General features: G+C 44.3%; 1 protein-coding gene and 1 long non-coding RNA gene across 5 annotated transcripts; one reads left to right on the plus strand and one right to left on the minus strand.

Annotated features, from left to right (window-relative positions):
* Window positions 1-8,095: 8,095 nt before the first annotated feature.
* HOPX (HOP homeobox) lies at window positions 8,096-24,365 on the minus strand. Of its 3 annotated transcripts, none has more exons than XM_066604489.1 (3): window positions 24,213-24,365; window positions 17,897-18,093; window positions 8,096-8,523 (listed from the first exon to the last, which is right to left on the minus strand). In XM_066604489.1, exons 2-3 carry the CDS (start codon window positions 18,059-18,061, stop codon window positions 8,446-8,448), a joined length of 243 nt encoding a protein of 80 aa, XP_066460586.1. In that variant the 5' UTR covers window positions 18,062-18,093; window positions 24,213-24,365; the 3' UTR covers window positions 8,096-8,445. The 3 variants fall into 3 exon arrangements, with proteins under 3 accessions (XP_066460586.1, XP_066460585.1, XP_066460587.1); XM_066604488.1 differs by lacking the exon at window positions 24,213-24,365 and adding an exon at window positions 24,048-24,206; XM_066604490.1 differs by lacking the exon at window positions 24,213-24,365 and adding an exon at window positions 20,742-20,760.
* Window positions 24,366-24,438: 73 nt separating this feature from the next.
* On the plus strand, window positions 24,439-59,340 carry LOC136628519 (uncharacterized). 2 transcript variants are annotated; one of them, XR_010792882.1, is made up of 4 exons: window positions 24,439-24,580; window positions 26,850-26,947; window positions 56,012-56,267; window positions 58,430-59,340. It is a non-coding gene; the product is annotated as an uncharacterized lncRNA (long non-coding RNA). The 2 variants fall into 2 exon arrangements; XR_010792883.1 differs by having other exon boundaries at window positions 26,850-26,937.
* Window positions 59,341-72,089: the final 12,749 nt, after the last annotated feature.

Below are 72,089 nucleotides of genomic sequence, written 5' to 3' on the forward strand. Positions count from 1 at the left end.
TTGCTAAGGTTAGCAACAGCCTTCCTGGCAGATGCTTCCTCCGAGTCGATGCGAGTAGCAGCCAGAAACGCAGCATTGTCCAATATGGCTAGGCGGGCGATCTGGCTGAAGACCTGGAAGGGGGATGCAGCGTCTAAAAACAAATTATGCAACATTCCCTTCCACGGCCAGTATATCTTCGGGGCGGATCTGGACGAAATCCTGAAGAAAGCGGCAGACAGGACCCACGGCTTTCCAGACCAGGGGAGAACCGCGTTACCCCTCAAGCGACAACCAACCTTCAGACCCTATCGGGGGAAAGGGAAGACGGGCCGCTGGTCCTACCCCAAAGGTGGCAGGGGTAAGACGAGAAAAATCGCTACCCTAGTAGAAGACTTCCAGGGGGGGTAGATTACTAAGGTTTGGTCTAGAGTGGCAGCGCATTACTGACAACCCGTGGGTTCTCCAGTTGATACCCCAGGGGTACAGGATAGAGTTCTTCGTCCAGCCCCCAAATAATTTCACGGTTACTCCCACGCAATCCCCCGTCCTTCAGAAAGTCTTCAAAGAGGAGATCTCTAACCTGCTACATATGGGGGCTATAGTACAGGTCCCCACGGTAGAGCAGGGACTGGGGTACTACTCTCCCCTCTTTCTTGTTAAAAAACCGAATGGTTCGCACCGGATGATCCTTAACCTGAAGGGCCTGAACAGATATATCATCTATAAAAAAAATTTAAATGGAAACTATCAGGTCAGCAGTAACCCTAGTAAAAAGGGGAACTTACTACGTGGACCCTCAAACTAATAAATTTAAAATATAACTTTTATTTGTGATACTTAAAATAGAGAAGAACAAACACACATACACATATCGTATAAAATAAGAAGGTATCAGAAGAGATATGTATTCTGATTGCTGCCACTTTTATAAGTGAATCCGGATGTGTTATTTAGATTGAACATCCCCCTTTAGGAAAACTGACCATCTCTTTATTCAATTTCAGGGGCCGGGCAGAGGAAGGGCGGCTTCTAAGAGGTCCATTAGCCGCTGGATAAAAACCGCAATCCAGCAGGCCTACTCTTCCAGCAAGAGGGCGGTTTCGGAAGGACTAAAGGCCCATTCGACGAGAGCAGTATCGTGCTCTTGGGCAGAATGACCCATGGCTATGCCAGACCAGATATGCAGGGCGGCCACGTGGTCTAGCCTGCACACATTCACAAAACATCATAGACTAAACACCGACCTCTCCTCGGACCTATCATTCGGTAGGAAGGTCTTACAGGCAATAGTCCCCCCCCCCCCCAAAGTAATTTGGTATGGCTCCAGGTACTGCCGTCATGATGACATTGGGGAAAAGGATAGAATTTCTTACCGAAAATTCCTTTTTTCCGAGTCATCATGACGGCACGTTATTCCCTCCCATTTAAAAAAAAAAACACGCATATAGGCGTGAATACATATGTGTGTATGTATATATATATATCTAGAGACCTCTATAGATAATTTTCATGCGATATTATGGCATAATATTTCTGTTAACGTTCGGGTGATTCACCCCTCTATTTTTGTGTTTAACGGGACTAACTATGTCTTTTTTCTCTGAGCAAATAAAAAGTTTTCCTGATAAATGGAGATATGTCCATGTAAGTAATTTGGAAGACACTGGAGAATGGGAGACAGGAGGAGCCTTTTCAAATCTCTTGCTTCCTGTTTCTACAAGGTCAGAGGGCAACCTCCAGGTACTGCCGTCATGATGACTCGGAAAAAAGGAATTTTCGGTAAGAAATTCTATCCTTTCTTCGCTTGCCCGTTTAACCTATATTATTCACTAGTTTATACATTGGTCATCTTGCAATGTTGTTTCTCATAGTGACAGTTTGAGATCATGTATGCTCACCATAGGGATCTTTTTTCCCCCCTTTTTGCCCTATTTTCCTAGTGATTCAGAGCTCCTTTGGGCTACCTCCTGTTAGTGCAATTAAAGTGCTTCAGGTATATCTTAGTGGTCCAATTTAATGAGATAAGTGGAGTACTCCGAGAAACTAAAGACGTGTCACACTTAGTATAATAAGGTAGTTCCTCTTTATTCTATATCACAGCAGACTTTTATAGTAGCAAATAAGGGTGTGTCTGTCATGCGCAGTAAGTAATTGCAACATATATACATTTTTGGTTTGGATTTTCTCTTGAAGAGCTGATCATGTGGTGTGACATCAGTCTACAGGCAGATTCTTCATCACATGTTACATATTGGTCAACGGTCATCTTCATTTGTCTTATTCAAGCTTGAATACATATCAGACAACACCCTTTAAATATTAATGTAAGCATACAAAATGGATACATTTTGGTTTCTGTGACATTTTCCCACCTTTTAGGAGCACTTCATACTCGTCCGGTCGTCCATAGTGGGCCTGTCCCTTCAGTCTGGGTTTTTGTCTCTCTTCGCCATGAAGTTACTTATGATGGTGGAGATATTCATGCCTCAATTACTTGCGCCTATTCCTTATTCTATCTCTACCTCCATGACTCACTTTCACTACCCCCCTCAGTCTGCACCGTTGGCCATGAGCATCCCTCCTCTACTTCACCTGTGCCAAATCTCCCGCACCCTACAAAGCAGTCCCCGAGGATCAGAATGAGTTGCTGTTTGACCACTCAGTGTCATGGATGTCAACCGGGCAGGCTAAACAGTGGAATAAGGCCAAGACATTGAATGCTCCGATGCCCAACCATTTTTGTCCTCCAAAGATGAGGGCGGGTCAGTGCGTGTGGCTACCACCCAACCGCATCATCTGTGACTTGCCTATACGGTGGAATTCCACTTTGCGGATGTTGCAGAGGCTAAGCCAGCAGCAGAGGGCAATCACAAAGTACTAGATGGTGTATGATGTTAGCAGGTGCTGTATGGAGGTAAGTCACTTTACCTCTGTGGAGTGGCTGCAGATCAAAGATGTTTGTGCTTTTTGAGCCTGCTTTGAGGAAGCAAGCAAAAAGGTCAATCCATCACTAGCCACAGCTATTCTATGTGGATGGCGGAACCAGATGGAGGACTTCGGTCTGAGGAATGTGGGCCATCCGCCTTAGTGATGCTGCTTGTATATCTTGGCAGTCCCATTGAAATGAATGGAGCACTGACCGCACATGCTCAGCCAGCGTTTCATTTAGAGTGACATCACTGCTGGGGAAGAAGCAAACCTGCAGGGACAGGTAAATGAGACCTATGGCGGTCGAGCAGAAAGCCGCCTCAGCGGCATGGGAAGTCCATGACAGGTGTGAAAGTTTTTTTCAGCCCATCGCAGCCCGCAGCAACAATATGAGATAGGACTCTCAGTCACAGGCAGCAATAACCATGATGGTCCAATAGTTTGTCAGGTGCTGTTAGCAGTCGGCTCTCTCCAAAAAAAAAAATACAATTGAAATGCTCAGTGAAAATGTAATTTAAAACTTCTTAAAAATTTGTGTTTTTTAGGTTAGTTTTTTGTGTTCATTAGGTTCATTTTTAGTGATTTTTTTTAATGTTGTGTTTTTTTATATGTCATGTAATTTGCAACAATTCCCTGGCTTTTGTTGTTGTTTTAGTTTGTGTGATTTTGGCAAACACTTGTTTTTTTTTCTTGAAAAAAGCCCCCAAAAGATATAGAAGATTAATAAAATTGTCTCTGTTTCTCATAGCAACCAATCACAGCATACTATGTTACATCTGCCCATACTATGTTACTATATTCATTATTCTATTGCAGTTCACTGGTTTAACCAGCAAGTGGCATTATGAGCCCACTTCATAGTCTTTGTCACAAATCTACGAAGAGTACTATTTCATTAAATATTTAACCAAGTACAGTATTTGGGGACGGTGTATCTATAAATTCGTGTAAGTTTTATTAAAAACCATTCTGGTTTTTTTTTTATAATGTTATGAGACGATCCTTGTTCGGATGATTTCTATTGAATGCATTGCTAAGCTCTGACTCCAGCATATATTGCTATATGACTTTTAGGTCACAAAATGAGCAAAGTACACGGGTAAGTACACGTATCTTAGGCCCATCCTAGAGCTATATGGAACAATGGTGAGAACGTTCTGGCCGGTATGAAAAGACCCATAGAATCATAGAATGGTAGTGTTGGAAGGGACCTCCAGGGTCATCGGGTCCAATCCCTTGCTCAATGCAGGATTCACTAAATCATCCCAGACAGATTGTCTGTCAAGCCTCCTGAAGACTTCCATTGAAGGAGAACTCACCCTGTTTCACTCATTGATCCCCCTCTCTGTCTAATATCTAATTTGTGTCTCCTCCCTTTCAGTTTCATCCCATTGCTTCTAGTCTTTCCTTGTGCAGATGAGAATAGGGCTGATCCCTCTGCACTGTGACAGCCCTTCAGATATTTGTAGACCGCTATTGTCTCCTGTTAGCCTTCTTTTTTGCATGCTAAACATTCCCAGATTTTTACCTATAGACTCCACATGTTCATCTCTCTCCCATATATCTTCCTGTAGTATGGGCTTTAAACAGGATTTTGCGTAAAAACAAACTCCTCCCCCTTTCCAGCTTTTACGATCCCTTCTGAACAGACTGTAACCCTGTATGCTCACCATTCAGTCACCGCTTTCATCCAACCAGGTCTCAGTAATTCCCGCTATGTTCCTCAGACATTATTAGTTTCAGTTCGCCAACCTTATTGTTCAGACTTCTAGGATTATGCTGTGTTTAGATGGAACGATTATCGTTCAAAAATCATTCAAATGAGCAAAAGTGAATGATAATCTTTCAGTCTAAATGCTAGCCTGAACCAGACCCATTTGCTTTGTTTCTGCAGGCATAAGAATCATCGTTGGCTCGTTCGCTTATCGTTTGGCTTAAACAGCACTCATTCAGTTCCTGTATTCACTTGCACAGGGACTGAACAATTCTCGTTTGAACAAGCCAACAATGTATTTACCTGTCTAAACAGGCTGCATGAGAGCGAAAGAGTTAGCAGTGCCATCACTCATTCAAATGAGATTTGGCTCGTTTAAAAAGATCCTCGGTCACCATAGAATTTAGAAAATTTTGGTTATTTTTATATTATGTGTATCCCTACTAATTGTTTTGCCAATTCTAACTGCACTAACCCTTCCCACCGCTCCACCCCCATTTCCATTACTTAGTCCCAGGTCCCTGTCTACACTGTCCTCCCCCTATTTCTCCCCAGTCCTTAGTTTAAACACTCCTCCAACCTTGTACCCATCTTCTCCCCCAGCACAGCTGCACCCTCCCCATTAAGATGCAGCCCGTCCCTATGGTAGAGCCTGTAGCCAACATCAAAGTCAGCCCAGTTCTCCAGTAACCCAAACCCCTCCTTCCTGCACCAACTCTGAAGCCACTTGTTTACCTCCCTAATCTCATGTTGCCTTTCTTGTGTCTCTCGTGGCACAGGTAGTATTTCAGAAAATACTACTTCGCAGGTCTTTGCCCTAAATTTATATCCTTCTTCCATGAAATCGTTTTCAAGGACCCTCCACCTACCTCTAAATTTGTCATTGTTATAAAGTGTGTACCATGACTGCTGGATCCTCACCAGCCCCTCCCAGTAATCTGTCAACCTGATCCACGATGTGTCAGACTCAAGTGCCAGGCAGACAACACTCCGTTCTATGTGATTTATGTCCGATGTATACCCCCTTCAGTGTGACCCGTTATCTGTACATTTCCATTGAAAAGCAAACTGAAATCTTTTTAGGGTGGAAAAATTAAAATAAAAAATGATGTGGTTGTATAAATATATACACCCTAAAACTAATATTTTGTTGATGTACCCTTTGATTTTATGTCAGCATTCAGTCTCTTTCGGTAGGTGTTTATCAGCATGGCACATCTGGACTTGGCAATCTATGCCCATTCTTGCAAAAGCGCCCTAAATCCATCAGATTACAAGGGCATCTCATGTGTAGCGCCCTCTTAAGGCCATCCCACCGATTTTCAATGGGATTCAAGTGTGGGCTCTGGCTGGGCCATTGCAAAACTACAACCTTCTTCTGGCGAAGCCATTCTCTTGGTGATTTGGAGGTCTGCTTTGGGTTGTCTGTTGTTGTGCAGGTGAAATTTCTCTTCATCTTTCACTTATTTAGCAGAGGCCTTAAGGTTTTCTGCCAAAATGGACTGATATATCGAACTATAAAAACCGTTATTCCTCCAACAGCGACGTTCCAACCTCAAATGGGATCTTTGTTAAGCTGAATACACAAGAAACACACAACATATAGGACACATATCCAATCCTGTCAGATGGAAGGCTTACATTAATTGTTCTAAAACGATTGGATATGTGTCCTATATATTGTGTGTTTCTTGTTTATAGGAGGATCAGTTGGCATACAGCCTAGTAGAACCAGGCGTTACCAAGGGGTGGAAGCTTGTTCTTGGTATACTAGTGGCTTACGATGGGAGGGTTGGTGGACTTCCATGAAGCAAGACTTAATGCTCTTGCAGGATATAAAATATGTCCAACTGAGGGCCACTTACATTTCTTGATGGAAGTTCTGCTGTAATGGAGTAGGAAAGGGGAAGATCACGGCAACCTGCCATCACCACTTCACATACCTACCTTTAGTAAGGTTTGGACAAGACCAATATATGTGAACCTCACCTCACACTTCCATGAAAGGGTCGAAGTGCCAGGATTTAATTGACCAAGAACTATCAGGATCCTGAATCAACGGTAGACAATAGCTTTTCACCTTTTTAACCACATAGTGACAAGCTTATTTTTTGCCTTAAAGGGGTTGTCCCGCGGCAGCAAGTGGGGGTAAGCACTTCTGTATGGCCATATTAATGCACTTTGTAATATACATCGTGCATTAAATATGAGCCATACAGAAGTTATTCACTCACTTGTCTCCGTCCTCGCGCTGTCTCTGCGTCCCCGTCGCCATGGTGCCGTCTAATTTCTTCCTCAGCAGTCTGTTTTAGACGCGCTTGCGCAGACTGTCCTCTCCCCGCTGTGAACGAGCCGCTCCAGCGTGCCCGCGCGATACAACTCGTCTGCGCATGCGCAAACGAGCTATCACTGCACGGGAGCGGCGTTTCATTCAGTACAAGTGCACGCCTCCACCAATGACATCAGTCACCTGCTCACGTGACCGGCGTCTCGGGAGCGCGCATGAAAGCCTCCTGGAAGCGCGGTGCACCGTGGAACGCACCCTGGGACATCACAGGCGCCATCTTGGAAGAAGAACTTTATAAGTTATTCTTTCTTCAAAACGGTAAGTAGGAAAGCGGTTTATAACCGCTTTAAAGGGCTGCTTTATGCCGGGGGGTGACAGGGGGAATGGGCTAATAGTAAATTTTGAGGTTTTGGCTCGGGACAACCCCTTTAAGGACCAAGTTTTTAATTGTTAGATTACAAGAGCCATAACTCATTGCCAGAGCCGTATGATGACTTAATGTTTGGGGACAAATTTTTAAATGGCAGCACTCTGGGGTCCATATAATGGGTTGTAGAACTTTTATTTCATTTTGGGGTGGAGATGGAAAAAATGTACAGAATTTCCACCATCGTTTTTTGTTTGTACAGAGTTCACCATTTGGTAAAAAAATAACATGGTAACTTTTTTACTGCGATATCAAGGTTAGGGTGGATTCAGACGAACGTATATCGGCTCGGTTTTCACGCTGAGCCGATATACGGTGTCTTCATCTGCGGGGGGGGGATGGAAGAGCCAGGAGCAGGAACTGAGCTCCCGCGCCCTCTCTGTCTCCTCTCTGCCCCTCTGCACTATTTGCAATGAAAGGAGGCGGGACGGGGGCGGGGATAAGTTCCGAGAATTAGCGCTGCCCACATCCCGCCTCTCCCCATTGCAAATAGTGCAGAGGGGCGGAGAGGAGGCAGAGAGGGGGCGGGAGCTCAGAGCACTGCTCCTGGCTCTTCCAGGCTCCCCCTCTGCAGAGAGAGACGCCGTATATCGGCTGGGCGTGAAAACCGAGCCGATATACGGTCGTCTGAATCCAGCCTTATAGAGATTTTTGTTTTATTAATCCTTTTGTACAATAAAAAAAATCTCTTTTAAAGAAAAACAATTGAATCTGTATCGCCGCATTCTAAAATCCATAACCTTTTTGGACGGTGGCATGAAGTAGATCATTATTTTATTACACCCATCAACCATAACATTTTATCAAAACATACCAGCAATATTGCACCTAAAATGCTGATATATATGTATATATAAGCAATACAAATAAGTTATGTGTCCAGTAATCCTGGTTCCCATATCTGTTATATAGAAGTTTCTTTATTTGTTACAAATAAACCAAGCCCTATGTAAGAGTCTGCATTTATAATATATTACATTAGTTTATATACACAATATTTAGATTTGTATTATTTATCACATCTGACTTCAATAAGTAAGATTATTTGATCCTTATATAATGGGGTAAAAAAATAAATTGTGCGTATATATTTAAAAAACATCTGGTCTAGTCCATGACTGATCCACACTCTGAAGGGAGGCCCTCGGATCTTCTCCATTTGGCTAACCGGACTTTGAACCATTTCTAGAGAGAAAAGGAAAAAGAACAAATAATTATAGAAATCATTCATCAAACCTTCTGCCGCTCTAATAGGAGCATTCAAACCTACAAATAGGTGCTGTTAGAACTTGGCTAACTATATAAATAGTAACATAGTATGTTAGGCTGAAAAAAGCTGCATGTCCATCCAGCTCAGCCTATTACCCCCATGTTGATCCAGAGGAAGGCCAAAAAAAATCCTAAATGAGGTAGAAGCCAATTTTCCTTATTTAGGTCGGTCTCACATGCCAGGTGGCCATGCGGAATTGTTTAAATCTGGACGGCTCGACATCGGACACGCGCAGTCCGGATATTTTTTTTACCCACGCCGTTGCTAGGTGATGTCATGGGTGCCCACAACCTATCCGCAGGTCAGATGGTTTCCATTGACTTCAATGGAAGCAGTCTGTGCGGAATCCACACTAGAATACAGCATGCTGCGATTTTATTTTTGCAAGCGGAAATCTGAATCGCTGTCCGCTAATGTGAGCGGACATGCCAATCCTCTATTCTTGTTAATGGATGCTGGATACCACGGATCATCCGTGTGGGTGACGATTGTGGACTCTGCAATCCAAATCCGGTTGTGTGAGACCGGCTTTAAGAGACGAAAACTCATTCCTGACTCCAATCTGGCAATCAGAATAATCCCTGAATCACCGACCCTTCTGCAGTAATCAGTGACTATAATGTTTAATATTGTAGCGCTCAAGAAAGGCGTCCAGATCCTCTTATACTCTTTTATCAAGTTCGCCATCACCGCGTCCTCAGACAGAGAGTTCCATAGTCTCACTGCTCTTACATTAAAGAACCCCCTTCTATGTCAGTGTAGAAACCTTCTTTTCTCTAGATGTAGAGGGCGCCCCCTAATGAGGTGGAGTTAAAGTATTATTTCTGACTGTTACTTTACAAAAATGTGGACTTATCATTACACAATAAGAAGCACACTCTATCCTTAGGCAGCTGTACATAAGGCTATAGGCCAGTGGTCCCCAACCAGAGCCTCAGAAGCCTCATGTGACTCATGAACCCTGCTCTGTGGCTCACTATAGTTATGACCATATATGCTAACATTCACATTAAAGGGGTTTTACCAGTATTACAAGTTATTCCCTATCCACAGGACAGAGGATAACTTGCTAATCAGTGGGGGTCTCACCGATGAGGATGAGACCTTCACTGATCCAGAGAACGGAGGTCCTGTGTCCCCCCACTACTTTATAGCAGTCTCCGTAGACATTTGCTTTTCAGATGTGATAACATAAATGTAATATGAACCTTAATGGCAACTTAAGATGCATGTGGGTCACCACCCACCACGCTAACATTCCCTATGGCAGTATTAGTATATGGTAATGTCAAGTATTGCTGACATCATTGTTGTCACTTCATTGCTCATTTAATACATTTCAAATATGTACTTACTTGGTTTGTTCGGTTTTAGACAAATATACTAGCTGTGTCACTTCAGCTAATCCACTACTACAACCAACTATTCTTAGGCTCGAATCACGCTGTTTGGTGTTTACATTTGGCGAGGCAGCTTCAAATAGTCCTGCTGAACGTATAGGGACCTTTCACACGGGACGGAATATTCTACAACAGCTTTGTGAAATACACCGTCCCTGAGTTCTGCACCAAATCCACACTGCTAACCGCGGATTTTGATACTGAATTGTCGGCAGGATTCTGTTATTTTCGATTCCGCACCAAAATCCACATGTTAGGACTACAGATTTTGGGGCTGAATATTCTGCAGGAGAGCATATTCCACAACAATGGTGAGAACGTTCTGGCCGGTATGAAGAGACCCATAGAATCATAGTATGGTAGAGTTGGGAGGGACCTCCAGGGTCATCGGGTCGACCCCCTGCTCAGTGCAGGATCACTAAGTCATCCCATAGACTTACCTGTGCTACTGTATACTTACATAGATGCATGCATCTGCTCTAAAATCATTTTTGTATGAAGGATTGCTGCAAATTTCAGTTGACTACACTTTTCAATACAGTTGGGGTAAATGTTAGCCAGAAGGGTGTCTTTTTGGCATATGGTTGCCCATTAAAGTCTTTGGTCACATTGGGAAATATTCCAACAGTAAAGTCAGATTATTCTACTGGCGTTCACTGCAAACAGTATGACTTTAGCCTTCAGACAATGTTATTTAGCTGCATATTTTCTTTCGTACCTAAATTCCAATGAATATGATAAAACCAAAGCTTTATATCAGGAGGTTAGCCAACCCGGATGTCCTGATATTACGATTTATTTAATTTTTTTTAACTTGGGTAATAAAACTTTGGTTTTATATTTTTCACTTGACCAAGTACTTGACTTTTCTACTTGTAATTTAGTGCTACTACCCGCTCCTGACAAGGGATCGTCCAGCATCAACAGTTTTCCAGAGACCTTCTGAGTGGAGTCAAGTCTGGTGAGCTTTGTCTGAACTTTCTTACCTGCAGCTCATCTAAAGAAAATGTATGCCTCCAATAAGAGGGGATGTAATGAATAAAGCTGCTATGCTGTTTCCTTTCAGTGGCACGTCTGAGTTGACTCGTTTGCATGACCGGATGGCAAGTTAAAGATACAAAAATGGAGACAGACTGCTGACTGATGATATGGGGTATTGTCGGACTAACTAAGAATAACAGGACTGAATATAACGAGGTACTGCAGATGAAATAGGCTGATTAGCAAAACTGTCCAAACTGGACTGGTCCCTCAAGTGGAGCACCCACCCCGAAAAGGGAAACCCAACTATGGGAGAGAGACTGGAGACCAGTCTGAGACTATTGGAGTTATGTTTAATAAATATAGACTGTATGATTCTAGATAAAGCCTAAGGCCGCCTGCAGACGGGCGGAAATTCCGCGACGGGATTTCCCACGGAATTTCCGCCCTGGAAGCTGCCATAGGATTGCGTTAACATACGCAATCCTATGCAGACGGCCGCGATTTGGCCGTGCGAAATCTCACGGGGCAAACAAATCGCGGCATGCTCTATGCGAGCCCCGCACAGAAACGTCACTCACCAGCCGCCAGCTCAGCTCTGTGCATGCGCCGGCTGCCCGGCAGCCGGCACATGAAAGAGCCGGAGCCCCGGGAGCAGGTGAGTGTCACGCTGCTCTCTGCAGACGCTCGGGTCGGGTCCCGCTGTGAGAATTCTCGCAGCCGGATCCGACCTGGCCGTCTACAGGCGGCCTAAGGACTAAGCTTGCTACACCTTTACAACCAATCGCTAGGATAAGTTAGGACTGTGCTAAGGATACTTCTGGCACAGCATGGCCAGTACACAAACTATATAACTGGTGCCCTTAGTACCAATGGGTCAGTTTATATATACACTAACTACAATTGATAGACACGGTTAACAGACGACCCAGCCAACCTATCAGCACTGGCACCAGAGGGAGATGTTACTCCTTGGATGTCCTGCGTGGAATAGGCACAGTGCATGCACAGCCTGGTGCATTCAATGGTTCGAGGTGATGCACCGATGTTCCCCCAGACCTGCAGAGAACTAGGAAGTTACAGGGCAGCCATTGCAGTGACATTCAGTCTTAGTGTCTGTTAATATTGTGTTTTACTCAATGTCCTAGGAATCCATTTGAATCCCTGAAAATGTGATGGGACTTAACCATATGATTTCATTAGTCAAACAGAGGCAAATAAGAGTAGTTCACGTTGTATTTAGAAACCGGACTATGGTTTCCATCTAAAATGCCAAAATTAGTATTCAGATGACACGCTGGACAGAACCATAGGCTTGCATCAGTCAAACCAAGACCAAGGGGGGTACCTTTGGTCTCCATTTGAGCAGGTTTATGTTTATTTCAGGAATGTTAGCACATAATGTGAACCTACCATAGGGTTTCTGTTTCAGCAGGTTTTCGTTGCTTTTTCAACATTTATGCTAGATAGACTAGCGTAGTTAACTAATGGAGACCTGCTTAAATCGAGACCATACTGGTCTCCATTTGACTAATAAAAGACCAAGGGTTCTATCTAGATGTTTACTCCCAATTTTGGGGGATTCAGACTGGACCCCAGGGTGTAGAGTAAGGGTGGTTTCACATCTGCATTGGAACCTTCGGTCGAAGGTTCTGCCACAGGTCAGGCACAAAATACCGGAAGGAAAGATGCTGCAAGCAGCACATCTTCTTTTGGCAAAAAGCCGGGCAGCTGAGTGGAAACTAAACTGAGCCCGTTATAGTCAATGGGATCCATTCGGTGCTGTTCAGTTCCGTCCTGAGATGGAATCGTTTGGCCGTGTGAATTCCCCTTTCCTGCTCTCTAAACAGAGCAGAAAAGTGGAACCCCGGGCGCAGGTGTAAAACCGCCCTAAAACATGGTGTGAACAGAACTCAAGAAGGTCAATAATCTAACAATTTATGTCATCTCCAATAGTTAACATTCTGTGGCTGGTATACAGATGTAGAGTTTAGACACCGATTTCCTAAAAGAGAGAGTCCAAGCCAATAGAAGAACAAGCATCTCAGTGTGAGGATAGAAGCCGGGTGATGGCCAACGTTACCCATTAACGTATCAATTTCCTCGCTACTGAAAGGAGAGACACAATTGATGCCTTTCTGTAACCACAAGGTCAGCCAGGGAAAAGCAGAGGGAACAAACTGCAGCCTGATAATACAAGGAGACAAAGAGCATCTAGTGCGGCAAATTAACTGTTTGTGACAATGTGTAATGTGTTTATCTCTGATGTGTAGCCTACTGTTCCATGAGCAGGACAAATGTGTCATATGACAAACCAAGGCAAGTGCCTCCAGTTATTTTTAAACCCAAGGAATGCTTGGAGAGATAAGGTGGCGGCCGCCTCCTTCATCGGAGAGGTTTTATTTTTGTGACATTCAATCAGATAATGTATATGTAGAAGTGTGCAGGGAAATGTAAATAAAAAGAAGATAGTGCAACTATTTGCTACCTCTTGGGGACGCAGTGCCAAGTTGTGGCCATTTCTTTTTTTGTCCTCTCATCTCCACATTCCCAAAGCCATAACTTTTATTTTTTTCCATTGACATAGCAATATAAAGATTTGTTTTTAGGCCCTAATAGGCTTTTGAACATGGCAGATTCAGAGGCCATTAATAGGCCGACAGCTGCCATAACACCCCAATCTGGATCCTGTGATCGGCATTGTGGTCAGTGGAGTGACAGAAGGAACCACCTACCCCTGTTAACTGCTTAGATGGCACAGTTAAAATTAACTATGCCATCTAAGGGGTTAAACAGCCATAATCAATGTTCTCTCTGATTCCGGTACAATGGCAGTCCAACTGCCATTGACTGCCAGGCTTCCAAAGTAATCAAACCGCCATGGCTTCTTGAAATCATTGTGATGTATTATGGCACGGTGTGCCAAGTGAAGGCATTTCATGATGCAGAGAACATGTTTGTCGTGGTGCAGGAAGGGCTCTTAAGTATATGGGACTTTTACATATAACACAAATATTATATAGATACAGAATAGAAAAAAGTGGTGGAGCAAAACCCGTGTGATAAGAGTGGCCCAAAGAAAAGGCAAGGGCCGTATTGGGTTGTAGTGCAAAGGATATTATGGAGGTGTGCTGACCAGATACTGCTCCGGCGTGAGTGAATGGAGAGATGCAACAAAGAAACACTGGTGGCTCGGCGCAGCGCTCCAGGGGCGATAAAACTTTTAAAGCTTCTCCTTTATTTGGTAATATAAACAACCAGGATCGGAAAACCGTGTTTTGGGGTGAAACCCCTTCTGCTCTGACTGCTGCTCTTCCCATCGATATTCTAGGTCCCCAGGTTGGAACCTCACGTTATCCAGGTCTCCAAATGTATATAATCCAGTTGAACTGATGAAGGGGTTTCATCTTGAAGCAGGTTTTCCAATGTTGGTTGCTTATGAAGAAGATGAACCTAATTGTTCTAAGAATTTGATTGCTCCCAGAGCGCTGCGCTGAGCCACCAGTTTTCTTTGTTGCATATCTACGAAGAAATATATAATGTCTTTTTCGCCATGAAACAGTAAAAGGAGGCCCGCGAAACACATTTATCACCTATCCACAGATAATAGATGTATGATCTCTGGAGGCCCCACTGGTGGGACTCCCATCGACTATAAGAAGATGAGTCCCAAGTGCCCCATTCCTCCTCCCTGTACGACCACAGTGAAGAAGAGTTTGAATGGTCAAGCATGCGCCCTGCCACTACCTTCCAAGTCTAAGATGGAAAATCAATGGAGGTAGCGGAGCACGGTGCATCAAATGTCATTAGAGAGTTGCCCTTCTTTGACATTTTATCTTGGTAGAGTTTTGGTAAAACATAATACAGTCTGGCACTCCTAATCCATTGCACAAGAATTAATTAGATGTTATCTTTCATAAGCTCCGTTTTCCATTAGTAATAACTATTACATTAATCAGTTGTATAATGCAGTTTCATACAGCTTGTACCATGTATATCACACATATCAAACACCAGGAACGCCACCCTGCCGGCCGTGCAGCAACCTAACAGGCACTCCACCCACCCAGCCTGCAGGTCCAGTCTGTCGGCAACAGTGCAGTCTGTGACCGCTGACCTCTTCCCCTGGTGTCTGCATGCGTTATACTGTATGCAACACAAACGCAGAGGGGAAAGGTCAACGGTCATAGACTCAGTACCTGCTCCCGCCACCAGGCTGGGGCTGCAGGCTAGGTAAATGAAATGCCTGCAGGGATGCTGCCAGAGGCTAACAGGGGGGGTCATTATTAATCCTTGGGGCCAATATAGGGAACACGATTACTACTGGAGTCACTATGGGGGTCACCAATATGGGGGACACTTACTAATGGGGACAAGATGGGGGTCACTATTATTACTAGGGCCACTATAGGGGTCACTATTATTACTGGGGACATTATGGGAGACCCTATTACTACTGGGGCCACTATGGAGGACCCTATTACTACTGAGGCCACTATGGGGTTCACTATTAATGTGTTCACTATGGGGATCACTATTACTACTGGTGCTACTAAAGGGATCACAGTTATTACTAGGGTCAGTATGGGAGGGTCACTATTACTACTAGTGCCACTAGGGGGGACACCATTACTACTGTGGACACTATGTGGGTCACTATTATTACAGAGGTTACTATGGGGTCGCTATTACTACTGGAGCCACTATTATTACTGGGCCTATATTGTGGCACAGAGTGCTAAGGCAGCAGAAATGCAGTCCTAAACTCTTGCTCACAACCTGAAGGTTGCAGGTTCAATCCCCGTGTGTTTAAGGTAGCCGGCTAAAGGTTGACTCAGCCTTCCATCCTTCCGAGGTCAGTAAGATGAGTACCCAGCTTGCAATACCCAGCAGGGAGGGCTCTGCATGCCGCCTCTGGGACATGTGCCCATAGGCTTGCCACCACTGTCCTAGGGTGATGTCACATTGTACTGTTTTTGCAGGTTGGTTTGCTATTGCCTTCCCCAGTCATTTTTAACCACCGGCTACTGTGGGGTTAATATTACTAGTGCTACTATTGGGTTAATATTACTACCGCGGCAACTGTTGGGTTAATATTACTACTGGGGCTGCTGAAAGGGGTTAATATTCTGACTAGGGCTGCTGAAAGGGGTTAATATTACTATTGGGGCTGCTGAAGGGGTTAATATTACTACTGGGGCTACTGTGGGATTAATATTACTACTGGGGCTACTGTGGGATTAATATTACTACTAGGCATACTCTGAGGTTAATATTGCTACTGAAGGGGTTATTATTACTGGGGCTACTGTGGTGTTAATATTACTACTAAGGCCCACTGTGAGGGTCACTGTGAGGTTACTCAGGCCTCTGTGGATGGTGTCACTATTTCTACTGAGGCCACTGTGGGGTGTAACTATTACTATGCAGGCCACTGTGGGGGTCACTATTACAATGGAGGCTGATATAGGGGACACTATTACTACTGAAGCCACTGCGTGGGGTTACTATTACTACTGAGGCCACTGTGGGGGTTACTATTACTACTGAGGCCACTGTGGGGGTCACTGTTACTACTGAGGCCACTGTGGGGGTCACTGTTACTACTGAGGCCAATGTGGGGGTCACTGTTACTACTGATGCTACTGTGGGGGACACTATTACTACTGGGCCACTGTGGGTGGCACTATTACTACTGAGGCCACTGTGGGGGTCACTGTTACTACTGATGCTACTGTGGGGGACACTTACTACTGAGGCCACTGTGGGGGACACTATTACTACTGAGGCCACTGTGGGTGGCACTATTACTACTGAGGCCACTGTGGGGTGCACTATTACTACTAAGGCCACTGTGGGGGACACTATAACTACTAAGGCTACTGTGGGGGGCACTATAACTACTGAGACCACTGTGGGGGGCACTATAACTACTGAGGCCACTGGGGGGGGGCAATATAACTACTGAGGCCACTGTGGGGGACACTTAGTACTGAGGCCACTGTGGGGGATACTATTACTGAGGCCACTGTGGGGAACACTATTACTACTGAGCCCACTCTGCACATGGCAGCATACCTCAAGCTGACTCAGGGTATGTTTACACATAGTGGAAATGCTGCAGTATGTCCACAGCGAATTTCATACTATGCGGCACTCCACATACCTCCTCCGTAGGCTTCCCAATGTCAGCACTGTGGTTCCCAGCAGCCTGGTCAGTTGAGGCCACTACAGGTCGCTGGGAACCAGAAGCTGGGGAGCACTGAGAGTGGGAAGCCTATGGAGGTGGTGAGGGGGAGCGCCGCACAGTATGAAATCAGCTGCGGGTACACAAATTCTGCACCAATGGTACTCCAGGGCTCCAGCTAGGGGAAAAACACATCGCATTCCTCCCTGTCTGTTTTGAAGCAGCCCTGTCCTTTTTATGATGACGGAGGTAAAAATAATATGTCGTGATGTGTTGGCACTTTGCTATAAATAAGTGGGTTTTGGGTGGCAGTTTGGGCACTCGGTCTCTAAAAGTTTCACCATCACTGCCCTAGGAGTTAGTCATGACTCAGTGCTTGCACCAGGGAACTTTACCTCACCGCCATTGCTATAGGGTTCACACAGGGCAGAATTGCCGCTTGCATTCTTAAGCCCGACACTAAGCAGCAAAGTGGACGAGATATGCAAAAATCTTTTTTTGCAAGCAGCCTTTTCTCTGCGGATATCTTCCATGCGGTCCGGCTGCAGACGTTCCGCGGGAATTCTGTCCTGTGGGAACGCAGCCTAAGGCTGATGTGGCTCTCGGTGACAATGAGTTTAACACCCCTGATACATATGAATAAACATTTAACAACTCCGTAATGTGTGATGGTCATATAGTGCCTTGTCAATGAGGTGCTGCAGCAGCCACCCTGTATACCTCTGTCTCCTGCTCTGTCAGTCCAGCTTCAGCTGCGATCAGCATCAGAGTCGCGTCTTCGGGGTGTTTGCAGACTTTATTGAAGTTATACTCCAGTATCTCGATCTGCTCCTTGCTCAGGCCGTTGTCCTCAGCCTCACAGGCTTCTTTCTGGTGGGAGCTCATCTTCAGGAGAGATGTTCATGCACCGGACAGAACTGCAATGACGAAGGATATACAGGTGATACATCTCGTTAGTCTGCAGGTAATTCTATATCACCAAGATTGAGGAATTTAGGGTGAAAAAAGGAAAATGAATCCAGAAATCCAACCTATGTGATCAGCGATCGTAAGGACAAATATTGGGGTGTGTGAAAAGCGCGGACAGGTCCCATTACATCGTGGATCTACACTTGTATGTACCTACACAATAACTCCGCCCATAACTGAACAAAGGGCTCCTTCTAACATTCACCTGCGCAATACGCATAGAATAGTACCATTGATGACGATGGGTTTGTGCCCACTTCCGTATGTTGCGCCCACATTTTGGTCATACAAAAAAAGAAAGTTCTACTTTTTTTCATATTTGTGCATCGAAGTTCCCCATAGAAGTCAATACGCAAGGAGATGCGTAAATCACTGCGGAATTGCGCAGGAAAAGAAAAACACCTGGAACTCATTAGCTATTTCAATCAGTGCGTCTTTGTTTGACGCGTGCCAATGCCTTGGGTGCACAAAAAGTACGGTAAAATACGCCAATGTGCGCAAAAAAGCACCAATTGCTGCACAAACACTATGTTCATGTGCGCTCGTGTGGAGCCGCCAGCTGGTTTCAGACAAGCAGATAAAAACATCTGTAACATGGACGGGTTTCAACAGACATTCCATCCGCAGGTCAGCAGCTTTTCATCTATTTGCCATCATGTTTGTATTAGTTTCTTTTGGGCAAATAGAGATCCATAGAAGAGGATGCAAATATGGAGGCAGATACACCTAAAATACATCACGCTGCAATTTCGAAAAAGGACCATAAAAATTCACCCATGTGATCAGCCCTATAGATTTACATTAGTTCTGTATAACAGTCCCCTCAATGCCGAGCTAATACGCAGAAAAAATACGCCGGTCTGAATGTGGCCTTACGGAGCCTCATGTAAGCGAATATCAACTAATATCATGTAAAAACAAAAAAAATCTATACAATTTAAGTATAAAACCCTTCCGACCGCTCTAGTTAGGGCTGAAATTACCCTAAATCTGGTGGAGATTAGGCCGGGCTCACGCGGGTGGACCAGATTCCGCATGCGGGAGCCCTGTAGCAGATTCTGGCTGTGAGCCTGGCCCGACCTTTCTTCTTCTGTATTGCGATGACCGCAGCAGCTCGCCGTTGGTCACGGTCAGTGTTTGTATTTCCCGTGCCGTCACTAAGCAATAACAAAGGTACCTGCAACCCATTTGCAATGTTAATTGCATATAGGCTGTGGGTCAGATGGCCTCCATTGACTTTAATGAAGGCCGTCTGTGACAAAATAGAGCATGCTGATTTATCTTCCGCTCCTGGAATACGGAATTTGTATCTGCAAGTGGGAAGGAAAACTTGAAAGTTCATGCCTTCCAATGCCTGCATTTTGCACCTGAACCTCCACGCGGACGAATACATGGAATCCGTTGGTGTGATTTCCCCTTAGTTGTACTTTGTAGTATATGGCAGGTTCTACCATTCGCAGCGCCGCACCAACCTCTCTTAGGGTGGCTACAGCTCCCAACATGAGTCACAAACCAAATTCCAGGCTTCTGCCTGATGCACAAAGCCATCCAACCTCCCCATCCCTTGTACTCTTGATGCAACCTGTCTTTACACGTCGCCTTGTAGAGACGGCGCTGCTGATCACTTGGGTTGGGCGGAGTGTTACTCATTATCATAGACCTCTACTAGATGTGTGATCTGCAGCGTTTTTCAAATGTTATCAAATGTGCGGGAAAACAGAGCATGCTGCGTATTTTTTTTTGCGCACGCAGAATACGTACTTGTGAATTAACCCTTTGAAATCAATGGTTTCTATTCACTGCATATTGCACTAATACGCCTGTGTGTCACAGGGCTTACTGAAGGCTTCTAGTTAGGAATGTCTATACATTATACTGCGGCGATTGTGTCTATAACTGGAATACAGCTGTAAGTCATCTCTGCAAAGTTCTGTTCTACTGACGGCTCCGTACAGATCAGCATTAATACCATTCTTTTTTTTTGTTTGTTTTTCATTGAAAAAAAATATCACATTTTTGCTTTTTTTATTCATGTGTTTTTCTACATGTGGTTTTTGGTTAAATATGTGGCATGTTCCAGTGAATCCATATAGATACCTTTTTTAGCCCATAGAAGTCACTGGGTTACATTTAAAAAACACGTGTTCCACATTTGCATGGTTCACAAGGGCGTATTTTTTATCCTGTTCTGCGACAATACTAAAACAGCAAAAAAAATGTTATTCCTAAAAGAAAAAAACGGAACAAATACTGATAAAAACTGCAAAACTCAAAACGCACTACGGATACTATGCAGAAACAAAAATGATAAAGATTAACCCTTTGCAATCCAATTTTGGATTCAGGGTTTCAAAGGGGGGCTTACTCTTTCTGCCATTATACAATGGCACCATCTGCTGGCTAGAGCCAGTACTGCGGTATGTGACATGCTGGAGAGGCCCCCAACAACAGAGCAGCCAGTAAACTACAGTAAGAATACCCTGCTGGATGTCTTCCAACATCGGAGCTGTACAGCCTTCATTCAGAATGTCTTTAGACGTCAGACAGTGGATTGGAAAGGATTAAATAAACTATCACTATCTTTTTGTACTGCTACCTGAGGGCAGTACAAGGTAGTGCCCGTCGCACTGATTACAGCGATATGTCTCGTGTGTGGATCTGGGCAGTAGTTCTCGAGAAATGTGCATTTAACAGCAGCAGCACATGTATAGATGACTACTTAAGGTAGTCCTGGATAATCATAAGCTGCAGGCTGGCTACACCCTCCCCACCCTCCAGTCATGGATTGACAGCTCTGTGCTTATTACTGAGAGAGAGCTGTCAGTCATTGGCTGGAGGCCGGGGTGGGTGTGTCTAGACTGCAGCTCATGAATATGCAGGACTACTTCTGTATCTGGGTGCTACTAATAAAAGGCAAGTTTCTCCAAAACTACTGCACAGATATACACAGCAAACATATCACTGTAATCAGTGTGGCAGGCATTACCTTATGGGTGCTCTCAATGAGGGCTGCAAAAAGATGATGGCGGGTTCCTTTTAAATATATATATATATATATATATATATATATACGTAGCTCACATCTAAAAGTATGAATTACCTCTAATGAGCAGTGCAATGTGTAAACCATTTTAAGACAGCAGATTATTTTAATTTATGGAAAATCGTATTAACTGACCAATTAGATCACAGAAGAGATTTCATAAACTACTTTTATTGATGGGCTAATATTCCTTACAGATAACAATAGCTTACCTCCCTAGAGGAACACTCAGAAGTACGAATATTCTCTACAATAGTCCACATTTTATGAGGATCAGTAAGAAGGGAAACTATTTATTGTATGTAATATAGAATTCAGGCCATGTTATTGGTATCACCTTGACCTCTTAGAGTACTTTATCCTATCAATGGTTTGTACTCGAGTGGTAGTAGTAGGATGAACACTGAATGCAGAAGTGTCCGCTACATTATTGGCTTCTAATATAAAGTGCCTTTATGAGAAACACTGTTGGGGATTGGAGTTGGGAAGGAAAATTGGCTTCTACCTCATTGTGTTTTTTTTTTTCCTTCCTCTGGATCAACATTGGGGGTAATAGGCTGAATATGTATCTTTTTTGACCCAATATACCATGCTACTATGATTGTGGAATAGTGGTATGGGATTCCTACTTTTAGTGGTATTTCAAAGGCCAACATGTATTTTCCATTTAGTTGTTTATTCCAACATGGTGGATCACTCACCTCAGCGTCGGTCTCTAAGGAACCATTTAATACCCATCGGACCGATTTCATAAGAAGTCCAACTAACCTGTCTGTATATTTTTGATGTGCAGGAGGCAATCAAGGTGCTCAGAACCCACATAGACTGGGTGGATTATAGTCAATGGGGTCTGTTCGGCACTGTTGGGTTCTGACCAGAGACGGAGCCATTCAGTCGTGGGAATTCCTTTTTCCTGCTCCCCGAACGGACTTGTGAAATCACCCTTATTATATGTCATTATTCAAATGATGTACATTTACAATGATTAAAAAGGTATTCCAATCACAGCCAATCATGGGTAAGTAGGGTGCGGTGGGGGAAGCCTGTATGCCAGAATTATGGCAACACCCAAACTGACTATTCTACACTATTTTCATAACTCCCTTAGAAGCAAATGATAGCGACACAAACAGCATAGCGCAGGAAACTATGTTATCCCCCTAACTCCAAAGTTGCAGAAACAACGTTGATTACTGTGCTACACTATTTCTGCAATTCCCATTCACACGGGACGGAATAGGCTGCCTGTAAAGCCAGAGTAAATTCTGCACCAAAATCCGCAGGCTGCCAGAAAATAGACAATGGCTTAAAAGCTGCCTGCAATTCTGCATCAAAATCTGCAGTTAGATTTTGGTGTGGCATTTCGCAGCTGCGGATTCCGCTGCGTCCTGTGGCGTAATTCCATCGTCCCAAGCAGTGTAGAACAGCCAATTTAGCTGCTTCCGTAAATTCAGCCACTGGTGGCCATGTAGGTGGGCCAGGATAGGTTTGGGGGATCCCTCTTATGGTGATAGGTGAGGGTCTCAGAGATGGATCCGCATGTGTGAGATGCAAATATCTCTTTGTAAATAGATGTTATAGAGATGTGCCCCTTTAAATGGATCATATGTAGATATAGACCTTTGAATGGATCATATATATTTTAAAAAGTTGACCGTGTGATCACCTCATGTATGCAAGCATGAAAATGCTCTCTGGTCGACCAGTGTGAGCAAGGAGATGTACAGCCGACCGGTTGTTTAGCCCCATGCTGCTTATATCTGACTGCAGACCAACATCCTTATTTGTTGCATTGAGACTGAATGATAATCGATCAGTTTAAACGCAGCCAATGATGATCAAGAATCGTGCGGTTTTCGTTCATCATTTAGTTTCAACCAGCATAAAAATTAGCGCCAGATTGTTTACCCGTCAGCAGTCTAAACAATAAACGCCTAGTTCACGAGAACTGCGCAATTCTCAACCAGACTTGTGCAGTTGAAGCAGGACTCATCACCAGCTTGTTCGGTCCGGCAAATGAGAATTGTCTATAAGTGCTAAGTGTCGGTCCGACAACGGCCCCTGTAAAGGTGTTTTCACGCAGAATAGAATATTCCGCAACAGCATTGTACAATATGTCGTCCTGGAATTACGCATCAAAATCTGCACGACAAACTGCAATTTTTTTGTGGAATTGCTGGCAGAATTTCGCCATTGTCAATTCTGCATTAAAATTTGCATGTCAAGGGCGGTCACACACGGGTGCATTAGCGTGCGCGTTTGCAGCACCTTAAAGCACCCTTATTTGGAGTCATAAGGGCAAAAACACACAAAAATAAATGCCCCCCCTCCTTGTTTAGATTAGACCCGCTGGACTGCTACAAACCAACTGTAAACATATAACAACAGTGTTACCCTTATGTATCAAATCGGACATGTTTAGTCCTACCAAATCTAAACAATCAAATATATCATATTCTATAATAAATGATACCTCCGTGTAATATTGTGCACATATTAGGATTAGTATCTTCAGTACCAGCATTACCCAGAAGCCCCGCGCTGCACATAGTTTCCCAGACTTGTACTAAGTATAAAAATAATGTCAAATTCCAAAGTGGTTACAGAAATGAAGTGAATTTAAAAAAAGCGACATGAAAAACAATATGTAACCGAAGAATTCTATGTGAACGCCTAATAGAAGAGCACGGCGCCGGAGCTCACGGACTGACAGGCATGTTGTTTGCATTACTGCTAGGCTAATGGTGCTGCGGAGACACTGGCCGAGAAGTTTCATCTAACTTTAATGCGCTGCCAACCGCCGCACTCTAATGCTTTCTGTCTGAGCCTGCCACTTGTGCAGAAGAAGCATCTACTTACATCTTGAGACGATATGTTGCCTGGAACGGATCTCCCTGGCTCAGCCAGCAACGTCTTGATTTCATAAAGAGCAGAGGCGAACTACACGGCTAACGACCTGCTTGTCAGATGACGCCTACTTGTTTGTCGCACGTCGTTGTGTAAAAAGTGAGCAAGTACAGGTACCTGAAAAACCTGCAGTACAGGCCCAGCGACCGAGATGCTGTCAACCCCGAGATCACTTGTCAGCTGAGCGTTCACACACTGCTGCTTCCACTGGCCGGCGCTGCAGGTTTCTATGGAGCTGCTGTTCCCGTCACAGCCTTAGTTTTCCATATGCTGCTCAATGGGTGTTTCATATTTCACATGCAGCACACGCCTATTGAGCGCAGCACAAGCTTATGTAAGCTATGAAAGAGCTGTTAAAGTCTCTTTTCACTAAGGTGACAAAATGTGCTTGTAAGCTGTGTTAAATGAAGTGTGCAAAAAGGATGAGCTCATATCAAAGCCGGCACTTTTCTTGGAATCCATTGTTCCGCGCTATGAATCAGTCTGTAAGTGTGGAGTGATTTTTAACTAGAAGTTGTCTTAGTATGCAAGGCTGGCTAATGCATGCTACAAATCTGTACACAGGATCAGACGGTCCCACCAGATGATCCCCTGGAGGGCTCAGGCTCTGACACAGTAAAGGGTAGTTGGATTACGCCTTTAAGTTTAGAAGCGGGATCTGAGTTAACTCATGTGTCCGAATTAATTAATGATGATCATCAGAGAAAGAGCAAGAGATATCATGTTAGGTTGTGTGGCTGGGACCTGTGGTTCTACAGGTTTCCATGAGCATAACTTCACAGGTGAGGGATAATTGAGATGGCTGGTTGTGGTGTTCTCCAGCCAGCCAAATCCCCTATGGTCTGCTGCACATAAATACCAGCCCCTCTGATTAGAGGATGTTGGTCGTTTTACTCTCTTTTACTCTTTCTGTGTTAAGCCCACTCAGAGCTGGGTGTTATGCATGTAGTGTTTCTTTCTCCTTCCCTGAGGATGGTCTGGACACCTGTAGTCCCTGTCTGTATCTTATGCGGACCCCCTCTCCCTTCCCATTTGACAGGTGCGGCCTTCAGACGTCTGATGACATTTATGGATTCCTGACACTGCTCCCTTTATGACAGCATGATGGCCGACTCTCTTTCCCCTTAGTGTGGGGACACTTGGACTAGCTATGGTTTGCTATCTGTATGCATGTGAGTTCTGAGTGGGGTTCCTGTTCTGTGTGGTGTGCATAATAGTGTGTGTAGGTGTGAACAGCGATGTGTTCTGAATGTCTGTGCAGGTGGCCGGACATGAGGTGTGAACAGTCCTGTTCTGTGTTCAGTGTGTGTGAACAGTATTGTGTCCTGTGTTTTGTGCATATCTCCAGGTTCCTAATCAGGGATAGCCAGGTCCCAGTTGGGCCATCCTTATTGGGACGATCACCCTGCTTTTAGGAAGGGGTGCCCTGCTGTCCCAGATTAGTAAGGGACAGGAGTCCTTTCATCTTTGCCTGGAGTGGTGAAATTGGTCCTTGCAATAACTATGACAGTTATATACGTGATACTGCCTGTTTATACGGAATTATCTGTTGTTCAGTTGTCTCCATACAGAAACTGAATGAGGAACGAGAAGTAAACAAGTTCTCGTTCGTCGTTCAGTTGCTGCATATATTTGCACTGAATGATAATCATTCAGATTTTTATTGGATCGCGGCTATCTGAATAATTATCGTTCTGCGTAAAAGCAACTTAAATACGGTCTTATTGAATCTCTCTCCCCCTTCCCCCCTTCCCCCCCCCCCCCCCCACTACAAGGACAGCTCTGGCAGACTAAGTATTAACCCTTGAATGGCAACTGTAACACAGAAATAACCTTAATATTTTCATAGGGTATAGCAAACGTGTTGAAGAAAGCATCCCCATTTTCAGCTGAGCCAATCACTTGTCGCTAGCAGGGGTGTATGCAAGGGGGAAGTTACATAGGTAAACCCACCTGCTTGCAGGCTCGACTGAATGTGTATAATGCTGCACAGAGGCGAAGGGGGGGGGGGGGGGGGGGGGCAGCCAGGGATGCATTTTAACAGAAAATAAAAATTAAAAAATTCTTACTGCTTTGTCCAATGAGCACCAACCTCTTAAGTCTAATGGAAGCCTTCATTAAACATTAAGCACTTCAATCAATTTGAGCAAAGAAGCAAGTGCTAATTGGTCTATGAGGACGGTTAGCTGCTGGCTTAACGCAATAATCCCGTCTTGGCTGAGATGGGAACAGCAGTGGTTACAACGTGGCCGGGCTGAAGGAAACAGCTGGGCTACACTGTTTCTGTAACTCCTATAGAAGTCAATGGGAATTACGAAAACAGCATAGCACAGTAACATAGTAAGGCTGAAAAAAGACACATGTCCATCCAGTTCAGCTTAATATCCTGCAATGTTGATTCAGAGGGAGGCAAAAAATCCCCAATGAGGTAGAATCCAATATTTCTCATTTTTGTCCCAACTCCAATCTGGCGATAATCTCCAGGTCACCAAACCTTCTAAAGTAATCAGTAAGATTGTTACACTCAAGAAAGGTGTCCAGGCCCCACTTATACTCTTTAAGCAAGTTCATCATCCCCGAGTTATGGAAAGAGCATAGCTCACTATGCTACATTGTTTGCATATTGACTTCTACGGTAGGACTCTCACCTATCAGATTTCATGACATTTCCCTTAGACATGCTTTAAAAGTGTCAGATGACAATAACTTTTTGCCGCTTGCTCGGAGATTTACTTCTGCTTTGATTGTTTTCAGTATCAGGGCCTAGCATGTGTCAACATCCTGATGGTGGTTAGTATCAGAAACCAGATGCAGTGGCGCCCCCACAGGAGAAGACCAGGAAGTGAGTAGCAGTGAGTATAAGAAAATGTCTGATTTGGCATCTGAAATTTTTTATTCTGGCTGAATATAGGAAATTGAATTAATTAGCGGTGCCATCCGGAGTCTAAGGTAGGGCTCTGGTCTGGGGTCTCATGGAAAGCTGTTTTCTGAGTTATTTATTCTACATGGTTTTTGACCCCCTGTGCCCAAAATAAATATACTCACTGCTGCGCTGGACTTGAGGGGTGTCATATGTGTGTTACAGTAGACTTCTGTGGGATTGGACTCAATGCGCTAGCCAATCTGATCCTAACAATCATCAATGAGGCTTGGCTACCCATGACCTTAACGCTGCTTCAGTTTTTGCCCTTGTAGTACACGTTTGGTAGGTACTACCGACTATGTGGGAACACCCAACAAGACCTGCTGTTTCGGAGATGCTCTGACCCAGTTGTCCAGCCATCACAACACGGCCCTTGTTAAAGTTGCTCACATTCATACGCTTGCCCATTTTTTCCTGCTGTCACCACATCCATTTCCAGAACTGACTGTTCACTTGTTGCCTCAACTATCCGGCCTCTGGACAAGTGGATGCGTTACAAGACAATTAATACTATTCATTTTTAATGTTACGGTGATTGGTGTACCTTCACACACATATATACAAATATTCACACACTCCAGTGATTTTTTTATTCATTCATTATGCAGCTATGCCCCCAGTATATGGAAGTTGGCTAGTGTTACCTTAGTTAGTTGTTTGTTCCTGTCTGCATCTCCCGGCCTGTTTTACCTCAGATGGTCATGTGATCTCAGACTTGGCCAGCTTAGATCTTTTTGGGCTTATGGATTCAAGCACTACTGTTACAGTTACTGATGACAATCACACAATTCCTGTCACACAGGTATAATAGAGGAGATCACAGCTCATCCTAATGACTGTATAGTTATGGTCTGTAGCTTATTTAGGTGAATATAGTAGGTTATGATAATTAAACTGTTCTACCTTGCAGGCAAAAATGATATAGCCTTAACTAATGTTGTGCTGATGCATCATGGGATAGATGTGAAAGTAATATAGTATGTTAGACTGAAAAACACATATGTCCATCTAGTTTAGCCTATCCCCCCTGATGTTGATGCTAGCTACAGTGGGGTGGGTGTAGCTAGCCTGCAGTTCATGAATATCCAGGACAACCTTAAGTAGTCCTCCATGCATCTACTGCTACTGATAAAAAGTTTCTCCCAAACTACTGCACAGGTCCACACAGCAGATGTATCACTGTATTGAGAGCGACTAGCAGTACCTTGCACTGTCCTCAGAGAGAGGTGCAAAAAATGAGTCCTTTTAACTATATAAACCCGCCCCAACCCCAATGTGTACGCTCCTAACATCTCATAACTATTATATATCATAACTATTAGATTATCAGTGATATGTATTGTGTGACTATGATGCACATAAATGTGGAAATGTACGTCGTCTGAATAGTGGAAGGGCGGACCCTCCGTAGTACTTCTTCTAGTGGGCCAAGGAAATCTAATACTGTCTGGAAATGATGATGATGAAGGGTGTGATTGTAGAAAGACTTTACTTGTAGCCGTCGTATATGAGAGACTCCCCGCTGTTCATTCCCTGTTGTGCATAAAGGCCCATTTACAGCGGAAGATGATCGCACAAACATTGGGCGATCACCTTGCGCTGCCAGCGGAGGATGCAGAAGACAAGCATGGGTGGCCCCACTTGTGTTCTGCATCCAGCTGTTCCCCGCTTGGAGCACCTGGCTGTTTTACAGCCGAGCGCTCTGAGCAAAGGATGCAGAAGACAAGTGGGGTGGCCCCGCTTGTCTTCTGCATCCAGCTGTTCCCCGCTCCGAGCGCCCGGCTGTTATATAGCTGAGCGCTCCGAGCAGAGGATGCAGAAGACTAGTGGGGTGGCCCCGCTTATCTTCTGCATTCAGCTGTGCTCTGCTCGAAACGCCCGACTGTTTTACAGCCAAATGCTCCGAGCGGGGTATGGAGAACAGAGCTGGACTGCTGTGTTCTTCATACCCCACCTGTGTTCAGGGAGCGAGATACAGCTGAAACAATACTATCAGCTGCATCCCGCTGTGAATTCCTGATAACTGATCATTGATCTTTCAGCACGCTGAAAGACAACGATGAGCGACGGCTTAACAAAAAACGCACAATGTCAGTGCAGTTAGATACAACGATTATATTGCTCAAAACACGGCTTTTGAGCTAATTTTGAGCGATATTAATTGTGTCTAATTGGGCCCTTTAGTGTCGATCACAAATTTGCTTTTCTGAAAACATACATTATTAAACTATCAGATTAGGTTGAATTACAATGCCGGTAATTAGGATGAATTAAAATGATTTCTATAGGTTACTTACAGTTTTTACTGCTAGAGCGGAATTACTAAAATGGAACATATAGAGACTTGTAGGGACTTCACTGTAAGATATGGAATACATAACGCTCTCTATAATAATGAATATTCTTACTGACCACTAATGTAGTGATAAATTTGCTCATGAGGCCTCTCTGAAGTCACACAGGGTAACCTTGCAATCACTGATGTCCTATAGGCGGCATAACAAGTTCAGCAAGTTCTTAGGATTCTTAAAGGAACTTTGAGATCATCTTTTTGCAGCCCTCACTGAGAGCGTCATAATGTAGAGCCTGTCACACTGATTACAGTGATATGTCTGATTGTATATCTGTACAGTAGTTTTGGAAAAACTTGCATTTTATTAGTAGCAGCCAAACACAGAAGTAGTCCTGCATATTCATGAGCTGCAACCTAGATACACCCACCCCACCCTCCAGCCAATGATTGGAGGCTCTCACACTATGCATGATAGTAGGCAGGCAATATTCAATCAATGGTTGGAAGGCAGGTTGGGTGTAGTTAGCCTGTAGCTCATGATTATTCAGGACTATCTTAAGTAGTCCTCTATGTATTATCTGCTACTGATAAAATGTAAGTTTCTCCAAAACTACTATTAGTACCCTGTTCCCCCCAAATAAGACCTACACCAAAGATAAGCCCTAGCTTAATTTTTAGAAGGATTTAAATATAAGCCCTACCCCAAAAATAAGCCCTAGTTACACTACCTAAAAAAAGAACACATTACCTAGCAGACTCTGTCTATGTCCCTCCTGCTGCTCTTCAGAGGTTTGGCACGGTTCTCACAGTCCTCAACCGCTCGTACCACATCACATCCTGGTTACAGGATTCATAAATCCCACCTCTAGGAAGCGATGGCTGTGATTGGTTCTTCAACCGTTGCTCAGCCAATCAATGCAGCGCTGGATGAACCAATGCGATGGCTGTGATTGGCTATGGCTCAGCCAATTCATGAATCCTGCCTCTACAATGTGATGGCTGTTGATTGGCTGATTGATCCCAGCAATCGTATTGGTTCATCCGGCACTGCATTGATTGGCTGAACAAAGGTCAAAGAACCAATCACAGTCATTGATTTCTGTAGGCAGGATTTATGAATCGTGCAAGCAAGAAGTGATGTTGTATGAGTGGCCGAGGACTGCGGGAAGCGCGTCAGAGCTGTGGAGAGCAGCGATCTGGACCAAGTCTGCTGGGCAAGGATAATAACCCCTGAAAATAAGACCCAGTGCCTCTTTTGGGGCAGAAATCAATATAAGACAGGGTCTAATTTTCAGAGAAACGCAGCTGACATATCAGGGCTTAGTCACATGGGCGCATCGGCGCCCGTGTTACTGCAGGAAGAAGACGGCCGCACTTCAGGACGGACGTCTCTCTGCAGCGCTGGAAGAAAGAACATGTGACTGGCTTCATTGCCGGTCATGTGTTCTTTCTTCGGCGCTGCGGGGAGTCGTCTGTCCTGAAGTACGGCCATCTTCTTCATGCAGTAAGTTCTCAGTGACACGCGCCGATGTGCCCGTGTGACTAAGCCCTCACTGTGATCAGTGTGACAGGCACTACCTTATGTCACCCTCAGAGACGGGTGCAGAAAAATGGTGACAGATTCCCTTTAATATCATGCCTGTGTAAACAGCAGCCCAGGACCCGTAAATAGCGAGTATTGGTGTGCCTGCCCCTGGGAAGAGATTTTCCAAATGTGAGGAAAGGATTCCAGATAAGCATTATCTTCATGTACAGAATCAATAAAGTGCGTAACTGACATCAAAGCCAGCAGTAATGTAGGAGGAAACAGGAGAGGAAGCGATAAAATAATACTTTATATAGGCAGTGCATTGAGGTCAATATTGTTACACTCTATTTTAAAGGGGTCGTCCAGGTGCCCACCAGGGGATTCAACTGTTCACCTGTGGACCAGTCCGAGCCTGATGTTTAAAGGGATTGTCCAGATGTGAAGCAGTTGTCTAAAAATTGATCCAGGCCTGTTAAAACAATAAAAGCAGAGTTACCCCTGTCCCCCGGCAATCCGCTGCAGCAGCTCAATGGTCCTCGCAGTCTTTGTTTTGGAACAGCTACCATCTGACTGCTGCAGCCAATCAGAGGCATCTGAGCATTGATACCAGGAGAACGGCACCTGACCACGGTCTCTGATTGGCTGCAGCAGTCAGGTGGTAGTCATCCAAAAACCAAGACTAGGACTGTGGGGCTGCAGTGGGTAGAGGAGAGGGGTAAGTACTTCTGCTTTTATTGTTTTAACAGGCCGGGGTCAGTTTTTGGAAAATTGCCTCACACCCAGGCAACCCCTTTAACATCAGGCTTGGATTGGCCCACTAGGGAACAGGTGAACCCCCTGGTGGGCCGTCAGCCTGAAGTTTTCCCAGCCCCCAACAATCACACAGTGCAGCACTCTTTCTGCGTAGGTAGCATAGAGCATCTCAAGCGGCATCCTGAAAATGGAACATGGTTGCTTTCTTATCTGATCGGCACAATTACTGCAAGAGCCTGTTTATAGAGATGTTTTTTATTTATTACTACTTTTGCACAAGAAAAACAATTGAAACTGCATCATCGCATTCTAAGGGCTTATTCACACGTCCGTATATCGGCCGGATTTTCACGCCTAGCCGATATATGTTGTCCCTTTCTGCAGGCACAGGAGGCGGGCCAGGCGCAGTGCACTGAGGTCCCACCCCCTCTCCGGCCCTTGCCACTGTTTGCAATGGGAGGGGCGGGATGGAGGAGGAGCTACGTTCCACCTTGCCGCCTCCCATTGCAAATAGGGGCGGAGAGGGGGCGGGAGCTCAGTGCACTGCTCCCGGCCTCCCCTGCCTCCTCCCCCTGCAGAGAGGGACACCATATATCGGCCGGGCGTGAAAACCCTGCCGATCTACGGACGTGTGAATAAGCCCTTAGGCCCATAGTGTTTGTGTTTCTCCATCAGTCGAGCTCTGGGAGGGCTTGTTTTTTGCAGGAAGAGTTGTAGCTTTTATTAAGGTACCAATCTGAGGTACATGTGACTTTTGGATTGCTTTTTATGTGTTTTTTGGGGAGGCGAACAAAAGAAAAATATCAAATCTAGCATTAGTTTTTTAAAATTATTTTTGCAGCGTTCACCAGGCGCAATAAATAGCAGCACATTTTCATTGTCTGGGTCGTTATGAATGTGGTCATACTTATTATGTGTTCTTTTTTTTTTTAAATAGTGTTTTATCCAATTAAAAAGTTTTTGTGGGAAGAAACGTATATTCTATTTTTTTTAACTGGATTTTTTTCTTTAAGTTAGACTTTGTTGAACCTTTTTTTAACTAATTTTTAGTCCTTGAAGGCGACTTGAAGATCCAATTGTTTGATTGCCAGGATAGTACACTGCGTTGCTTATGTACTGCAGTCTACTAGAGGCCAATTACACAGGACGATAATTACCCAAAATTCATTCAAACGAACGAACTTGAACAATAATCGTCCCGTGTAAATGCAGAAAATCGTTTACTATTCGTTCACCTTCAGTCGGCATAAAAGGAGTTGCAAAATCGCGGGCTTCTCGCTGCGTGTAAGCGCTCCCCGTTCAGCCCTTCTCGTAGAAGGTGAAGCACTGAGCAAGCAGCAGCGATCCAGCTGTGTTCTCTGCCTGTCTAAGCACTCTGCATGAGCGCTAATGACCTTAGCGGTGACGTCAACGCTCGTGCACTCGTTCAGACAACTATCGTCCCACCTATATGGGACATAAGTCTATGACAGCAGCGTATTAGACTCTTCCAGAGGCGAGGTCTAACAGTCTTAGGCTGGATTCAGACGAACGTATATCAGCTGGGTTTTCACGCCGGCCGATATACGGCATCTCTCTCTGCAGGGGGGGGAGCCTGGAAGAGCCAGGAGCAGTGCTCTGAGCTCCCGCCCCCTCTCTGCCTCCTCTCCACCCCTCTGCACTATTTGCAATGGGGAGAGGCGGGGCGGGGGTGGGGCTAATTCACCAAACTTAGCCCTGGCTCTTTCACCCCCACCCCTGCAGATGAGGACACCGTATATCGGCTCGGCGTGAAAACCGAGCCAATATACGTTCGTCTGAATCCAGCCTTAGTTACACAGTAGATATTGATGCTTTTGTCAAGCCTCCAACTGCCATGGGAACCCATTGGTACCTAGTAGTCACATTGCAGGGTGCTGATGGATGACAGAAGGAGCCCCGTCCCCCTGTCATCTCCTTACATGCTGCAGTTGCAATTGATTGTGGCATATAAGGGGTTAAACTGCCAGGATCTGAGGTTTATCTGTAGCCGGCAGTTAGAGCAGGAGCCCGGCTGTCAGTAGTCAGCCAATCCCCCACCTTAAAAAGACATCATTGCAGGCTTACAGCCCATTAGTGAGGTCAGTAAAAAGGTGCATTAGGGTTAGTAAATTAGGCTGTTCCATGCTCCAGTCAAATCAACGCCGGCCACGAAGGGAGATAAATTGTAACTTTTTTCCATCAATTCCCCCTTTGTTGTTCCTTTAACAATTATTTTAAGTGACACGGGATGATAAAGGGTGAATGTTTTCTTTATCCAAGTGCTATTAAGTCAATGATCCCATCTGTTTCATATTGTAGCAGCTAATGAGTCTGGAAGGAGCTCCCCAGCAGTCGGAGGGTGTGCCAAAAAGAAAATAAAGTGTTGAGACTTAAGCAGCTTCCACAGTAATTATCTCCGAGCCCCACCCCAACAATGGCACGCCCGGGGAGTCAGAAGATGTTGTTGGCACATCCAGTATACTGACACAGTATTACCCTCCCCGGTATCTGCTTCATGCTACACTTCTAGTTTGGATGCTTCTGCTCCGCAGAGGGGATCGTTCCTCTGATATCTCCGAAGCTAATGACACCTAAAAGATTTGGAAATGTTGCTTGTAATTAAGCAGGGGTTGTTGGGGCGCGCCGGGATCTGGCTGATAAAAGCAGAGCACAGATGTGTAGCTGCGGCAGCGGTCTGTGCTACAGTCTACAGATTACATGCAATTATATTAGGCGCTATATCAAATAATATATCACATTGCTTAAATGACCGGCAGAGAAGAAGGAAGTCCCGTAGCAGCGCGGCAATCCCATTGATTCCTGCGCTGATGACAATGTTATGTCCGCTGCATAAACTGGGGGGTTTGCAGCAGTCAGACTGTCACTCATCAGTGAGGCCGGCTTCACACAAGCGTATTTACGCGCAATATGCAGAGAATGGAACCCCTTGATTCCAATGGGTTCATACACATTTTTGTATTTTTACGCGCAAGCAAAAAAAGCTACTTTTGAAAGCATTTGCACACCAGGGTCACCATAGAAGTCTATGGGGGGTGCATAAATGCATGCGCAATACGCTGCGCAATTCCACTGGAAAAGTACTATAGATGGGATTCCAAATGATATTCTTATATTCTGTATTTTATAGTTTTCCTTGTTGACTGATTCAAAAATGTAATATTTTGGAGCGTCTTGTAAAAAGCAGTTGGGCTTCCTCCACATTTTCCGTGCTGCTCATATCCTCGATGGACTGCTTTGGACCATTTTTCTTAAAACTTTTTTTGGGCTAAAGCTGAAGCAGTAAAGTTGAGACTTCCTGAGAACTTTTAACAGTTTCCTATTCCTGCTTCTCCAAACATCCAGCTTGATACTTTTTAATTTGACTTGCTTTTCTAAAATCTTTTGATGTTGACGTCTTGTTGGATTTGACATTATTTCTAGATTTTTCCTCCATTATTATTCTTGTACTGTTAAACATATTTACGTCAGTGAACACACTGGAGATCGGATGCCCTGAGACACCATGTTGGCATCATTACATCCCAGGCTGATTCTAAGCTGGTGGACGTCTTATTTCAGTGGGTATTTTGCTGTAATTGCATTAGGAGCAGTGGGGGGGGGGGGTGTTGTTTAAGACCATTTTCAAAGAAGTTTTAATGCAACAATATGGAGGCAGAAGGGTTAACTATATACAAGTCTCTATGAAGTTAAGAGCAGCATAAACTGGCTGCAATGGGAAAGTCTCCAGGCCTTCAGCCCTAAGAGGAAGAGTCTCCATTAGCAGGGGCCTTGTAGGAGATATCTCTATTAGAGATGTGCGAGCATACTTGTTAAGGACAAATACTTGAGCAAGTATCGACCTTTTCGAGTACCTGCCTGCTTGTCTGCAAAGATTTGGGTGCCAGCAGGGGTGAATGGTGGGTTGTGGGAGTGAGCAGAGGGGAGCCGGGACAAGCAGGCAGATACTCGAGAAGGACGGTACTCGCTCGAGCATTTGTCCTTAACGAGTATGCTCGCTCATCTCTAATCTCTACAGCAAATACAGTTCAGTAGGAACGATTGACGTCTTGTCCATAGAAGAGTCGCACGCTTAGGGCTCCTTCACACGGACGAATTTGCGCATGCAATATGCAGAGACTAGAACCCATCGATGTCAATGAGTTCTTACATATTTCCATATTTTGTGCGCACATTTTATACACACGAAAAAAGAAGCATGTCTAGTTTTGTGCGCATTTGTACACCAAAGATCCCCATAGAAGTCTAGAGGGTCGTGCAAATGCGCATGCAATATGGAGGATATGTGCAATACGCTGTGCAATTACGCTGGAGAAAGAACATATGTGAACCGTATTAGGCTAAATAGTCATTTAAAATAGGGTGTCTTTGTGCCCCGTGCGCCTACGAACATGATCTGTGGGCAGAAAACGTACAGCATAGGACTCCAGTGCGCTCACAAAAAAGACTCGTTGGCAGCACAAATACGTCGCACTGAGGCCCGCGAATTGCACATACGCTCATGTGAAGCCACCCTTGAGGTGTCATTACGACTAATGATCTATCGTTCACATGAGTGCCGATGTCAGAGTTGGCTTGTTCGCTCGTGTGGATATAGGCAGATAAATCGTTATCTCGCTCTTTCGCTAAACGGTCAGTCGTTTGCATCTGCTATATAAGTACATGAGAACAGCTGAACAATCGGTATTTAAACCGAACGATTGGTGAATGAGCCGACGATGACTTTCATGCCTGCATGAAATGAACGCTTATCATTCATTGTTTGATCGTTGGCTGCGTTTAAACTAAACAATTATCATTCATTTTCCACTCGTTTGAATGATTTTTTGAGTGATTATAGTTTCATGTAAAAGGGCCTTTCCACGGGGGGCTTTGAGTAATAGTTCTCAGGTTTGTTCACTCAATGCTTAGTTCTTTCTCCCACCCCTTCAGTATACTGGGTCAGGTGGGGCGCCTTTATGTAGAGACTGTCTCTGACCAAGAGCCCAAAGAATGACCACAATCCAAACGTTCCTCAGCCTCTCCTGTTATGGCAGACCCCCTCCCACACTGTCAGCTCAACCTCCACACCTTCACAGAAGTCATAGGCAAAGATTTAGTTGTAGCAAGAGCGTATGCCCACGAAAATGTTGGCACCACTACCTCTCAGAGCTACAGCCTGCAACACACCTACTCTCAGGTGTTACACAGCTCCTCTGGCTAGCCTTACGGTCACCTGAATCCTTCCTTACATGAGTGTGCTTCATGTGTTTATTCCCTTGTGCTCTCACGTAGTCTACGCCACACTATCAAGCAATGGCGGATCAACATTGCAGCATTTTGAGCGTCTGCCTAGGGCCCAAGCCTCCTGGGGAGCCCATGGCCTATTAATTGCTCATTACCTCCAGCGCATTCCTAATGGGCCACTATGGCAAAAACACATTTTTCCACACTTGGTCTCCTTTGTGTATTCCATTCACTTCCATGCAGTACAAGCAACTGAACTGAGGCTTTTTTACTGTCAATTTCACATCAATCCCATGATGCTTCAGCATAGCATTAGCTGAGGTTATACCATTCTGCATGCTGGGCGGAACAGTTTAATTATCATTACATTCTATATTCACCTAAATAAACTACAGACCATATGTATGCAATTAGGAGGATGAGCTGTGATCTCCTCAATTATACCTGTGTGACAGGAGCTGTGTGATTATCATCAGTGTGCCAGGAGTGCCTGTGTCCTCCTCTATGCAGTTTCTGTGGTAGATCCATGTGACAGCATTACACAAACTGAGAATCTGACTAGAAAATGAATACATAACCCCAAGTATGTTTGAGCTGGTCAGAACTGAGATCACATGATCATCTGAAGAAAAAGGGACCAGGAGTTTCAAATAGAAAGGAGTAACTAACCAACTTATACAAACTGGGGGGACAACCAATTAATGAATGAATTAAAAGAATCACCGACGTGGCCCTTTAAGTTACCAGAAAAGGGATGGGGCCTCCAAGCAGCAGCAGCAGCATTTTTTCTTCTTTGGTGTGAAAGCTGCCCCTGAGCTGCCTTCTTCCTCACTCTTCTGCCTCCTTCAGTTCCCGGCCAATTTCTGCACTCCAGTCCTCCAAGTGCTCCATAGACTGGCAGGTAAGTATGAGTGCATGTATGAGAAATATAGGTATGTAAAAAGCACACTTCACCCAAATATACATGTGTGTGTACAGTGCCAGTCAAACATTTTAGAACACCTCAATTTTTCCAGTTTTTATTGATATTTACAGAATTTAATGTCTGAAATGCACTTTGAAATGAAATCAGAGATCAGATAAAGAAGTTAAGATGAATAAGAATAATGGATTAACTTTGTTTCACCAAACTAAATATAGATTTCTGGCGCTTTACAGTCACCCCCACTAGCTGATATAAGAGCTTTAGACAATCAAGGCATTTTATCTACAATAACATTCAGATATTCAGAGATTTCTTTCCAACGTTGTTGCAGAAGTTCCCACAAATATTCTGAACTTGTAGGTTGCTTTGTTTTCACCCTTCTGTTCGGTTCATCCCAAACAAGGTCAATGGGGTTTACATCTGGAGACTGTGCAGGCCATTCTATTCTTTGCAGCCTACCAGCTTCTTCTTGTCTTCTTAAGTAATTCTGACATAACCTAGAAGTATGTTTTGGATCATTGCCTTGCTGTAAAATTGAACCCCCTGATCCCCTGACGAACCAGGCGTACACCAGAGGGTATTGCATGGCATATTAAAATACTGTAGTAGCCCTTTTTGTCCAGTGTGATAGACACCATGTGCAAGTTACCAATTCTGGATTCAGTAAAAGAGCCCTAGAAACATCACGCTTCCTCCTCCATGTTTGACAGTTAGTGTCACGCACTGAGGAACCATCCTTTCACTTACTCAACAGCGTACAAAAACTCTGCATGCAGTACCAAAGATGTCAAATTTTGATTCATCAGTCTCTACGACCTTCTTCCACTCTTCAGTAGTCCACTGGAGGTGCTGCTTGGCACAGGCAAGTCTTATTTTTTTATTTTTCAATCTCCGCAGTGGCTTTCTTACTGATTCTCTACCTGCAGATAGAAGTCTTCTCTTCACAGTTGAAATGGAAACGTGTTTATCTTTTGCTGCATTAAGCTGTGCTTGAAGATTTCATGCTGCGAGGCGCTGATCACACAGACTGTTGGCTCTAAAAAACTTTGTATTGGCCTTTGATCATCCAGACCTCTTCCTATCAGATTCCTCCAGTTTCCAAGTGCCTTTTGATGGTATAGGAAACTGTACTGACTGCCACCTTGGCTTTCTTTGCAATTTCTTTGTAGGCCAGACCTGCACTTATATAATTGTCTGTCTGTCTTCTCTGGCAATTGCATTTTTCTTGCCATTATAATAGCAATGTGTTCTGTTCCGAAGAGCAAAACTGTCCAAAACCTTTGCTGCAGGCTGTTATAATGCAGTCTCTTCCAACACTGGTTATAGAGAATCAAAGGGTTTAAAAGTAATCTACAAAAGTTGAGACACCTGTAGGAATAGTTTGCATCCAATTTCAAACCATAATTTGCTTTCTGTGCTGCAGAGCAGCTGTCCTTGATGTATTCCCTGAAAAAAGCCGTTTGGTTAAAATCATAAATTCAGATTATTGTTGCTTAAGTTAGGTTAAAATTTTTAAATATTTTTATGAGTTTGAACCTTTGAACTATTTCAGACTATTTGCTGGACTTGAACGATGTTAACTGTCAAAAATAACTGGAAAAATTGAGGTGTTCTATAACTTTTAAACGGTAGTGTATAAGTTAGGCTTCGCTCACATCAGCGTTTGTAGCTCTGAGTTCTATTGACATGCAGGACAAAATGACTGCATACAGTTGTATTTCATCCTGTAAAATGCTGGTCAGCCGGATGGAAACCAAACAGACCTGATTATAGTCTGTGGGGTCCATTTGGCACCATTGAGTTCAGGATGACATGCTGTGGTGCTGCACTTGATACTCATTGAGGGTATTAAAGAAAACATTATAATTTAATATTGTTTTACTGTAAGGCACAGTGGTATCCAATATAAAGTAAAGCCTCAAAGACCTGGCGCTGGAAGATATGGCCCAAAATGCCGGGATTGGGGGAACGAAAATGGCAGACAGCATGAGTACACTGGGGCGAAGAAACGTTGCTTGTCTTATATATGGTGAGTGAGAAAAAAAGGGGGCCTTTTCCCACCCTGAGTTAGTTGGGAGTAGTTGTGGTGAAGCTCTAATACAGATATGTACATTAAAGTTGGAGGCAATATTCTGATAGCACACTATCCCTATAAAAGGTCCTGTGATCATCCTACTTATCTGTGGAGCGATCGCCCTGACAAGAGTGCCCTCACTCAATGGAGGCTTACCCTGCTGTAACCTTTCAAAACACTTAAACCAACACCACATCTAACCCCATCATGTTTCAATTCCAATCCAGGAGAAACGCATTGCAATTGGATATGGTGTTGGTCTTAGGGTTTTGTAGGGTTAAAGCAGGGTTAGCCTCTATTGAGTGGAAGCGCTCTTGTCAGGGCGATCACTCCACAGATAAGTAAGGTGATCGCAGGGCTCTCTATAGGGTGAGTATGCTATCAGAACATTGCCTCCAATTTAGGATGATCATCCCTTAAAATCATCTATCTGCATCATAGTTTGAATCAACATCCGTGACTACTGCAGTAATACCAGCTGTGTAACCCTTGATTCTAAGGGCTTAGTCACATGGGCGCATCCGGGCGCCGATGCGCCAGTCTTCCTGCATGAAGAAGACGTCTGCACCTACAGTGCGGCAATCTCTCCGCAGTGCCAGAAGAAAGAACACATGACAGGCAATGGAGCCGGTCATGTGTTCTTTCTCCGCTCCTGCAGTGCGGCCGTCTTATCCTGCAAGAAGACCGGCGCATCGGCGCCCGTGTGACTGAGCCCTAAGATCACACGCATATTTTTTATTATTTTCTATGAGTATATTGGCGTGACTAATGATTTTAAAATATTAGGGGCGTAGAAACCTATAAGGGGACAAGAACAAGGGTTTGGAAGAGTTGCTAGGACCATGACCACCCCGTGCCACATGGTCCCTCCATGACAACCAGCTCAATCAGAGCGGAAAAGAAAGAGCTAGGATAAATCCGGGGGTCAGAAGTTGTCATCATATCCAACAACAATACAACATTGGAACAATGTATATAGAACACAAATAAACAAATGTGGAAGTCTGGGGATCATATAGTGCCGGACATCTACTCCATACAAAAACATAAAAGGAGAAAGCCAGAGAAGGGAAATGTGATGTAGCTGAATTGTAGAAAACTCTGATGCATGATGTGTGCTTGTATGGAGGCATCTACGTTCTGTGAAAGGTAGCCCCTATATTCCGGTGACTGTACAAAGGCCAGCCACCAACCCCGAGTGGAGCAATACGGTTCTGCTGAGGCTTTGGAATTGGAAATTAATCTCTCCATTCTCTGGAGGTTATTAATTTCTTGGAACAATTGTGTTATCAATATATGGATTTCATAATCCTGCTGGCTTACTGATATGTATGCGTGGAACTTCTATGTGATCTTCGAGATGGCTCATTTATAAAGGAATGAAGATAATTGAATTTGAGGTCTCCGTGGTTTCTCCTGTTGGTTTTGTATCACATTAAGAACACAAGGCCATGGCTGTGAATCTTTATACAATGTTCCAGCTCTCCATAGAATGACTCTCCTTCTCTGTGCCACATACAGAGGGTTGTAATTTTCATTCTGCACATCTGCTCCATCCGACTGTGTCGCTGGGATACAATAAGCCCATGTTTTCTCAAAGGATTCAAACCAAAAGTATAACAGCCATTAACTGTAATTTAGTTTTGTAAAACCTACCAAGAATTTTACGCTGACTTCTACTAACAGACACACCAATGGCAAGACTTCAGATCCAGTATCTTCCAATTTATTATGCACTACACAACAAGTTAGAAAATCAAGTGCACTCTTTGTACAAAAAACAATTGAGCCCCCAGAACGAATTGTTGTTTTGCTGCAAAATTAGGCATGTAGTTCCATCTCAGGCAGATCTGTAAATGATGAGAGTTGTGGTGATTAGATGAACGGTCTTGCCCCCGGAGGTCCTAAAAGTAGTTCCTCCCTTGGCCTATAAAAGGCTCTCCGAGGCCCCTTGGGTAGTGACCTCTTCTTCCACTTGTGTAGAGCTTGTTGACCACTAGACGCCTCTACGATGCAGAGAAGAGATTTCACCCAGTTACCAGAGTCTGAGAGGGGCACATTATTGGGATGTGAGAAGCTGGATGGTCGTATCGATAAATTGTCCCCACCGGGCTGTTCTGATCAGACTGTTAGGAGGTGTTGGGTCCATTGGATGTGTGAGGGCACACAAGGTGACATGGGCTTAGGCCGCCCTCAACAGACCACAGTAGAGAGGATTATCCTTTTAGCAGTCTAACAGTTTGTGGTTTTAACCAGCCTTAGTTTGGGCGCTGAACGACGGCCATGTTTGTGTCTTTTACGTGGAGCAGCACACTGCCCCCTGCTGGTGTGATGGCCTGGGGGGGCCATCGTATACGACAGTCTGTCCCTGCTAGTAGTGGTACGAGTGTCAATGACAGTTCAGCAATATCCTGCAGCCACATGTGTTCCTCTCAGGGAGGCCTCCAAGAGGCATTTTCCAGCAGGATAATGCTCAGCCGCACATACAAGGATGTCACAGGAATGTCCCCACAACATTGGCGCACTTATATGGCTGCCCTGTCACCACATATTTTAAAAATAGACCATCTGGGATGCCAGCATCAGCAGCCTAAGGGTTTGTATGATCTGGAGGCTCAGTTACAGCAAATGTGGAGCGATATGCCGCAGAATACCATATAGAACCTGTATGCCTCCATGCCTGCCCGTATCACATCTTGTATCCAAGCTAGAAGCGGTACAACCGGGTACTAGAGCCTCCATGCCTGCCCATATCACATCTTGTATCCAAGCTAGAAGCGGTACAACAGGGTACTAGAACCTCCATGCCCATTCGTCTCTCATCTTGTATCCAAGCTAGAGGCAGTACAACAGGGTACTAGAGCCTCCATGCCTGCCCATAACATCTTGTATCCAAGCTAGAAGCGATACAACAGGGTACTAGAGCCTCCATGCCCGCCTGTATCACATCTTGTATCCAAGCTATAAGCAGTACAACAGGGTACCAGAGCCTCCATGCCTGCCCGTAACACATTTGTATCCAAGCTAGAAGCGATACAACAGGGTACTAGAGCCTCCATGCCCGCCCTTATCACATCTTGTATCCAAGCTAGAAGCGATACAACAGGGTACTAGAGCTTCTATGCCCGCCTGTATCACATCTTGTATTTAAGCTAGAAGCAATACAACAGGGTACTAGAACCTCCATGCCCACCTGTATCACATCTTGTATCCAAGCTAGAGGCGGTACAACAGCGTACTATAGCCTCCATGCCCACCCGTATCACATCTTGTATCCAAGCTAGAGGCGGTACAACAGGGTACTAGAGCCTCCATGCCCACCCTTATCACATCTTGTATCCAAGCTAGAAGCGATACAACAGGGTACTAGAGCTTCTATGCCCGCCTGTATCACATCTTGTATTTAAGCTAGAAGCAATACAACAGGGTACTAGAACCTCCATGCCCACCCGTATCACATCTTGTATCCAAGCTAGAGGCGGTACAACAGGGTACTATAGCCTCCATGCCAGCCAGTTTCACATCTTGTATCCAAGCTAGAGGCGGTACAACAGGGTACTATAGCCTCCATGCCTGCCCATATCACATCTTGTATCCAAGCTAGAGGCGGTACAACAGGGTACTAGAGCCTCCATGCCTGTTCGTATCACATCTTATATCCAAGCTAGAGGCGGTACAACAGGGTACTAGAGCCTCCATGCCCACCCATTTCACATCTTGTATCCAAGCTAGAGGCGGTACAACAGGGTACTAGAGCCTCCATGCCTGCCCGTATCACATCTTGTATCCAAGCTAGAGGCGGTACAACAGGGTACTAGAGCCTCCATGCCTGTTCGTATCACATCTTATATCCAAGCTAGAGGCGGTACAACAGGGTTCAAGTGTTCAGTTTTGCTCTGATGTTGTAATCACTTACTTATATCAATGTTACAATCACACAGAGAAAGTTTCATTTGATTCTGTCAACTTCTAGGGAAGGGATTGCTTTTGACAATGGGTGTACAAAGGTAATGTCAGTAACATGATTAGGAAGATGATTTACCTTAATTGCATGTATATTATGGTAAAATACAAGGAGCGGCAGAAGTACATGTGATGCAATGAAAAGTGTGTGGTGTATATTATATCAGGAAAAGGCTTCATACACACAATGATATGTGAAACATCAAATCCATGGGGCCATACGGGAAATCTCTATGCCTCCATGTCGAATCCCATATGGAGATATTTACAGGGAATTCTGTAGTGATTTACTCTTCTAGGTAAGAATAAGGCCTTCTTCACATGGGCTACAAGATGCATGTATGTGAAGCTCATGGTTTCCAGTGGGTTCTTTCACATGATATGTTTTATAGCCTGAAAGAACCCATTGGAAACCATGAGCCTCACATACATGCGCTTTGTAGCGCTACAAAGTCGTACGATTTTGTGGCCCGTGTGAATATGGCCTAATTTAATTGTGCATAAAGATCTAGAAACATTTGGCTGTAATGTTTAAAATTACTTTAATGGTTTGTGAGGCGAGCTGCAGCTGGATAATACGCAATATACCCAACACACCCATAAAAACTACATTCTAGAGCAGGTCTTCCCTACAAATAGAACCAGAGATAGAATTCATTGACGAGTGACAATAAAGCAGTCAATGTCCTGCTCAAATTACTAGTTAGTAGGAAAAAACAAGCAGAACTTCTCCACCCAAATGTGTATATGATGTCATTGGCGCTCATGTGTGATAATCTCACGTTACCTGACAGATGGCAGGACAACCTGTAATTAAGATGTTTAAAGTTAAGGATGATGCGTAACACTCTTTTTTTTTCAAAGACTTGCTAATTAAAACATTAGAGAGGGTTCACGCAGAGTTACAGTGTGTGACATAGTATGTTAGGCTGAATGAAGACAATGTCCATATAGTTCATCTGGTTCAACCCCCCCCCCCCCCTTGTTGATCCAGAGGAAAGCCAAAAAAACCAACAAGTGAATTTAGCTCATTTGGAGGGAAAAAATCCCTTCCTGACTCCACAATGGCAGCCAGTGTAATCCCCGGATCAACATTTGAGATCAACAACCCCACTGGTCCCTTACTGTCTATATCCTATAATATCGTAGCACTCTAGAAAGATGTCTAGTCCTCTCTTAAACTCCTCTATGGATTCTGCCATCACCACGTCCACAGGCAGAGAGTTCCACAGTCTCACTGCACTTACAGTAAAGAACCCCCTTCTATGTTAGTGATGAAACCTGCTTTCTTCTAGACATAGAGGGTGCCCTCTTGATTCCGTCGCAGTCCTGGGTATAAACAGATCATGGGAGAGATCCTATGAGAGATTTATTAATTTAGTCGCCTTTCTTTGAACCCTCTCAAACACTGCAACATCCTTTCTGAGCATCAGTGTCCAGAACTGTATTTCATGTGAGGCCTGACAAGTGCCTTATATAGTGGAAGAATAATGTTCTCGTCCCTCGCCCCTATGCCTCTTTTAATGCACCCCAAAGACTTTATTAGCCTTTGCAGCAACTGACTGGCATTGGTTACTCCAGTTAAGTCTACAGTCCACTAGTACCCCCAGGTCTTTTTCCATATCACTTTTCCCCAGCAGTACCCCATTTAGTGTATATTGGTGACATCCGTTTCTCTTACCCATGGGCGTAACCTCACATTTATCCACATTGAACTTCATTTGCCATTTTTCTACCCAAGCCCCCAGTTTATCTAGTAGTCCTTAGAGTGTGTTCACATAGGGGAGTTTCACGCACAAGTTCTGTCCGATAGCGATATGGACAAATTCATGCGTGTGCAATTCTGCAAGATTGAAAAATCACTGCATGTCCTCTTTTTGGGTGATTCCTTTTTAAGAAAAAAAAACACTCACATGCCACGCATTTTGCTTGGAAGTGCGATGCCAATTTTTACCATTGAAGCTATTGCAAAAATGCACATTAAAAATCACAAGTAAATAGATACAATGTGTTTTTTAAGCAAAAATGCATCCAGCCCTCATCTAGAAGCGGAAGCTTTTAGGCCACTCTGACGTGCGTTCACAAATCGTGGTGCCTTACTGCGATTTCATGTGGCATTTTCAAACACATCTGACAGCGATTGACAGTGTTTTATAAACACACCCCATCATTGGAATGGGTAATGAGGAGCGTTAAAAAGCGCTAAAACATGCGAAAATCGTGTGCTGGACTGCAAAGCCCATTGAAATCAATGGGAGCATTGTAACGCTTGAAACGCGCTAATTGCGTAAAAACCAGGCTGTGTGAGAGCAGCCTCAGAGAGCAATATCAGTATGGGTTTCTCGGACCAATATTGCGAGGATCGCTCAGTGAACGGAGGTGGAGCGGGCCGAAGATCCCTCCGTTCCCAGTACACAGGCCGGCATTGATGGATGGTTTATCTATTTACACAGGTGGATCATCGTTTGATTTTTATGCCTTCGGAAACTGAACGACCAACAAATTATCATTCGTTGTTCCGTCATTGCCGACATTTACATTGAATGATATCGTTCAGATCTACACAATCCAGCGAGAATCTGAACAATTATCATTAAGTGTAAAACGGCTCCAAGTGAAGCCTTTGGAATTTCCTGGCCTTCTACATTGGGTACTAACAAAGTGCAGTCTGACATTATCTAAGTAACTATTACAGACAAACACAATCTAACTGAAGGTGCTTTTACCCGGATCATTCAGTGTAAACGCGGCCAACGATTGAACTAAAAACCATAATTCGTTCACTTATCGTTCATTTCATGCAAGCGTAAAAATCATCGTTGGCTCGTTCGCCAATCGTTCAGTGTAAACAGCGCCCGTTCCGCCGTTCTCACTCCCCGGGACAGAGAACTCAACGATCCTGTTAAAAAAGAGAAACTATTTATCTTCGTGTTTAAACTGACCGCCGAGTGAACGAGCAAAATGTGACATCGTCTGCTCATTCGCCTGCGCAAATGATTATCGCTATGTGTAAAAGTACGCTAAACCAGCAGCACACAAACAGTTGTAGCGTTCACATCTACTGCGCACATGGAGTAACCATCCCTAATGCAGGAAGAAAACCTAGAATTTAATAACCCATGTAATTTGTAGAGTCATCTGTAGGTCTTCTGCCGTTCCTCTTGGGTTCTTTCCCAACTCTTTCATTGCCTGTTGTGCTTTTTGAGTGGTGATAGCAGAAATGGGTCATTCCACATGGCGCATCGCAGCATCTACTGCAGGGCCTGCATAGCCACAGATTGGTCAGAGTGCCCATGCGGACCACTGTCCACTGCCGAAAGCACCTACAGTAGGTACATAAGTATCAGAACTGGACCATGCAGCAATGAAGGAAGGGAGCCTGGCCTGATGACTTGTACGTCATGTGGTCTGCCTGGGGAGTGTCACTTGCCTGGGGAAATGATGCCGCCAAGGCAAGCCAGTGTAGGTAGTGTGATGTTTTGCTGGGAAACCCTGGGTACTGGCATTTATGTGGATGCTAGGCTGCTTTCACATTAGCATGGCACCTCCATTGCAGATTCGGCACAAAATGCCAGAAGAAAAAGTCCCGCATAAAGGATTTTTTAATTTGATGAAATACCCAGAAACCAAATGGACACCGTTAAAGTTTCAATCAATGAGGTCCGTTTGGTGCCGGTCAGTTCCATTATAAGATCGATCTGTTTGGCCAGGGGATTCCACTTTCTTGCTCCCACGATGGAACCTTTGCTTGTGGGTGTGACAGCAGCCTTACTGTGACGCGTTCCACCTCCCTAAACATAGCTGGAAGCCCAAGCGCACCTCTGCATGACAATGGGATTAGGTTTTGAATGCTAACAGCATATTCTGCCACAACCTAGGAATGAAATCACATTCACATTGAATATTCAGAACTCTAAGCCATCTAAAGGTCATGATGTTGTAAAAGCTCCAACTGCGTTACAAGTATTTTTCTGGATGGTATTACAATATATTTTTATGTTTCACATTTCAAGGATCGTTGCATTGTACCGGGAATCAGGAACTTTGTTATCCTCCGTATATTTCAAACTTAATAAATCTAACTTTTCCCTTTCTGGTTCCTTTTGACCTGGATCTGTGACTACTGCTGCCAGTCACTGGCTATAGAAGGTCACTGCTGTGGCCAGTAATTGGCTGCAGCAGTCACATGTCCTGGTCAGCAGCAACCAGGAAGGACAGAGTGGTTGTGAAGCAATTTCAAGTGGTGGGAAAACCCCTTTAATAAATTTTGAGGTGACATAGTTGTCCCCTTGACTTTTTGCCAGAACTTGTACATGTCTGTGTATAATTTGTTCCATGACTTTTGGAGTGCACCATTTTGACAAGAAAGATTGTAATATAGTAACAAAAACCAAAAAAGGCCATATTACAATTCAGAAATGCCGTGTCCTTTTACTTTGTGCAAATAGTCAAAAACGTTTAAACCCAGATTTACCTTCTACCATGTAGTTTGTGTTCCAAGTAAGCTTTAGTTTATCAATTATTGCCAGATAGTCTAAGATCTTCAAAAGGGGGCCAAGGTTGATCCAGACCCTTGTTGCCCATTGCCATATATATATTAGGCCACGCTCACAATCCGGTCTATGTTTCCATTGCTTGGCTCTGTGATAGTAGTCTAACAATGAAGATAGTAGAGTTGAGCGAACGTACTCTGCTGAGCTTTTATGCTTGTTCGAGTATTAGCATATTCAATGGTGCTCGCTACTTGAGCGAGCATCATATCGTGTTTGACCCCGCCCCACGTCAACGGTAGTTTGTGGCTGGCTTGGGGAGGAGAGAGAGGAGAGAGGGAGAGAGGGGGAAAAAAAAAAACCTCGGCACCCGGCGGGTCCCATACAAAAATGCTCGAGTCTCCTATTAAAGTCAATGCGGTTCGTTACTCGAATACAGCTCTCAAATTTTACGAAAAGCTTGACTCGAATAACGAGGACCCGAGCATTTGGGTACTCGCTCATCTCTAAAAGATACCATAGGAGCCAGATTTGGCATTTAACTATAATGGACTCCATCAGACTTCCAGCAATCCCCTGAACAAAGTAGCGCTGCATGATGTGCTATTTCATCCGGGAATGTGTTCTGGATGTGCAGCGGAAGCTCACAATGAAGCCTCCAATGCAGATGTGAACATGGTCTTAGTCTGCCATTGGAAAGGCTTGTTATAGTTTTGAGCTTTAAAATTGATCCATGGTTAAATGTATCCATCTGATAACTTTGCTGCAGTGGTGTAAATATCTTAGGCAGTGTTCACCACACATTCAGCATATGCATCTGTACATATGCTGAGTCAGATCAGTCCATAGACCTTACAAATGCCAATAGAGCTCTCCTTTGGTATCTGATGGGCAGGAATATGTCTGCAGTAGCACAGTTGGTCACTGCAAAAATAAAGCATACCATGTAGTGTGTGTTTTGTTTTTTTTGTTTTTTTTTAACATGTGGATGACGTATGCTACTGTGTGATATACAGCAGCATACATTATGGTATTATCATTGCTGTATACTTCAAATGTAGCTCCTAAACATGATGCAAATAGAGCCTTATCACAAATTGTGGTATGAGCATAACTAGTGCTGTAGTTTGTAAGTGACTTTTACCCTTTATGTGCACCAACATACCCATAGCCATTATAGAGATGGTGTTCATTCAGATGCCACACGGAGTCCAGATAGTAATCAATAAACAAAGCTTTTTCTTAGACGTCTCTGGATCTCCAGAAGGCGGGTGAGGGTGTGTCAGGAATGCACATTCTAGAAACACAAGCAAAACACTCTGCGGTTGAGGTTAATACAGTATCAATGATTTCCTTTGTCTCTATAGTTACACGACTGCAACCAATTAGGAGGGCAGCCACCTATGGAATACGCAACGCTTCATGGAAAAATATCTGTTTATACATATTTATTCAGGAAAAACAGAAAGTAGGAGAAAGAACGTAAAACAAAACACGATCTGCGGCTATCGCTGGTCATCTACCAGGAAGCGGAGAAGTAAAGCTCTCCAGTAAGAAAATGTGCATTTAGTTCCGTCACCATTTATCTTTGTACTGCTAGTAAATTGTTAATTGTACACGTAGGCCGGCTTCGCACGAGTGTATGCGTAGTTGTACGCTCCTTAGTGCAACATTTTCGTGCCATGAACACTAATTTACTGCTCTTTTTCTGCCCGTAGGACGTGTTCTCTTGCCCGTGGGGCACTAAGACGCAACGACTGAATTGGCTAATTCTTCTAATCGTTTCCAGATGTGTTCTTTTTCCAGCGGAATTACGCAGTCTTTCATGCGTCTCCTTGCGTATTGCACGTGTATTTGCACCCCCCATTGATTTGTATGGGGACTTTTGATGCGCAAATACGCAGAAAGATAGGGCATGTTCCATCTTTTTTTGCACAGCCGATATGCGTGCGCTGAATAATTATAAATAATTTAGCACTATACAGTAATATTTATTTACTACGGTTTTGGGTTGACTTGTTTAGAGGGAACAGTATCCTGGTCCCTTACTGCTCCACTCACCATCTAACGAGCTACACAGGCTTAGGGCTGCCTGCCAACGGACAATAGTGCATTGCGTTACTTGCAGCGATAATCCGGCCGCAGGTAACGCAGTGCACGCTTTCGATAGTGTTGTTATGGAAAGCGCAGCCCCCTGTCCACGAGCGGACAATCATAGCGATTCTCCACTTGCGGGACTCAGACTGCAGCATGCCGCGATTCCCTGCAGTGAGCCTTGCTGTCAGATAGGCTCACCACAGAGAGCTGTCAGTTCTCTCCCCGGCGGCAGAATATCGCTAGCTATATTGCGCCTCGCCCGTGGACAGGGGAAGGAACATTGGCTACTGCCTCTTTTTTAGTTTTAAATGGACTATTGTCTATCGAACCCTCCAAAGAGAGTAGATGGGAAATAACTTGCGGCTGTGGGAATATCCCTTTAAGTTTGCTACTTGTGTCCACGGCACAGTTGCCATCCTTGGCTGTGGCCCTGGAGCCAGGTTAAGGGACACACATGAGAACTGACATGACAAGCTGATTTCTTACAGTTCTATCGCAAATATTGACTCCTGTTTCACTATATTTTCCTTTCATTTGTTTTGTTGTTCCCTATTTTGCATATCCTCCTTGATCTGCCCTAATGGTTTCATTTTTTCCCTAGCATTTATATTATGCTTATATTTGCATACACAGGCAGATTTTACATACAGCTAACCATCTCTTCCCACACTCCGTGTTGAATTTCCATCTTGACTCTGTAGCAGAAGTTTTTCCCTTGTTCTCAATTGATAACACTTCTGTTGGGGCCACGGTTTCTTTCAGTTAGTCGGTAAGGACCCTTTACTACAACTTGATAACAGCAGTTTGGCAAGCGCTGATGAACACGATTGGCGCTTGTTTAAGGCCGGCTTCACACGAGTGTAAGTGTATTTGTGTGACGGCTGTGCTTTTTTGTGCACGCATGGTGCGTGGAGTTGTGCACTCAAAAAACACACAATCACACTCCCATTGATTTCAATGGACAATTGTTTAATTAGTTTAATATTTGCTATTTTAGTAATAGATAGTGCAAGTGCGTCCGTGTGGATAAGCCCTAAGTGGCCATCACACAGGTGAATTGATACCCCATGGGGGATGGACAATTGCTCATGTGAATATTCATTCCCCAATTCATTTAATTGCTTTTAGCAGCCCATCTACAGGGGGAGGTGAGCTGACAATGATAATTTTTTACTGCACTACAGGCCGATAAGCCGACGGAGTGTTTGATAGTTCGCCAGCTGATCAGAGGCGTATTCACACAGTCTGATGATGAAGTTAACTAATGTTGCGTTCGTATCCCATCATCCGCTGCATAGAAGAGCCATAAGATCTGTAAGCAGGCAAATTAGCATTTTTGGACTTGCGCCAATATTTGTTTTAGAAATGCAAATTACAAGGTGATTTCATAATTTTTACCTCAACCTAGTGGAAAAACCTGCCATTCATTAAAGGGCCTTATTTTCATTTGTTTGAGGTATGAAGCTAGAATGTTCTGCTATAAAACAAACATTGTTTTGTCTTATAGCGGTGACGATCTATGGCTACCTATTAGGGTGGTTTCATACCGGCCTCGGGGTGAAAAAGTCTAATCCTGCGGATTCCATAATTTTTGTCAGAGGTTGTATGTTCTGCATACTTAAAGGGGTTGTCTCGCGAAACCAAGTGGGGTTATACACTTCTGTATGGCCATATTAATGCACTTTGTAATATACATCGTGCATTAAATATGAGCCATACAGAAGTTATTCACTTACCTGCTCCGTTGCTAGCGTCCTCGTCTCCATGGTTCCGTCTAAATTCGCTGGCAGCTTGCTTTTTTAGACGCGCATGCGCAGTCCGGTCTTCTCCTTTCAGCACGAGCCGCTTCAGTGTGCTCCCCGCTACAGCTCTTCTGCGCATGCGCAGACGAGCTGTCACTGCTCGGGAGCGCGCTGGAGCGGCCATTCTGTACCTTCCTCTGTTAGAGGAAGGTGCAGAAACTGGAGCTGCCGTCCGCAGAAGCCGCCCAGCTGTCCTGCCGTCCAGGTAAGTGATGGGCCGGGGGGGGGGGCTGTCGTCGCTGTGATGCGCCGGGGGGGCTGCCGCTGCGATGGGGGGTCTGTCGCTAGGCCGGGGGGGGCTGCCGCTGCGATGGGGGGTCTGTCGCTAGGCCGGGGGGGGCTGTCGCTGCGATGGGGTGGCTGTCGCTAGGCCGGGGGGGGGCTGTCGCTGCGATGGGGGGGCTGTCGCTAGGCCGGGGGGGCTGTCGCTGCGATGGGGGGGCTGTCGCTAGGCCGGGGGGGGCTGTCGCTGCGATGGGGGGTCTGTCGCTAGGCCGGGGGGGGCTGTCCCTAGGCCGGGGGGAACTAGCGCTGGGCCAGGGGGGTAAGTGATGGGTCGGGGGTGATGTTCACTGACAGGTGAAGGCCCCGGAGCCCAGCGCTGGGCTCCGGGGCCTTCACCTGGGCTGAGGGTCTAGCGCTGGGGAGCCGGGAGCGTAGTGCTGGGGAGCCGGGGGCTAGCGCCGGTTACCTGCTGCCTGGCGGTGGGTGACTGGTCGGCGGCTGCGGGGCGTCTGGTCGGCGGCTGCGGGGCGTCTGGTCGGCGGCTGCGGGGCGTCTGGTCGGCGGCTGCGCGGCGTCTGGTCGGCGGCTGCAGGGCGTCCGGTTGCCATGGAGACACAGCTGGCAGCGTCTCGGGAGCGCGCACGTCGGGCTGCAGCGAGCGACGGGGAAAGAGCCGGCGGCCATCTTGGGGAAACTTTTATAAGTTGCTGAAACGCTGGAACGGTAAGTACGAACCAGCTAGGAAAGTCATTTACAGGGGTAATTAGTAATGTATGTTTAATTAGGAGGATTGGGCAAAAAAAAAAAATCACTGCTTCCTCGAGACATCTCCTTTAATACACACAAGATCATACGCATACGTTTCAGGTCAGTGTGACCACAAGATCCTCCTATAACATTGTACATGTTAATGCTAATAAGGGGTCCTCCCATGAAGGACATCATATTTAAAGAGTGCTCCAATTAGTATTATTAAGAATTATTAACCATTAATGTCAGGGTGCTGTACATAGGAAAAACATCAGGAAGAAAAAACATGAACTAAATGACTTACAAACTGATATGGAGGGAGAGGCCACTTCATAGAATCATAGAATGGTAGAGTTGGAAGGGACCTCCGGGTCATCAGGTCCAACCCCCTGCTCAGTGCAGGATTTACTAAATCATCCCAGACAGATGTCTGTCCAGCCTTTGTTTGAACACTTCCTTGATTGTAAGCACTTCCCACAAGAGCTTACAATCCACAAGATAGGTAAAGATGAAAGAAAAAGGGGTAGCGCAAAACCCAAAAGGTGTCAAAAGCTTGAGTCCCAGGTGTAAAACTAGGGCCCAAAAACTTAGAAGAGGGGTATTGAAAATTAGTGGTGGACAGGATCTACGGTAAGAAAGAACTGGTACGTTGGTGCAAATCTCCAGTGAAAACACTTAAGGCAATGAAATAAAATATCCGACTTCTCTTTTATTTAGTAAATTGAGACCAGCGGTAGGATACATGTTTCAGGGTGAGCGCCTTCATCAGTCATGCTGGGAGGTACTTAATAGTAGCACTAGGATAGTGACTCTGGAGAGGAGAGACCTGAAGCGGTGACACCGGGGAGCAGAAGTGGATGGGGTACACACACCATTCTACTGCTACCAGTGATGTACCTCACAGCATCACCCCGAAACGCGTATGCTACTGCTGGTTTTAATGTTCTAAACAAAAGAGAAGTCAGATATTTTATCCCATTCCCTCATGTCTTTTCACTGGAGAGTTATGCCGACTTACCCGTCCTTTCTTTCCATACAATCTACAAGGGAAGGAAGTAGGAGACAGTAGCTGAGGGTACAAGCTGCTTGCATAGTGGTAGTTTGGAGAGGTAAAAAGGAAGGGGTTGAGCACGGCCTGGGAGGATAGTCTATAAACAAGAGTCTTCCTTAGATGCATCCTCCCTTTTCTTTGGATAGAAACAAAAAAACACCAATTTATGGTGGTATAAACTGTTTTTTTTTGTTTTTTTTTAAAGGAGTACATATAAGTAGGGTAAACACATAGGGAAAAATGTATGTTTGTCTAAAATGAAAACAGAGGAGTGGAGCTAAATAGAACATCTCCTGCTTCATCTGCTGCTGTAGGCTTTTCTGAAGAGGCAGGTTTTTGTGTTCTTTTTGAAGCTTTCCAAGGTGGTGGAGAGTGAGTTCCAGAGTATAGGTGACACATAGGGGAATTGTGGAGAGGATTATGTCAGGAGCAGACTAGAGGAGAACCGATAAGAAGCAGTTGGAGACTAGAGATCATGTGTGGGAAGGTATCAGGATATTATGGCAGAGATGGATGTAGGGGGTCAGGCTCTGACTAGCCTTGCACGTCACTGATAATATCCTGAATTGGATTCTCTGGACAACGGGTAGCCAGTTAAGTGATTGGGAGAGGCTGGGGGTAATGAGGAGAGATGGATTAGATGGGCAGCAGAACCAAGAGTGGATTGGAAAGCTGCAAGCATGTTGGATGGAATGCCACAAAGAAGGATGTTACAGTAGTCCAGGCAGTAGATGATGAGGGCATGCACTAGTTGTAAACTAAAAAGGGACTATATCAGCAACTGCCAGAGGTGAAATGAGACTGGTTCTGTCTAGAGCCCAAACTCAGTAGCACCTGGAGGGACATATTTAAGCAAAAAAAAAAAAAATGATACAACTATCGTTATGCTCCAACTACTGTAAAAGACTTTAATAGGGCTATTTATAGGATTTCTGGACTTCTGATGTTAAAAGGATTCATGACCTCTTTAATTCAAGCTCGTTACCTGCAATTTAAAGGGTTGTCTAGTTTATAATTAAAAATAAAAGTTTTATAGCCAGATGTTATAAAGAATGGCCGTGATCTTACAGCCCAGGATTGTGGCATAACCCGCTGCACTGCTACTCACAATCACACATTAGTGTCTTCGTATTGTAGGATAACCCTTTTAAGAAGTGTATCAGGAAACAAAGACATCATAACTGATGCACCTTCAAATGATCCCACACAGTTTGAGCCAAGGTGAGAGAAGATTAGAACATACTGGCTGATCCTGAAGCTCTCATAAAGCAAAAACATTGATCTGAAAGGGAGTCTTTATCTGGCGAGATAGAACTGCTTGGCTGCACATCCTTATCTGTAGGTTTTTTTTATGTGTGAGGATACAGTGCCATATGCAGAACAGCAAAGGGCAATCTACAGTCTTCTGTTGACCATGGCAGATGCTGATCCTCTGTACTCATAGGGGATGATAAGACAATATGAGCTTTGGTTTCCCGAGTGCATATGGGTGTTTTTTGTCTCTACCCCGACATATTGGCAATCAGTGCTTTGAAACAGGAGTGAAAGACATCTCGTTCATCATTCAGTCGATGGCTGCATACACACTGAACGATTATCATTCAGATTCTTGCTGGATCACGGGACTCCAAATGATAATCGTTCCGTGTAAAAGCTCCTTGACACTTATTTGCTATGGGTGTATATCAGTACTGGAGTATGGAGCACTACCACAAAGCAGATAAAACAGTTCTTTCAAGTTGTAGGGTGGTTTCATGCACAGCTTTTAAAAAATAACAAAAACAGTTTTTTCATGCAGGTTTTTTATGCCAAGGCCGGAAATGGATTTCGAAAGAACGGGCAATCTATAAGAAAGGACGTATACTTCTCCTTCCAGCTGGAAGCACTTCTGACTTTGGCTCAAATACTATATCAAAACACTGCAAAATAGCATTTTCCAAAAAAATGCTGTTTGAAACTATCCTAAGCACAGAAGAATATTTGTTTGGAACAGACTGTGATAAACTCCTAAGGACCGAGGGGTTTCATGTCTTTTGGAAGAATACATTTTCAAAGTAAATATTTTTCTTATTTCAGTCTACCAAACGTTTCTGGACATATTGACCTTTCGTAAACTATTTAAATAGCAATCCAATAACTAAATCCCTAACTTTTTAGTTTATTGGTATTGCACATTGAAAAATGTACATAAGTTAAAAGAAAATGACCTTTTACCCTTTTACGTATGACGGCACCCCTGAAGAGGCCCTCCCACCGCTGAACAGGAAACCTGAGAAGATAAAAGCGGGACACAACTCTCCTTACCTCAATTCAGGTTTCCTGTCTAGATGGATAGGTCCTGGGTACACCATCTGAGGACAAAGGGACATACCTGCAGCTGCAGAGCACCACTTGCTTCCAGCATCATGATGGGGTGCCTGGGGGACCTAAGGGCCATTTTTGTACGCAGAGCGCCCAACAGTTGTCCTAGCAATAGTCGTTCCTGTGCTTTTACCGAGAACCGACCATCGCTCGGTTTATGCATAAAATGAATGATGAATAGAGATGAGCGAGTATACTCGCTAAAGGCAATTGCTCGAGCGAGCATTGCCTTTAGTGAGTACCTGCCCGCTCGAGACTAAAGGTTCGGGTGCCGTCGGCGGGCAGGGAGCTGCGGGGGAGAGTGGGGAGGAACGGAGGGGAGATCTCTCTCTCCCTCTCTCCCCCCCGCTCCCTCCTGCTGACTGCCGCTACTCACCGCTCCCCCGCGCCGGCACCCGAACCTTCAGTCTCGAGCGGGCAGGTACTCACTAAAGGTAATGCTCGCTCGAGCAATTGCCTTTACCGAGTATACTCGCTCATCTCTAATGATGAACTATAAGCAAATGAAATAACATTAGTCATTCAGTTAATGTATGCATTTACACTGAACGATAATCTTTAGATTCTCGCTGGATCACAGGAATCTGAATAATTACTTATGAGGGTGCATTTACACTGCAAAGATGATCGCTCAGAAGGTGTCTTTTGAGTGATCATTTTGCATAAACTACTACTTGTTACTAATGCCTATTAGTACCAAGTAGTAGCGTGTGAGCCACTGGGAGCTGTAGTCAAGGAACAGACCACCCACTGTACATTGATTACATTACTTTGATCTGCTGGTGGGGCTGACAGCTGAGAAGAGCTGATACAATCTTATCAGCTGTAATCAGCTCTCCGCAGGCAGAGCACGGCGTGTGGTCCTGCTTATCAGCTGTTCTGCTGAACAATGGTTTTCAAGCAGAACTGAAAACCGTTGTTCGGCAGAAAACTGAAAGATGGGCACATTTAGGCACAAAGATTATCGCTCAAAAGACGGCTTTTGAACTAAATTTGAACAATATAATCGTTGTGTCTAAAAGAGCCTTAAAAATGCCCCCTCTGGGAGCTGTCTCAGATCTGGAGTAGGGATTTCTTGGAGTTCACTTCTGGTCTCTTCTAGGTTGGAACTCCTAGCCTAGCTGGGACTCCCCTTTGGAATGCCTGCCTCTCTCTCTATAGACCAATATAGCCGCCATGTGGGCTGGGGCTTTTGAGGCAGATTCCAGTATAGTATGGTGTGGCTGCCTCTAAAGGAGGGGATGGATCCATTGGTGTGGTCTCTGCTGGTGCCATGTTTTCTTGGGTAGTACCATCTTGCTACTCTGGCTTTCAGCACAGTGCCATCTTGAAGGAACATGCCTGGCATCATGTCTCATCTGGCACAGCGCCATGTTGGATAGGTGCTGTGTTATATCTGGTGTAGCGCCATTTTGTTTTCTCATTATTATTCCCTCTTTGAATTCTTATCATTCTGAAGGGAGTGGGCATGATTCCTTTACCAGAAGTATATTTAAACTAGGTAGCACAGGGAGTGCAATGCCTCCATGTTACTCTAATACCCACCTCCGGACTATAAGTGACTCCATAGCCTCGGCTTCTAGGCATCCAAGGCCCCCAGAGTTCTGCACCAGCCAGCTGTGTTATCTGTCGAATATGGCTACTGGCTAACACAGTAGCAAACTTTTTTTCTAGATGCTGATAGGCACTTAGCTTGGGCTGCAGCTTTAGCTAATTAGTCTAGAAGAGCTTTATGGTTTAAAACCTTGAAAGGTGACTTCGCCTCAAAAAACAGGATTATCTTTTAGAAAAGGCTTCATATTATAAGGGTTTCCTTCCCATCTAGAGCTAATATTTCTTTCATTACCATATGCAGGGTAACAAGAATACGGACCAGAAGAGCATACAGCAGAAAACAACATTTTTTTTTTCAAGAATTCCAGAGGATTTGCCTTTGGATCCCCAGGGGAACTAAAAAAATAAAGAATTCCAGCAATGATGACAGAAGAGAAGGGAGGGCGGAACTGGCCTTATTTATTCCAACTTGGTAAGATACTTATGGTTATAGATACCATAAGTTTAGGTCTTCACCTGGAATTTCAGGTCACCCCAAAAAAACTTTTTTTCAAAAAAAGAAAGGATTCAGCAAAATAATCCACCGTAGAGGAAGAGGCTCTTTCACTTATCAGGAATATTAACCCATGCAAATATGAACCCCTTACTTTTGAACGGAGCTATAAACAATCAATCATGTCCTTTTTTTTCAAGTTTCTCAGAACGTATTGCCCATTGTTTTCAGTAAAACGCATTACAAGGCGTGCGATGTGAGGTTTCTCATTGAAAACAACGCAAAACACTTGCCGATCCCTTAGGCGTGCCAGAGGTTCGCTACTTTACTGAAGTGATGGGAGGCATTTTTGACAGAGAAACGCCTCACATCGGCATGAAAATGCATGTTGACAAGCGCGATATTGGCCCAGTACTGCCCCCTGTGGTGCCCCATTAGTAATAGTGACCCAATCAAAGTATGTATCATTATTAACCCCCCTCTGATTTCTATCACTGACCCAGTTACTCACTCATTTTCACACATCCTCACCCAGACCAATCATTCTCATTTTATATACCAACCTTTCATGCAGTGCAGTATCAAACACTTTGGAAAAAATCAAGATACACAAGATCCAGTGCCGTAGAGAAAAACCAAGGTTCCCCCTTGGGACCTAAATTTGGTTTTATCAGTGTTATTAGTTCTTTCTCTTTGAACCTTTGGACTTGGGAGTCACTTTCAATAAACATGCTTTTAACAAAATGGTCTTCCTCTTAGTTATTACCACTGCTTGTAGAGTCCATGAGCTTCAGGCTCTTTCGGCCTTTCCTCCATACATGTCGAGGATAGAGTAATCATGAAAACCCTTCCTGCCTTCCTTTCTAGTGTTAGATTTTCAGAAAAACCAAGATATCATATTTCCGTCTTTTTTCAATAATCCAAAGAATAAGGAACAAGGGTCTTATAATTGCCTACATGTCAGAAGATGAATGTTGTACTATTGAGACACTTAAAAAAAAAAATCGGAAATCTTCTAAAAACCTACTAATACAATTTCAGGGAAAGATTATAGGATCTGCTGCTACCCATTTTACCATTCGGAGATAGATTAGACGAGTAAAGGCCCTTATAATCGCAAAGATACTCTTTCAAAGGACTGAAAAATTGAGGTAATGGCCATGAACACTTTATCACCTTTATTTGCATGTAAAAGGACCTCTAAGAGTTGTTTGCAAAGCCCAGCATGTGTTTAAACACAAGCCCAGCTGTGCAAACAGATGCTGAGTGCTGACACATTCCATTGTTCTCCTTGTGGCTAGTGTAAACATGCTGCAGAGAAAACAGCCTGCAGTCTGTAAAAAGATGAGCAAAATACATTCAAATGGAATGTATATTCTCAGTCTTTCAGTGGCTGAATTTTTAGTTACAGTAACTAAAATCCATTGTTCAAACGAAAAGAGCACGATGCCCGCGTTTACATGTAACGATTATCGCTCATTTTCAGATGTTTGGACAAATTTGAGCAATAATCATTGCGTATAAAAGGGCCTTTATCTTATTATCCTACAAAGCCAGAGATTTTCCCCTCTCTTGACTTTGGAACTTATTCTACCCGGGCTGTTTCGGCTTCCTGGGAGGAGAGATGTGACTTCTCTCTAGAGTAGATATGTAGAGTCACAACTTGCAATTCTCCTCATACCTTTAAAAAAAAAAACACATTATAGGCTCCAGTATCAAAATTAACTTTTGGCCACAAAGTTTTACAGGCTGCCATTCCTCCCTAATTATATTTAAGGTAAGATCTCCAAAGTTGCAGTCAGGGGTGAGAGGATAAAGGTGTGATTAAATGTATAACTAATCTGTTTTTCTTGAACCCATGATGGCACCTCAGGTTAATTCTCACACACAAAAAAAAAATTACATAAAGGATATATCATTATCCAACTTAGATTATCTTGCCAAAAACTGAGGGGGGGGGGGGGGGGAGAAGTGTGTTAGAGGTGTGTCTTCACAACAGACTGTTATCACCTTGACAGTCTGTTGTGAAGAGCATCAATGTGCTATCTAAAGTAATTAACAATCAAACTACTGACTAGAGGGCCTTTGGAATGGCCCAATGATAAGGCAGGAACATTCTTTTGCCCAGTCATTGGGCCATATGAGCGTACCGCTAATCACATCATGAACAAGAAAGCGCTCATTCGCTCGGGTGACGATATCTTTCATACAACAAAAAAAATCATTGTTCTTGTGCTGCCAACAATGATGAAACTGTATGGGGGACAAATGATCATACCAATAATCATTAACCCCCTAAGAAAGTCTGAATCAGCCTGTGTAAAGGCCAGGTAGACAAGCGTCGATCTCATTGATCGATGCTCGTTTTTAGAACCATGGGGAACACTTAAAAAGCCTTTAGAAAAGTTTCAAAATTTGGCTAGTGCAAAAGCTTTACAACTTTTCAGGCTTCTGCGCCAACCTCAGCACTTTCATGGGCGGGGCTTGTCAGGAGGGAGTGTGGTCACCCCAGACCAAGAAATTTATGTATAATGTATAACAAACTAGAGTAAATTATGCCATAAATGTAAGCTGGGTCGGTACCAACTGTGAGAAAGCCCTTTTTTGTATATGGTCGAAACGTTTCTATCTGTTGCTAAGGAGGAATAAAGATGCATCAGTTTTAATGTAAGTTTGCACCACTTATACTGCCCGTGAATCTTTCAGTATTTGGTACCAAGTGTGCTGTCAGGGCTCTAACCCAGGAGCTCCTGTGCTCCAAGCAGCGGCTCTCCCTGCTGAGCTATCCAGCCTTCTGGACAGCTCCCTTGCTGGACCTTCGCCTGTTCCCGTACCCCTGATCCAGTTCCCTGTCTTGGCTCCACCTTGCTCCTGATTGGACTTCCTATATAAGCCTGGCCCTTCCACTGCACCATTGCAAAATTATTGTGCTCTGTGCCTTTAGTTAAGCTTACTACCTACAGCTCCTTCCTACACGATTGCTGCTACCCGTTCAGACCCTGGCTAAATCCTGACTATGCTACCTACCTGCTCCCTTGTATTGCAACAGATACTAACCTGTTACCAACCTCTGACTAGATCCTAACTTCCCATACCTGCCTGCTCTCTAATACTGCAACAGATATCACCCGTTACTGATCATTGGCTTTCCTTGACCACACTATCTGTCTGCTCAGGTTACAACACGAGGCTCCGAATTCACTCTTGACCGTAACACGTGTATTTCAGTCATGGTGCACGGAGGCGTGTGACTCTTCATGTATTAAGTGCACCATGCACTGGGGAAAATTATAATGAGACCAGCATCGGAAATGTCAGGCTTAGTAAATCTCACCCCATATCTATAGATGCTAAAGGAGCTCTGAAGAAAGCACAGACTGTAAGCTGGAAGGGTGTAAGTTCAGCATTTTGCAGCAGGACTAGTAAAAGATATGATGGTACAGATAAGGCGAATATGTGGCATCTTCAGAATATTCAATAATCATCTCTAACATTTAATCCTTTTCTAAAGGGGGAGGTTGGTTTTGGTACAGATACACAGCAATACCAGGCCGGCTTAATAATTCAGCAGACATTATAATATGCTTGGCTAGCATTAGACTTCAGTTGATGAAAGTAAATCTCATTAGAGCGCTCCGGTTTTCTGAGCGATTCTCCTTCTACAAGCGATACACTTATTTTTGACATTTATAATTTGCATGCCCTTGTAAGCCAAAGGGGCGGCTGCAGACACTCACATATCTTGTGGAGTCGTATTGTCTTAGTAGGAAACAACAGAAACAGTAGCACCACGGAGTACAGCAAGTCGTCTGTATTTGAACGGGGTGTGTACCAATATTTCGGTGGATTTTCTGGTTATCTGTGTGGTTCTAAACTTGGCTAAAGAGGTTGACTACAAGGGATTTAACCCCTTCACACCCCATAATGTACATGTACGTCATGGGAAGTAGGTGGTTAAGGTGAAATGCTGTAATATTACAGCATGTGATTGGTGCAGGCTCCGAAACTGAGCCCACACCATCTACAGCGGGAGGCAGCTTTGATTAACAGCCGGCCTCCTGTTGTTAATCCCTTACATGCCAAGATCAATGTTGATCGCGGCCTGTATGAGGTTAACAGAAGAAGGGTGCTCCATCTGTGACGTCATTGGCCTTCAGTCATGAAATTGCAGAGGGACGATGGGTTGCTATGGCAACTAGACACCAGTAAATGGCATCCGGTTCTGCCATAGTTTGTCATAGGCAGCAACAGTGATAATACACTGCAATACAGAATTCCGTAAACGTTTTATCTGACTTATCATGAGCTCACACGTTAAAGTCTCCTACAGCAGAAAAAAAAACCTAAACATTTTTTGCATACTTTTCCCCTCTTTGTCTTTAAAAAAACCAACACATTAGGTATCATCGCATCCACAATGACCCAAACAACCAATTGACCACACATTTTATTCTGCTCAACAAACACTATAAAGAAAAAAGCAAAAAAAAAAAAACAGAGCCAAACTGCTTGTTCATTTCGCCTCCAAAAAAATGCAATAAACTAATCAAACAAGTCACATGTATCCTAAAAACTGCAGCTCGTCACGCACTAAACAAGACTTCATGGAGGTCCATTGATGGAAAAATAAAAAAATTATGGGACTTTGAATGCAGCGATTCAAAACATTTTTTTCAAAAAAAGTATTTATCTAAAAGCGGAAAAATACATCTAATATGGAAATAATTTTAATTGTACTAACTCCAAAAAAATGTGATTGTGTCATTTATACCACTGTAAAAAGAAGAACCCCAAAATACAACGGCAAAATTAGTGATTTTTCACCAAGTCCACCACCCCTACCCACAAAAAAAAGAATGAAAGCTGTACAAAACATTATATGTATCACAATGGTACCGATAAAAAATACAACTCGCCTTGCGAAGAACAAGCCCTCATATGGCTATATCAACAGAAAAATAAAGTTATGGCTTTTGAAAACTTATGAAAATCCCCCCCCCAAAATTGTTACGCCCTTAGGTCCAAGCCAGAACTTAAGGGGTTAAAGGAATAGATGGTGTTACAGTTCATTGCATAGTAATTAAGCAAAGTTAAAGCCCAGTAGAATACAATATACATTATTCACTATGTAGAAATACTTCCACGTGGATTTGTAGAGGATTTATTTTTCGATTGATTCGTTTTGCCAAGTGGTCATCGGTGGTAATGGCGTCAGCGCGCGGCTCTCCAAGATTCAGCCACACATCAGCATTCACCTGGCCATTTAACGTCAACTTTCCGCCCACTGTCTCTGTAGAGAAAACAGATTTCACAACGTTATCCATTTACTGCCAGCATCATATTGACTTGTCATTAAGTACTCGGCATCCTATAAATATTGATAGTGTTACCAAGCACTGCCAAGACTAGAAACACTTGAATGCGATGCATCACTACCTACATGCCGTTTAGTCATTGTTTGGGTACTTAAAGAATGTACATTGTAATATTGACTTTACTTAATTTTTGCTGCCACTTTGGTTCCTGGCATTAAGTCAATCTGAGACTTTTAACTTGTGCAGAAAGGCCATGTTGTTAGGATCCATTGTAAGGTTATGTCACACATATACACAGAGGTGTAGCTAAAGCTCAGGGACCCAGATGCAAAAATTCAGCATGGGGGCCCACCACAACTTTCCTCTGCATTGTTGGGTCTCTTAAGAAGCCCATTGATGCAACATGAGCAGGCGGGGGCATTGCTAGAATCTTAAAAGATTAGGCAAAGGCTAAATGTAGGCGGGCTCCAGTGCAAAATCTGTAACATGGCCACCCCAAACATCCATGTGCCATTCATAACACTGGTGTTTTCTTATATGATAGATGGGCCTTTAGACTTACTAAGACTCCAGAGCCCAGTAGTGACTGCTACCCCTCTACACCCCCTATAGCCAAACCCATGTACATGCACACAGAAATATACATACTAACATACACATATACATTAAGAAACACATTTGCATGCACATATTAGTATACTTACAGTATATACACAACACTGCAGCCTGGATCCATTGGAACTGGAGGAATGAGGGGTCTACATTACCAATAAGTACTACCGTTCAGATACAGTATAGTGATAGTGATAGTGAATCACCTCCCTTATGTTGGAATGAAAGAGATATGATGGATAAGAAAAGAGCAATTCTAGGAGCCTGTGTGTGAGAGCTGATTCTGCATACCTGGAGAATCCCTAAAGAGTGTCCACGGCAGCCATGTGGAATGGCGTACCTTGGATTTGTCATGCTCGGAGGCTATCAGTTCCTCCATGCATTTGATAAAGTTAATTTGACTAATTCTAGAAGGGAAGGAGGAGACTCGGAGATGTCTGGAGAGGTCTGGAGAGGTCTGGAGAGGTCTGGAGATGTCTGGAGAGGCCTGGAGAGGCCTGGAGAGGTCTGGAGAGGTCTGGAGAGGTCTGGAGAGGTCTGGAGATGTCTGGAGATGCCTGGAGATGCCTGGAGATGCCTGGAGATGTCTGGAGATGTCTGGAGATGTCTGGAGATGTCTGGAGATGTCTGGAGATGTCTGGAGATGTCTGGAGATGTCTGGAGATGTCTGGAGATCACTCGTCTGGTAGCTGCTAGAATATTTCTAGGGAGACCTTTCTTTACATGGTAAATGGAGCCTGGAATGAGGGTCCGCTTACACCGAACGATTTATCGCTTGAATGGGCGAATACTGTCTTGTGCACTCTTGTTTATACAGGCAAATACATCGTTGGCTCGTTAAAGTAAGAAATCGTTGACAGTCGCTGTGTTAGTGAATGTGAACAGCTGAACGACTATGAGTATTTCAACCGAATAATTGGTGAATGAGCCGACGATAATTTTTATCCCTGCGTGAAATGATCAACAAATGAACGATTTATCGTTTGTTGTTCGATCGTTGGCTGCGTTTACATTAAATGATTATCGTTCATTTTCACTCGTTTGAATGATTTTTGGAAAGATAATGGTTTGGTGTAAATGGGCCTTTAGAGAGAGGAGGCAGATGTGGAGATAAGAAACAGAAGCATCTTCAACAAGTGTCTGTGATTATCGTGTATAAATAACGAAGGACATTAGAGTTGAGCGAACGTACTCTGCCGAGCTCAATGCTCGTTCGAGTATTAGAGTACTCGATGGTGCTCATTACTTGAACGAGCATCAAGCTGTGTTCGACCCCGCCCCAGAGGGAGAGGGGGAGGGCGGAGAGGGGAAGGGCGGAGAGGGGGAGGGCGGAGAGGGGGAGGGCGGAGAGGGGGAGGGCGGAGAGGGGGACGGCGGAGAGGGGGACGGCGGAGAGGGGGACGGCGGAGAGGGCGACGGCGGAGAGGGCGACGGCGGAGAGGGCGACGGCGGAGAGGGCGACGGCGGAGAGGGCCGAGAGGAGGGAGAGGGGGAGGAGGGGAGGGAGAGGAGGAGAGGGAGGGAGAGGGGGAGGAGGGGGAGGGAGAGGGGGAGGGGGGGGGGAGGGGGAGGGAGAGGGGGAGGAGGGGGAGGGGGAGGGAGAGGAGGGGGAGGGCAACCGGCTCGAGTCTCCCATTGTAGTCAATGGGGTTCGTTACTCGAGTAGAGCTCTCGAATTTTACGAAAAGCTTGACTTGAATAACGCGGACCCGAGCATTTGGATGCTCGCTCATCTCTAGAGGACATCAATAACATCTGAAGAGTAATCTGTAACTTTCTTCTGCGTATCACCTAGTATGGAGCTCTTTGAGTGTGAAGATTTTAGGTAAATCCTCAGTATTAAAGTGAAATTCAGGCAGCCGTACGCATGATGCATGTTGTCCCTGAGAACCTTGGGTGTATATCGCATGGGACGGCACACGGACACCCATTCATGTACTGTCTGATCTGTGGGGGCCGTGAATATTGCAGGATACGGATGAGAATAGGGCATGTAGTGATGTTTTCATACTGACCATCAGTATGAAAATCTCTTGTGTGTATAGCTCCATAGGTTACAATGGGCCCGTGTGCTGTCTGTGAAATACATGGGGCAGCACACGAACCAAAAATACATCTGCCTGAATAAGGCCTTCAGGTAATTCCAAGGGCACTATCCCACCTCAAGAAAAATATGGGGGTCGTGGCATTGCCAAATTCATCCACACAATATTCGGGTATTTGGGAAATGGGGTATCAGACAATAGGAAAAAGTTTGAGCTGAGAGTAGAAGTACCAAACGGCAGAGATGCCCATTATTAAGTTAGGGTCTGACTGCATTGACTCTAACTCTGTCCATTTCACAGACAGAGTTCCGAAGTGTGTCCTGGCTTGAACGCAGGTCTCTGGACCTAAACCTGGATCATCAAACATGTGTATGATGCATCGAGTTTGCATCTGGAGACCTGTGGTCAGGCCAAGACACACTTCAAAACTCCATCCATGAAACGGATGGAGCTAAACACAGTGTGATTAGCTCCTAAGAGATTGGTTTAAGATTAAAGCCAGAGATAGAACGTATAAGTTGAGGACTATATGTCTTGGGTAAACCCAGGTAGAAACGTCTGCCCATCCCAGCTGGCAATCGTTTATATTGTCTATAACAGGGGTCAAGGGCCTCGGATTGGTAGAAGGATGGAGGCATCTAAAAACTTTAGATGCAAATTATAGAGTGTATATGTGAGGAAAGTGTAATGCCCTGGTCCACCAGAGGACCATAGTGTGGCAATAGGCGCCAAATCAAATTATAATGGAATATATTGCTCAGAAGAAGAGTTGTTAACAAGGTGCAAAACGCATGTGAGCAGAGCTGCTGTGTGACATAACTGGAAGTCAAGGAGATCAATGCCTCCTGACTCTCTGGAGCTGGTTAGGAGGCCAACATCATTAAAGGGGTTCTGTCATTATAAAAAAAATATATATACTATACTTACCTATCCCCCCCGCCCCACCCTCATCAGTCTACTTACCAGATCTTCTCCTGTCTCCTGCAGTCCCGGCGGATCACCTCCCTTCCAGCTGGCTTATTCCTCTGCTTCCTGTGAGATTACGTACATTCACAGGCAGTCTCCTTCCTGCCCGGCAATGTACGTTACGTCACAGTTCACAGCCGAGCATATAGATCAGCATTCCTTCCTAGCCAGTGAACGCTACAGCACAGGGATGTGACCTTTACTGACCTGCAGGAAGAAGAATGCGAGGAATAACAAGCCGTCTGGCTGAAGGTGACATAACCCAGGGCGCTGCAGAAGCTCCGGGAGGAGAAGATGCCGTAAGGAGTATGCCTATGGAGGAATAAGTGACTACAGATTTTTTTTTTTATAACAAAACCCCTTTAACTTCCTCCAGTGTAACTTTCTTCAGTGTAAAGAAGCACAGGCGGTCCTGGTAGTGATGATACAGTCCCCCACAGAGCCCTGAACTCATCATCGAATCTGTCTGGGATTACATGAAGAGACAGAAGGATTGGAGCGAGCCGACATCCACAGAAGATATGTGGTTATTTCTCCTAGATGTTTGGAGCAACCTCCCTGCTGAGTTCCTTCACAAACTGTGTGCAAGTGTCCCTAGAAGAATTGATGCTGCTTTGAAGATAAAGGGCGGTCCCACCAAATATTGATGTGATTTGCATTTTTCTGTTCAGTCGCATTTTCATTTTGTTAACTGACAAAAAAAAACTATTAACACTTCTCGTTTTCAAAGCATTCATACTTTGCAGCATTTTTTCCATACCTGCCTAAAACTTGTGCACTGTACTGTATATAAAATTATGCTTTTTTCAGTGCTGTTTTATATATAAAAAAAAGAAAAAAAAATTTTCAGCAAAGCGGGCAAGTTATTTAACCCAGTGTTCCCCAACTCCAGTCCTCAGGGACCGCCAACAGGTCATGTTTTCAGGATTTCCTCAGTATTGCACAGGTGATGTAATTATTGTCGGTGCCTCACATATTCCCACAGGTGTTCTTACCATAGGATATCCTGAAAACATGACTTGTTGGTGGTCCCTGAGGACTGAGTTGAGGAACCCTGATTTAACCAACTAAAAAATGGATCACTCAGTGGCACGGTTACGGGTGCACACACCGAAGGTAGTGTGTGTACCCGATTTCTTCCATCAAATCTATAGCAGGTTTGGCACTCTCTACAAACTATCTAGCACCACAAGACTAAGAATTGATTGTAAATTTTAGCTTAACCCAGTTGGCAGATCCATTTTAATACAGGACAGCAATAATTTGACATGGATAAAGAGTGACCTGTTTAAGTAGCAGAGCATGCACTCGTTGGAGTAGGTTTTTCCATCCGTTCCACATACGGGGTCAAACTGTCTTGGGCATCCTGGTATCTGACTGTACAGATAGCATTTGGCCTGAAATGAGATTACAGAACAGATTATAAAAGGACAATTTTATTTGTACTCATTTATATAGCGCAAGTTCTATCACTTAAGCCCCAATTACATGGGACAAACAATGCCCGACACGTGCCCCAGTGAAGCTCATTCTCATGCGGTTACCCTGGAGCAAATATCGCTGGCATTGCTCACGGAGCTGCCGGCATGGAGGCGGAACAGGCTGGGGAGCGTTCTCCTCCCCACCCACCTCCATTCACTGTAAGCAGTCGTTCAGCTAAACGACTGCTGCTTACACTGAACGGCTAGTCATTCAGTTTTCTGCATGCAGAAACTGGATGACTGAACAACTCTCTCTCAGTCGTTCAGTCTCTACATGCATTTACACGGGAGGACTATTGTTCAAACTCCCGTGGGATTGTAGGGATTTGAATAGAGATGAGCGAGTATACTCGCTAAGGCACATTACTCGAGCGAGTAGTGCCTTAGCCAAGTATCTCCCCGCTCGTCTCTAAAGATTTGGGGGGGGGGGGGGGGGGGGGGGGGGGGCGGCGAGCGGCAGGGGAGAGCGGGGAGGAACGGAGGGGAGATCTCTCCCCCCCCCCCCCCCCACAACTCACCTGTCACTGGCGCCGTCCCCCGAATCTTTAGAGACGAGCGGGGAGATACTTGGCTAAGGCACTACTCGTTCGACTAATGTGCCTTAGCGAGTATACTCGCTCATCTCTAGATTTGAAAACGATAATCGTCCCATATAAGTGGGCCTTTACATCGGTCTGTGTCCCTATTCAGGCTCCCAATAGGAGTTCCCAATGAGAACAGAAATAAGGAATGGTAAGAGGTATGGGTTGGGAGTCATGCGATGGGTTGGGATTTTTCAGGCGAGTTGTGCAGTACCACTGCTTCAGTGTCCAAAACCCTTTCAGACACCCATGACAATTGTTGCTGGTTTTGGAAATAGTGGGCTTGTAAGTCTAACAATATGTGCTTGCATCCTTTTTGTTTTTTATACATTTTTATAAATACCTCAGCTGTGGGGCGCTGAAGATTTGGCAACAACATAAGTCGTCTGCCTTTCATTATCAGTTTAATGGTGTGGCTATTCTTCATAGTTTTTGCACTGGTCTACAAATGTGGGTTGTATCAATTACTCTACTGGAACATGACCAATAGAATTTACCCGTCAACCTTCAGTTCCTGCTGGGCAATATTTGTGCGCTGCATTTAACCTGATATGGACCAAGCGCCGTAAATTAGGTAGTGAATAGAGAAAGTGGCAATCACGTGATCGCTGTGTGCTACGTCAGAGCTGCAAGGTCTTAGCAGATAGAAGAAGTATCACTGTATGCATATTTATATAGTGGAGGCTGTCAATCACTGATAGCTCCGCCCACTGGACTGTTCAGCTCGGAATGAGAAGAGATATAAATGAATAGCATACAAGTTACACTGAATCTTACCCTTTAAGACTATATACAATCTGCTCAGCTCCTCCGGCTCTATAACATACTGGCAGTTTGGACAGTGTGTTCAAGTCAGTAAGACTCCCTTTAAAGTGCCATACCTTGAAATTTGATGGTAACGGACTGTCATCTAAAGTGCCACATTCAGTACTTTGCGTTTGTCTGTCACTTATATATTTTGATGGACTTCTGCTCTGATTGCTATTAGTATCTGATTTAAATTGCTATATTTTGTACTTTTCTGTTTGTTATACATTGGATTACTATTTTTATGTATTTGACAAGTGATGCCATCTTTTGGATTCGGGTGGATTGTGGTTGACTGACACTGGTATACATTTGATATGGACTCCTCATATCTATATATAACCATTGCATTATCAGTATTTGGTTTTTGTAATTCTTGTCTTTTTTTGTCTTGATTTAGTACTTTTCTCTTTGGCAGATATATAGAACCTACACTTATTTTGGTGTCTTTGGATCTTATTTTCTTGGTCTCCTAACCCAATATTTCTCAACTCCTATTGTTTCCCATAATATAATAAAGTCAAATAAGGGCATCTGGGATTAGGTTGCAGGTTGGGGTCGTCATTTACAGAGTGGATGTTCCAAATGATAGGGGAGACCCGTGGGTCTAGTAGGGTTGTTGAGGGGGTCCTCTATCATTACTCTTGATTTTTATCTTTGATAGGATTTAAAGTTATGCTTCATTAGTACATTGCGGTTTTTTTTTTACTAGTGGTTGATTTCCCTGTGATTCCATGATAATTTCCTTCCTGGCTATTTATTGGGTCATTCCAAACACCATAACATTATTTGGATACTGTGATGTACCTCAACTGTAGTAGTCAAATGTGTCATGAACACAAACTAACACGTATTTAAAGCTCTTTATTGCCACCTGCTGGGAAAACTGCTGTACTGCTGTTAAACTCTATCAAAACCAAATAACTAATAAATCTGACTTTTCTCCCCGAAAGCATTACCAGTTATGTATGGAATTAATACATGGTCATTGTTTGAAGTGCTAAATTGAAAGTTCTTTTATAGGCATTTTGCAGAACATGGTTGATAATTCGCTATAAACTTAACACAGTAACATAGTTTATAAAGCGGAAAAAAGACCTATGTCTATCCTGTTCAGGCTATTATCTTGCAATGTTGATCCAGAGGAAGGCAAAATACCCCATGAGTTAGAAGCCAATTTTCCTTGTTTCAGGGAGAAATTCCTTCCAGACTCCATACTGGGTAATCAGAATAATCTCCGGATCACCGACCCTTCTGAAGTAATCTGGTGACTATAACAATCCGGAAAAGCACCCAGGACTCTTTTGAACTCTAGAGAATTCACCATCACCACTTTCTCAGTACTATAGTCTCACTGCTCTTACAGTAAATAATCCCCTTCTATGTTGGTGTAGTAAAGAATCCTTTCTATAGTCTTTCTTCTAAACGTAGAGGATGCCCCTCTTGTTACAGTCAGTTACAGTCCTGGGAGAGATCTCTGTATTAAACCCTAATATTTAAAGCGTACCTAACTTTTCAGATAACTTGTGCTCATTTAATAGCCTGCGTGTTTCTCATCAACCTTATAATATACTTTCATTAAAAAAAAATTTGTTTGTTTTACCACTGTAAATCAAGGTGAACATGCAGCCCCTCTGCAATCCACTGCTTGTTAGGCATTC

This window comes from Eleutherodactylus coqui, chromosome 5, assembly GCF_035609145.1.
Source record: "Eleutherodactylus coqui strain aEleCoq1 chromosome 5, aEleCoq1.hap1, whole genome shotgun sequence".
In the NCBI taxonomy this organism is placed as follows: Eukaryota; Metazoa; Chordata; class Amphibia; order Anura; family Eleutherodactylidae; genus Eleutherodactylus; species Eleutherodactylus coqui.

Excerpts from the sequence above, each read along its gene's own strand:
- HOPX (XM_066604489.1), bottom strand. The coding sequence starts at position 18,061 with ATGAGCTCCCACCAGAAAGAAGCCTGTGAGGCTGAGGACAACGGCCTG. Across the intron at positions 8,524-17,896 it reads TGACAGAGCAGGAGACAGAG|AAATGGTTCAAAGTCCGGTT; the intron begins GTATACAGGGTG and ends TTTTCTCTCTAG.